The sequence below is a fragment of the Myodes glareolus genome, chromosome 15 (genome assembly GCF_982192425.1).
Source record: "Myodes glareolus chromosome 15, mMyoGla1.1, whole genome shotgun sequence".
Lineage (NCBI taxonomy): Eukaryota > Metazoa > Chordata > Mammalia > Rodentia > Cricetidae > Myodes > Myodes glareolus.
This window is the reverse complement of record NC_142040.1, coordinates 12,092,134-12,164,222: the sequence shown is the minus strand read 5'-3', so window position 1 is coordinate 12,164,222 and position 72,089 is coordinate 12,092,134. Positions and strand designations below refer to the sequence as shown.

General features: G+C 38.7%; 1 long non-coding RNA gene across 1 annotated transcript; it reads left to right on the top strand.

Moving 5' to 3' along the window:
- Positions 1 to 14,665: 14,665 nt before the first annotated feature.
- LOC125414068 (uncharacterized) lies at positions 14,666 to 60,684 on the top strand. The gene is made up of 3 exons (XR_014997220.2): positions 14,666 to 14,857; positions 48,091 to 48,269; positions 60,282 to 60,684. It is a non-coding gene; the product is annotated as an uncharacterized LOC125414068 (long non-coding RNA).
- Positions 60,685 to 72,089: the final 11,405 nt, after the last annotated feature.

Genomic DNA, 72,089 nt, shown 5'->3' with positions numbered 1-72,089 from the left:
ATGGCAAATACTCAGTGGAAATGGTGTTCAGGATCAGGCTATGGAGAAACAGTGGGAGGGGTCTGATTTTATGAATGGATTAATCCACCAATGATTTTATCACATTATTAGGAGGTGAGGGAAACATTTGGACATTGACCTTGATTAGTGAATGTATGACTTTGACATATGAATCATGTCCCCTGCTTTTTCTTTTCTGTGACTCTCTGCTTCTTAGCCACCACAAGATAACTTTCTACCACAGGCTGGGATTGCTATGTTTACTGACTCAGCCATCTCTCCAGTACCTATTTATTCATTTTTTAAAGTAATATCTACAAATGGCTATCAGGAACATAAAAATATGTAATATTAGAGTAAATAAAAATATGAAATACCACATTTCATAATCACCATGGTCAAAAAAGCAAAAGGTAAGGTGTGGAGAAAAGTGGACTCTTGAATGGTTTTCAGGAAATTACATTAGCAAAAATTTACACTTTATAAAGCTTAAAAAGTTAAAAAAAAACTACTGTGTTCTTTAGCAACCCTACCACTATGTACACAGGGAAACAAAAATTAAAGGTATTAATAAAGCATATGAACTCCCACACTGGTTATGTCATTATTAACAATAGCCACAAGATAGGAACAAATAAACAAAAGCCCTATTTGTCCATAACCTGATGAATAAAGAAAATGTGATACATCACAGTGAAGTACGATGGAACCATTGAAGGAAAAGAATACCATGACATACAGTAACATGGATTAAAATGGAGATCATATGTCAAATGAAATAAGTCAAGCATAAAAGGCAAGTCCTATATGATCTCATTCATGTGTGGAATGTACAAGAAAGAAGATAATCTCCTAGAAATAGAGAATGAAATGGTTGTCACCAGATGCTAGTGAAATGAGCGGAGGCAGAGTGGGGGAAAGATTGTTTGCCGGGTGCTAAGTTTTAGTGAGATGGAAGAAAGAAGCCTTGCTGCTCTTTACTCAGTGGGGTGACTAGTGCGAAAGAACAAAACCATGTGTAGACACGTGTGTAGGCATGTGTGTAGACATGTGTGTAAACATGTGTGTAGGTAGTATATCCTGATGCTTTCACCATGAAGAAGGTAACTGTTGGTGAAGATGTATGTTCGCCTTTATTGGAATATTGTACATTATATGCATGTATTGAAATCATAGTACAGCAACATGACAGCACATTTTTAAGTGTCAGTTAATTATTCATACTTACCAATAACAGAACTTGGCTTTAATAGTTATTTTCACTGTAGTTAGTTGTTTCTTTTTTGGTCTTTTTAATCACCCTCCTTTGAAAACGTCTTTAGAACTTCTTTTGATGATTATAGGATATTAAGAGAAGTAGAGAAAAAGCTTGACATCGCTAACATTTCTATAGCAAAAATATTTTTTGGACACTGCCCATACCCGTTTATTTTTATGAAGAACGTTTTGTCACTAAGTTGGGATTTAAAAATTTCTAAACATTATAGAAAAATAAAATCATTTGAGCCACAAGTTACTTCACAAACAATTATATGATTCCATACTTAATTTTGTTTAGTTCTTTTTAAATTGCATTTTAAATTTTGTATGTATGTATGTATTACATTTACACTATTTCTCCCCCTTCCTTTGAACTGTCCTTTTCTCATCCCTTTCAAATCCATGGCCTCTTTTTCCTTAATTATTATTGTTACACACACACACACACACACACACACACACACACACACACACATATACAACTAAATACATAATTATGAGTTGAGTCCACTTAGTGCTGCAAGTAACTGTGTGTTTTTCGTACTGATCCCACAGGATTAGATAAGCAATTAAGGATTTCATCCCTGTGGAAGACAGATTGTCCCCTTCTCAGCAGTCATTAATTGCTCCGAGCTCTTCATGGGATTCCTTGAAACTCCCCTCATCCACATTGTCATATCTATTAATTTTGTCCTTGTGCCAGTCTTGTTTAGGTGACAGTATTGTTGAGACACCATGGCTGTAGCCACAATTTCACAATAAACTTCCAGTTTCTTTGGTTCTCTCCTTCGTGTCTTCTCTTATGAGATGTTCTCTGAGCAGAAGATACAGGAGTTGTCCTGTAGATATATTAATTGTGGCTGGGCATTATTTCCTGCATTTTGACTACCTGTAGATCTCTGTGATGGCTATCTGTTACAAAAGGGAGCTTTCTTGGTGGGGACAGGGTGTTATAGCCTTATCTGACTGGAACCAGGCTGAGTAAGCACCCTGGGTAAGGCCTCTGGGTTGGATATCATGATGTCAGGAAAAAGTCCACTGAGCTTGTGAAGACATACAACTGAGAATACAAACGAGGTTGGGAAATGCCCTTGACTAACTCTTTAGAAATATCACATTATATATATATTGGCTGGGAATGTAGCTCAGGATCTGAATTTCACCTCATAAACCTGGTATGGTGGTCCATGCCTATAGTCCCAGCATTTCAAAATGGAGAGATGGAGATAAGAAGTCTAAGGTCACTGAGCCTATCCACCCAGATGGGTGAGTATCTTCCAACCTGGCCAGAAGGTCCCTGGAAGGGATTGCATGGCACCTCCAGCCCCTGTTGCAGGGGCTTCTTGTTCCACACAACTCAGCCCCGCCCCCCCCCCAAGTTTGCCCTTTTGTTTGCAGGGTCCTTGGGCTACCAGGAGTCCCTGTTCCTGTGCTGAGAAGATCCATCCAGACAACTTTCGCTATTGTCTGCAAGGTCCTTGGCCCAGAAACAGTTTTTGCTCCTGCACTGAGGAGATCCATCCAGAGAGTCAGTCACCGCAAATATTGGACCAAGACGCCAAGACTCTCCTTGCTGCATTTGAAGGAAGAGATGGACAGGTGCCAATGCAAGAATTCCTCCAACAGCCTGAAACATGACAACACCAGAATACAGGGATCATGCAACAAGAAGACTTGAACACTCTATTCCAGAAGAAGTAGAAAAAAATCGACTTTAAACGTAACATCATAAAAATAATAGAGGGCCTTAAACAGGATGTGAAAAACTGCTTTAAAGAAACAGAGAAGACAAACAAAAAGGTTGAAGAAGTAAATTAATCTCTCAAAAATACCCATGAAAACAAAGAAAAAGCAATCAAACAGGTGATGGAAACAATTCAAGGCAGGTAAAATGAAATGGAAGTAATGAAGAAAACACAAAGCGAGGGAAGGCTGGATATGGAAAATCTGGGTGAATGAACAGGAACTACAGAGACAAGTATAACCAACAGGATACAAGAGATAGAAGAAAGAATCTCAGATACTAAAGATACTACAGAGGAAATAAATTCATTGATTAAAGAAAATAACAAAAAATTCAAATATCCAAAAAATTCTTAACACAGAGCATCCAGGAAAACTGGGACACCATGAAAAGACCAAACCTAAGAACAATAAGGGAAGAAGAAGGAGAAGAATTACAGCTCAAAGGCCCAGAAAATATATTCAACAAAATTATAGAAGAAAACTTTCCCAACCTAAAGAAGGATATTCCTATGAAGGCACAAGAAGCATACAGAACACCAAATAGACTGGATCAAAAAAAAATCCCCTCGCCATATAATAATCAGAACACAAAACATACAGAATAAACAAAGAATATTAAGAGCTGCAAGGGAAAAGGTCAAGTAACATATAAAGGTAAACCTATCAGACTTACACCGGACTTCTCTATGGAAATCATGAAAGCCAGAAGGTCTTGGATAGATGTGCTGCAGAAGCTAAGAGACCATGGATGCAAGCCCAGACTACTATACCCAGCCAAGATTTTGTTCACCATAAATGGAGAAAACAAAATATTCCAGGATAAAAACAGATTTAAAGAACATGTAGCCACAAATCCAGCCTCACAGAAAGCAATAGAAGGAAAATCACAAGCCAAGGAACCCAACAATGCCCACAATAACTCAGACAACTAACAACCCTTCACCAGCACAACTCAAAGAAGGAAAACACACAAACTCTACCACAAAAAAATGGAGTTAACAACCACTGGTCATTAATATCACTTAATGGACTCAATTCTCCTATGAAAAGGCACAGGCTAAGAGATTGGATGTGAAAACAGGATCCAACATTCTGTTGTTTACAAGAAACATACCTCAACCACAAAGACAGACATCTACTCAGAGTAAAGGGTTGGGAAAAGGTATTTCAGTCAATCGGACTTAAGAAACAAGCAGGTGTGGCTATACTAATATCTAACAAAATCGACTTCAAACTAAAATCAATCAGAAGAGATGGAGATGGACACTTTATACTCATAACAGGAACAGTTCATTGGGATAAAGTCTCAATCCTGAATATCTATGCCCCTAATATAAAAGGACCCACTTATGTAAAAGAAATGTTACTAGAACTCAAGGCAGACATCAAACCACACACACTAATAGTAGGAGACTTCAACACTCCTCTCTCACCAATGGACAACCTAGATGCCCCTCAATGGAAGAATGGATAAAGAAAGTGTGGAATATATACACATTAGAGTACTACTTGGCAGTGAAAAACAATAACATCTTGAATTATGGATGGAAATAGAAAACACTATCCTGAGTGAGATAATCCAGACCCAAAAAGATGAATATGTTATGTACTCACTCATTTGTGGACTTTAGCCATAAACCAAGGTCATTAAGCCTATAGTTCACAAGCCCAGAAAAGCCAAATAACAAGGTGAACCCAAAGAACAACATAAATAGATCCTCCTGGAAATTGGAAGCAAACAAGATTGCAGGACAAAAGTTGTGAGCATGGAGTGGGGGCAGGGGTGGGGGTAAGTTAAGGTTGGAGGAAAGGGGAGAGGAGGAGAGGGAAGGGAGAAGGGAAAGACTGGCAACAGCTTGGGGGAGTGGGAGGGTGGAGATGGAGGAAGGGTGGATATAGGAGCAGGTAAGAAGATGCCTACATTAAGAGATTCATTTTAGGGTTGGAAAGAGGCTTGGCTTTAGTGGGCATCCCAGGTTTCCACAGGGATGTCCCCAGCTAGGTCTTTTGACAGCAGAGGAGAGGTTGCCTAAACTGTCCTTGCCCCACTATTATGCTGATGATTATCTCGAATATCACCATAGAAACTTTATCCAGCGATGGATGGAAATAGAGACAGAGACCCTCTTCAGAGCATCAGACTGGGCTCCCAAGGCCCAGTAGAAAAGCAGAAGGAGGGAGAAGATGAGCAAGGAAGTCAGGACTGCGAGGGTTTGGTCCACCAACTGAGACAATGGACCTGTTCTAATGTGAGCTCACCAGATCCAGTCTGAATGAGCATGTGATCAAACCAGACTCTGACTGTAGCTGACAATGGGGGCTGACTGAAAAGTCATTGATAAAGGCACTGGGACTTGTTTTTATGGCATGGTCTGGCTTTTTGGGACCCTAGTTTATATGGATGTATAGCTCCCTAGTCCTGGATGTGGGGGGGAGGGCCATGGACTTCTCACAGGGCAGGGTTCTCTGCCCTCTCTCAAGCAAGGTGGGAGAGGGAGGAGGGGGAATGGGGAAGCAGGAGGGGGTTGGGAGGAGGGAAGGAAGTGTAAATAATTGAATGAAAAAATAAAATAAAATAAAAGAAAGCAAAAAAAAAGAAATGAAAAGGGGAACATAACAATAGACACAGAGGTGAAACGGAGAATCATTAGATCTTACGACAAAAGCCTGTATGCCACAAAATTGGAAAATATGAAAGAAATGGAAACTTTTTTTAGATAAGTACCATATACCAAAATTAAATCAAGACCTGGTGAACAATTTAAATAGACCTATAAGTCACGAGGAATTAGAAGCTGTCATCAAAAACTTCCCCACCAAAAAAAGCCCAGGACCAGATGGTTTCAATGTAGAATTCTACCAGAACATCCAAGAAGAGCTAATACCTATACTCCTTAATGTGCTTCACAAAATAGAAACAGAAGAGTCATTGCCAAACTCCTTTTATGAAGCTATAGTTACCCTGATACTAAAACCATGCAGACTCAACCAAGAAAGAGAATTACAGACCAATCTCACTCATGAACATCGATACAAAAATTCTCAATAAAATATTGGCAAACTGAATCCAAGAATACATCCAAAAAATTATCCATTATGATCAAGCAGGCTTCATCCCAGAGATGCAGTGCTGGTTCAACATATGAAAATCTATCAATGTTATCCATCATATAAATAAACAGAAAGAAAAAACCCATGTGATCATTTTATTAGATGCTGAAAAAGTTTTGACAAAATTCAACACCCCTTTTTGATAAAGATTTTGGAGAGATTAGGGATACAAGTTTCATACCTAAATATAATAAAAGCAATATACAGCAAGCTGACAGCAAACATCAAATTAAATGGAGATAAACTTGAAGTCATTCCACTAAAATCAGGAACAATTCAAGGTTGTCCACTCTCTCCATATCTCTTCAATATAGTGTTTGAAGTTCTAGCAATAGCAATAACACAACATAAGGAGATCAAGGGGATTTGATTTGGAAAGAAAGAAGGCAAACTTTCGTTATTTGCTGACGATATGATAGTGTACATAAGTGACCCCCAAAACTCTACTGAAGAACTCCTACAGCTGATAAACACCTTTAGTAATGTGGCTGGATACAAGATCAACTCCAAAAAATCAGTTGCCCTCCTATACACAAAGGATAGAGAAGCAGAGAGGGAAAACAGAGAAATGTCACCTTTCACAATAGCCACAAATAGCATATAGTATCTTGGGTAAGTCTAACCAAGGAAGTGAAAGATCAATTTGACAAGAACTTTAAGTCTTTGAAGAAAGAACTGAGGAGGATACCAGAAAATGGAAGGATCTCACATGCTCTTGGATTGGGAGGATCAACATAGTAAAAATGGCAATTCTACCAAAAGCAATCTATAGATTCAATGCAATCCCCATCAAAATTCTTCACAGACCTTGAGAGAACAATAATCAAGTTTATATGGGAAAGCAAAAAACCCTGGATAGCCAACACAATCCTATACAATAAAAGTACTTCCAGAGGCATTACCATCCCTGATTTCAAACTCTATTACAGAGCTACAGTAATGAAAACAGCTTGGTATTGGCATAAAAACAGAGATGTTGACCAATGGAATTGCATCAAAGACCTGGATATTAATCCACAAACCTATGAAGACCTGATTTTCGACAAAGGAGCTAAAACTATACAATGAAAGAAAGAAAGCATCTTTAACAAATGGTGCTGGCATAACTGTAGAAGAATGAAAACAGATCCATATCTATCACCATGCACAAAACTCAAGTCCAAATGGAATAAAGACCTCAATATAAGTCTGGCCACACTGAACCTGATAGAAAAAGTGGGAAGTAGTCTGCAACACATTGACACAGGAGACCACTTCCTACGTAGAATCCCAGGAGCACTGGCAATAAGAACAATAATGAATAAATGGGACCTCCTGAAACTGAGAAGCTTCTGTAAAACAAAGGACACTGTCATTAAGACAAAGTGGCAAACTACTGAATAGGAGAAGATCTTCACCAACCCCACATCAGACTAAGGTCTGATCTCCAAAATACATAAAGAACTCAAGAAACTGGACACTAAAAACTCTAATTAGCCCAATTAAAAAATGGGGTACTGAACTGAACAAAGAATTCTCAACAGAAGAACTTTGAATGGCCAAAAGACACTTAAGGTCATGTTCAACCTCCTTAGCGATCAGGGAAATGCAAATCAAAACAACTTTGAGATACCATCTTATACCTGAGAGAATGGCTAAAATCAAAAACACCAATGATAGCCTATGCTGGAGAGGATGTGGAGTAAAGGGAACACTCATCCATTGCTGGTGGGAATGCAAACTTATGCAACCACTTTGGAAATCAGTGTGGTGGTTTCTCAGGAAGCTGGGAGTCAACCTACCTCAGGACCCAGCAATTCCACTCTTGGGAATATACCCTAGAGATGCCCAATCATGCTACAAAAGCATTTGTTCAACTATGTTCATAGCAGCACTATTTGTAATAGCCAGAACCAGGAAACAACCTAGGTGCTCCTCAATAGAAGAATGGATAAAGAAGTTGTCGCACACATATACTTTAGAGTTCTACTCAGTGGTAAAAAACAATGACATCTTGAATTTTGCATGCAAATGGATGTAAATAGGAAACACTTTACTGAGTGAGTGAAATAACCCAGACCCAAAAAGAGGAATATGATATGTACTCACTTATTAGTGGATTCTAGCCATAAACAAAGGACATTGAGCCTATAATTCATGGTCCTAGAGAAGCTAAATAAGAAGGTGAACCTAGAGAAAAACATATATTTATTCTCCTGGATATTGAAATTAGAGAAGATTGCCGGACAAAAGTTGGGAGCATGGGGGTGGGGTGGGGTGGGATGGGGGGAGGGAAGATGGGGAGAGAGAAGGGAAAAGGGGAGGATTGGGGACAGCTTGGGGGAATGGGATGATTGAGATGGAAGAAAGGTAAATATGGGAGCAGGGAAGAAGATATCTTAATTAAGAGAGCCATTTCAGGGTTGGTAAGAGATTAGGAACTAGAGGGGTTCCCAAATGTCCAAGGAGAGGTCCCCAGCTTGTTCCTTGGGCAGTAGAAGAGAGTGTCTGAACTGGCCTTATCCCATAGCCACACTGATGAATATTTTGCACATCACCATAGAACCTTCACCTGGTGATGGATGGAGATAGAGACAGAGACCCACATTGGAGCACAGGACTTAGCTCCCAAGGTCCAACTGAAGAGCAGAAGGAGGGAGAACATGAGCAAGGAAGTCAGGACCGGGAGAGATGTGTCCACCCACGGAGACGGTGGGACTGATCTAATGGGAGTTCACCAAGGCCAGCTGGACTGGGACTGATGGAGCATGTGATCAAACTGAACTCTTTGAATGTGGCTGACAATGAGGGCTGGCTGAGAAGCCAATGATAGTGGCACTGGGCTTTGATTCTATTGCATAAACTGGCTTTTTGGGATCCTAGTCTGTTTCAATTCAAACCTTTCTAGACCTGGATGAAGGGGAGAGGCCCTTGGACTTCCCACAGAGCAGGGCAACCTGTCTTCTCTTAGGACTGGAGAGGGAGCGGGAGGAGGAGTGGGAGGGAAATAGGAGGAGGTGGAAATTTTTAATAAATTAATTTAATAAATTAAAAAACAAACAAACAAAAAACAGGTTACAATAAAAAAGAAGTCTAAGGTCATCTAGATAGTGAATTCAAGACTAACCTGGGCTACATGAAATTTTGTCAAAAATAAAAATAAAGCAGTGTAACTGAATGAAACAATAGAGAGATTGGACTAGAGTTCTAAACTGCAGAATTATATGGTACAGACATCCTTTAAATATACCATACTTGATTGCTATTTATCATCAAACAAACCCTAATATTTGTAATGTATGAATACTTTAAAATAAACTAGTGTCTGAAACAGACTTCAGTCAATAGTTTGCAAACATCTCTGTGTTTCTCTACATTCACTTAGCTACTGATACATCTTTTTCAATGAATCAAGCAGATCTGAGCACATTCAATAAAGGAAAGCAAAAATTACCAGGTTTGGACTTCCCTTCACAGCCAGAAAGATTCTGTTGAGTCTGCCAGCAGGGGATTTTGCGTATTAATACCCCACCTGGAAGAGCTGACATGTTGAAAATGAGATTAACACTTTCCCGTTTTACATTAACTAAGGCTAAAGTGTCATTTGCCTTATCAGAAGAAAATATTCAATGTTGATGTGATAGGGTTGAGAACAAGGTATGGTTTTAAGAACATGTTAAAATATGCTGTAGGATGTTTGCTGTAGAGTCGTGCTTCTTTGAACATAAATATCCTGCAAGGATAAGAGTCAAAATAATGATGACACAAAGACTAAATATAAACACTTGTATCATTCCAACTCATTTCCAAGCCAATGCCAACTGACACAGTAAACAATTTCTTAGTGCTTTAAGTATTTTTAGAAGTAGCACATGAGCCCACTGTGTCTAGAGCACTGATTCCAGGGTATTTGTTTCCAATTCCAGAGCAGCCCAGAAACAGAAGAGTGAAGGAAACAATTTTGTCATTCCAATATAGGTAACACTTCTTAATTTCCTAACTTCACAATCCACCTTGTTATGATTTTCCTGAATTTTATATATATATATATATATATATATATATATATATATATATATATATATAATTTCTATAGAAGGAAGTCTTCAAATCACTATTTGATCTAAACAAAAACAGAGTGGCATACAGGAGTCAAGAGTGGCCTTCTCAGGCTCAGGAGGTTGGGACATTGACTTCACTCTGTAGCCTCACTGGGTGAGACTAGGTGTTGATAGAGACGCTGGAATAGAGGAAGTAAGTTCTTTGTGTTCCATGACTCAGCATGGAGCTGTACAGGAAGACAACAGTTGCATACAGAGTAGAAACTCAACTCCAATACACCTGAAGAGAGGTGTAAAGAGGAAAGAGAGCTGCTCTATGAGAATCTGACTATATTTCCCAGAGGGACATAAGCAGGGTGTTAACAGGTGAGAGAGGAAATGATGGCGGAACTTTCTAGGTAGAATGGACGGATACACTACTTTTGGTGTCGTGGGAATGTGGGACTTCCTGGTTAAACAGGCAGGTGACATGTGTCAATAGCAGTGGTGTTGTTACAGAAATGGCTGTAGCATATCCACTTTTTACTGAAAAAAGTGTGTGAACTGAAATCACAGGTGATGAAGTAGCCAGCTTTGCTTTTTCATCGTAACAAAAAGGTAAGTAAACATGAAAAGAAGGGCTTGTTTTGACTCAGATGTTGAAGGCTTTGATCCATGATCTATGTTCTCTCCTACTTTGGGCCTGGTACAAAGTACAAAGAAAGAGGTATCTCCTGGCCAGGCTGGGGAAAGGAAAAGAAAGAGGAGGATGCTGTGATCCTTACAACCCCCTCTGAAGACTTGAAGCCTCCCTACAAGGCTCACTTTTAAAGGTTGTATCACTTCTAGTTGTAGTCACACTGGGGGACATTCCAGATTCCGTATTATAGCAAATGAGAAGAAAAAGAAACGGAATCTGGCCTTTATTCTGCTTGTTAATTATCTACTATACAAATTAAAAATACGACACACGTGGTGGTTGCTGTTTCTGCTTATATCAGGCTGTGTAACTGGCACTATCTTATGGAGTCTCAATTAAAATAAAGAAAGGTGGGAAGGGATGAAAATACATCTGTTTTTTTTTTTTTTTTTGAGGAAAGCCAGCCATATGAAGTTGAAGTCCTGCCCTAACTACTTTGAATTATTGTCCCGAGAAGACACTGATCTGTACTATTCAAAAGGAACTGGGAGGACATACAGCTAACATAGCACAACGTAAGGCAACTTAATGCCTCCTGAAGAGAGGCTGAAGAGGTCTTGCTTGTGGATAAGATGATAATGGTAATGATAGCGAAAACAAAACAGCGCAGGGGTGGGGTGGGAAACGAGTTCCCATGACTGGGGTGAGATGGGAAGAAATGCAGAGACAACCTTTGTAGGTGTTCCAGGAGGATTTGTGAGTGATGCAAAGTAAGGACCACTGGGCCGCAAGGTGGGATGTGCAAACATATCCTGGGAGTTCCCAAAGATGAAGGAGCATGCACACTGCATCATCAGGACCACAGAGAACAAATCCTCCCGGGAAGTCATGTCTTTTTGTACTAGATGTTTTGCAGCTGAGTTGGGGTGGGATTTGTTGTAGGGGGGCAGTGAAAGAGGAGGGGAAAATCACTGAGAAGAATTAAACAGTCTGAAAGGAGGGTGAGACTATGAAGGTAAATGTTTGCCTCTCAGCTACTTCGTGTCTCTTGAAATGAAGCTGGATTTGAATAGTGCTGCGTGTGTACGGTGGAATGTGGGCATTGTGAGCAAATTGACTGTCTCAGATGATTTGACACATTTTGATTTCTACTTTGGAAAATATCTGTTAATCCTATTAGAAAGAGAAGGAGAAGGGCCCTGACTAGAAAGGCAAAAGATCAAACTCCTTCCCTTCTTGCACAGGCTCTCCCCATCTCAGCTATTAAAATCTCTGCTATTTCCGGAAGACCTCATGCCTCATCACTGACCTGCTTGGCATGACATCAAAATCCCTTCTCCACCCCTTCATCTCTTGCCTGGCACTGCCAGAAAGCAAGGCAGGAGGTGCATGGCTGCTGTCTCCGTGGCAAATGACAGGAGAAAATAAATCTTATTTTATGCCTTTCTCTTAACATAATTTTCCTTCTTCCTTCCCTCCTTTCCTTTCTTGTTTCTATGGTTCACTATTTGCTAATATCCAACCCCAGACCATTCTTTGTGTTTGGCAGAGGAAGCAGTTTTATTGTTTGCTAACTCCAGGGGGGATATGGTGTCTATGATGTTGTCTAGGCCCAACTTCCCCCGGGAAGGTTAACCACCTCCATCCTACCTTCAAAGGGGAAATATGCCAACCACAGACACCCATACAAGACACCCTCTCTCTATAGAGAAAGCAGATCCGTTGTTGCCCAGAAGAACTTTTTATCCTCACAATGATGTTATCTCCATGTTGCAGTTCAATGTTGGGTACCAGGAGACGTTTTCTAGAATCTGAATCTGCAGAGTGTAAATTATAGGTGAAGGAAAAGGGAAGCCTTTTTCCCCTCTCTAACCCCTTTCTGGGTGCTGGAGCAGCATGTGCGCCTGATCAAAGGCCTGCTCATCTGTCTCAAGAGCCAGTGCAGGAGCCCAGCATGCACCTAGCATGCACTCACAATCCTAGAAAACGGTGTTCATTAAACTTCACGGGCAGGTCCTCATCCAGAATCTGCTCCATGCCAAAACAGCGTGCTGCTGCTAATCCCCTTTATAGATCAGGCAGTAAAATAAAGAGGGTGGGGCTGAAGGGCAGGGAAGTCTGCACACTTGTTTGGAGAAGAAGAAAAGGGAAAACACAGGGATTTCGTGTTCTCTCCTTTATGTTATGAGTTGCCAGGACTGGCCAAACCACGGAGAGACACGGGGCCTTTTAGAGTTCACAGTATTTGCTCTTCCACAGGGTAAGGGCAACACGGGAGTTTTCAACAAGATCACACAAATGTCTTTCAAATAGTGGCACATTGCCATTTCTGTATTACTCCTCTCTTTGTGTGCTAAGGAGGAAAAAATAACAAGCAGAACTGACATTACTGAGCACTTGCTAGGTGCCAGGCAGGTGGTGTGCTACGTATGTAACGCCATTTCCTTCTCTAAGATCCCTGGGCAGTAGGTATGGGAGCTGGTGATGTCGCAGTTTAGAAAGGCAGAGAAACTTGAAGGAGTAAGTAGCAAGACTGGGATTTGAACCCGAAGCTTCCAAAACCTCACTCGTAACTTCTCTGTCATAATTCTCTCTATAAATAGTTCCCTTGAAAGTATGGTTTTTGGTTTTCATTTAAGATTTTAGTGACTGCTCCTTAATACTCCTTCTGCTATTATCTGAATCATTACAATTTTCTTCAATCAAACCATAGGGTTTCTTCGAGAGAGGGCTCTCTCTTACCTTTGCATGCCCCTGCAGCTCCGAAAACAAAGCCTGCCCAGAAGGGGAGCTAAACAATTATTTGTTGAAACACACTTTACATTATATCTGTATCTAAATAAAGCCCTCTAAACAAGTTCACTTCCCCAGCACCAGGTTTTCCTCCTCCTTGCAGCCACCGCCTTCGTGTTTTGTTCTCCAAAGGTTGGTTTTGAACTGGAAGGACATTGCAGTTGTCTTGTCACTTAGCGTGATTTGAAAGTGAGAGCCTGCGTAGCGCTTTCGCCTGCCCTCAGCAATCAGGCCTCACACTCACGAGGCTCTGATTGTAGCAGTTGCCTTTATTTGCATTGATGAGGATGAGCCAGCTGCTAGAGCACACAGAACTGCACCTGACACAATCACTGAGTTCAGGATTAGCGAGGGGAATCAGGAATCCACTGAGCTGCACGGCAATCTCGGCCCCACGTTAGAGGCACTCATGCAAAATGACCCAAATTTGCAGTGAGCACAATTAGCAATCCCAAAATGCATGCTAATTTTTGTGGCCTAATATTTTCTACATTTCCGTAAATTGAAAATAGTAAATATGCCCTTTCCTTGATGAGTTTGGACATAAAAATAATTCAGAGGACTGGGATCTCTAGGAAATGTGCAAACCCCAGAAAATTTCGACTTCTTTGGATAACTGGCCACCCTGCCCAAGTTTGCCATTAAATAGCTTTGGAGTGTCATCACCCGCATTTGAACCAGTGGGCAATGATCATATATGAGGGTAACATAATAAATACACAATAGTCATAACACATGGGAGAGAAAAAATTAAACTTAAAAAAACGATTGGGAATTTTATATTAAGAATTAATATTTTTGAATCTATATTTGGGTTGCAAATGACCACAGATAGAGTTCAGGTGTCTCAGAGTCCTGAAAGTACGAGCAATTGTGCGGGGCTTTTATTTAAAAGATTTTGTAAATCAAATCAAATCAAATGTTATCAAACCTTGGGCTGTGTTTCTGCATGTTGACAGTAGTCTATAGGTATTGAAATGCTCACCTATACTTTGGGGCGAGGGGGGGGGCACATTTTATAAAAATTGAATAAATGATCATTCGAAGCAAAAGCATGCAGTTCAAAAGCTAAACCTCCCATTGGAGAACAGAAAATTTAATGAGCTTTTAATGGAATGCGATGCTCAGAGTAGTAAATTATTTGTTAGTTGACGATGCAATCAGCATGCTGATTAAGGTTGCTTGGTTTTTTACTAAACATTAACTGAATGAAAACGGGTAGTCCTTGTTCTGCTTGGGGGGCTTTGAGGGAGCAAATGGACTTTCAGAGCAGAGATTGTCAATAAAGGTGAGTGCACTCCAGGTGTCATTTGAATATGATGATAAAATACTAGTGATAAATATTTAAAAGCATTTTAAATCCACAATGTTCGTCTAGTGTATTGTGGACTCTGTTTAAAGAGACAGTGGGCCTTCGCGGGCCTAACAACGGTCCTTCTATCTCTCTAGGAAGGGAGAACTAGATCTGTTGTTTTCTATTGCACAAGGAAAAAGGGTGTGCTTTGAAAATATAAAGGAGCGTAGATTCAGGGACTAGGAACTGCTTGGGAGTTTGGAATGTAAACCTAAACAGGGGGAGAGAGAGACAGAGAGAGAGAGAGAGAGAGAGAGGGAGAGAGCAAAACAAAGAAAAATATTCCTGCAGGAAATAAAAGAAAACATGTGCTTGTCTGGATAGATTGAGATAAAAATTTAATTAAGCAGTTTCAATTTTCTGATGTTTTAAAATTATTGCTATTAGAATATTTATAATTTTAAATTTGTAAATGATGGCATTCTGGGGACATGAGCATTGTGAGTCTGACATTATATGTACTCTGATTTATTGGGTCTGAAGGTTTACAAAAGAACAAGAACAAAAACAGGAAAGAAATTGTGCAATTTTTGACTATTAAGGATATTAATACGGAATTTGCTAAAATGCATCTTTTGCTATATATTAGTTAGTTTTTATATTATCTTAATTTGTTTATAGTAGGGGATTTTTGTTATTTATTCTGTTTAAATCAGTGGGTTAATTTTTCTTCTGAAACAAGGGTTTTTTGTTTATTTGTTTTTCTTTCTGCCAATTGAAGAATTGTGGGTTTGTAAGTTAATTTTCTTCAAATAGTTACAAAGTTCTTATTCTATAAATCCCAATTAGTTTCATCATTGGTGATTCTCTGGCAATGATCAGATACCCTTAAAATCCGATAAATAAGTACCTCTCACTTTTAACCATTCCTGTTTATGACCCAAGAGGTTAAAAGCCTTTGACTGGTATTTGACTTTTGACCTCATATAAATGTTATCTTATCAGTCTCCGCTTGTTAACTTGTATTGAGTGCTTGTCCCTGATGGCTTTAGATAAAGGGTTGTGGGTTTTTTTTTTTAAAATATATTTCCTATAGGAACTAAACCATTCACATTGTTCTGTGCCTAGTGAACTCTAGTCTACACAGCTGTGAGGGAACCTCAAACACCAATTATATTTTTATTTATTTCCTGCATTATTTTAAATTTGGTTTTATGGATGGGATTTTGTTATTAAAATACATATTTGCTATAATTGCTGGTAGTAATTCCTAATGATCATAATCCTTCAGTTTGCTTGTCAAGAAGCTGCACAGCTTCATATTTTCTCTTAAAAATCAAAAGAAAAAAGAAAAACAAAAAAAATTATCTTTGCATTTTGTACTGGTGTGAGATGAGCAGAAAGATAATTTATGGAAATCTTGCCTCCCCAGACTTCAGAAATCTGCTTAATGAGAGAGTCATCAGTAAGCTATATCTTTTTTTGAAAACCAAACAGGCCGTGAATAGTGCCTTTGTTAACCTTTGGGGAGAGGTATTCAGGTCCTCCTTTACCTTCCATCCTGAAAAAGAAGAAAACATTGAGCCTTTGATTTTATTTGCAACTATGTGTGGTGTTCCCAGATTCAAGTGTGCATGTGTGTGAGTCTAGACATTGTGTATCAGCCTAATGCATTTGAATGCTTGCATTTTAATCTCTCCACACCTCCATGGCACCAAGGATACTGCAGGCAGGCCTTGGTGCCTCGGAGAGGCTGCTTCATTTGCTAAAGAGCTGCAGTTTGGTTCCCAAACAAATTATTACATTAATTTCTATGTGGAAAATAGGCTGTTGGGAGGGGGAGGAAAGGAGAGGCAGCCATCTTGGAGTCATTCTGCTTTGTGGACTGATTCTTTCTTCTTCTAAGGCTCAATAGTTGGAATATTATCTTTATTTTTAATTGGCCCTCAAATAAAGCAAGAGATATATTCAAAAGACTTTTGTATTTGTGTTTGGGGTAGAAAGAAAGTTGTAACCTCTTTGTAGTTTAAATAATAACTACGACTATAGACAAACTATGCCTATTCTTCTGTACAGTTGTAAATAAATAGACATAAATGAAGCATATGCCACAGCTTGTAAGAGACCTGCACAGACTCTACTCAGGGAAACAAATGTCTATTTGGACCACTCATTTGCTGCTATCTAAAGGATTAATATGTCAACAAAGTTATCTGCCCTGCCTCCTCCCTCGTCCGTCCTTTTTCCTCTCCAGACATACTCTCACATGCGTGCACACAGACACACACGTTCAGATGCCCCAACACAGTGACATGGCAACTTTGAAACTTTTCTGAAAACAGGGATTCTCTTTTTCTTAGATCATAGCTATTTATGTGAGTGTAAACAAAAAGACCAGCTTTGTAAATTTCCCATTTATGTTTGTGTGTATGGAGAGAGGCTGCTGCTCCCCACACTGTGTTCACCCTGCTCATTTTCCAGCAAAATACAGGTTTGATGCAATTTGTCCCAACTTTTCATTTCAACCGTTTCTTTTCATCAAGTGACTAGAGTTTAAGATCTGCAAAACCAAAGGAAAAAGAAAAACCGCTGCAGGGGAAAAACAAACCAAGCCCCAAAGTGGAGCTGGCTGGCATTCACTGCTCTCCACATTCTCAAATGTTTTCTCTGCAGTTTCAACACAAAAGCGCTTCCTCCCCTATTTTGATGTGTTAAAGAGAGAGGACACGTGGAAGGGGCAAAATAAGAATTTGGAAAGCGCAGGGTGAACATTTTTCCTTTGAATGTCCAGTATGATCAACAGCAGGTAGACACTCTACAGTTTAATATCAATTTGAGGTTTGTTTGTTTGTTTTTTTAAATGGAATATAAGTTGAGTTTAAGTACATTGTCAAATCCTCTGAACTTTCATTGATCAATATCACCTCTCTTTTATATATTTAGAAGTCCACACCAATCACTCTGCTCTCTCTGAAATCAGGAGAACAAGTTTGCTATGTTCCCCTGAGAAGGGCATGAGCAATAACAAACTATTGTCCAATTCAGATATTTAACTGAAGAAACTGTAAACCTTTACTCCTTTGATGTTACTAACCTGAACCAGTTTTCCTAAACAGTGTTACCTACAAGTTTATAAAGTTGAAATAAAAAAGGATTTAAATAATAAGTAATAAATCAAAAACACTTATACTGTATTAACTAAATTTTCTGAATTAAATTTCAGGGTTCTTTCCAAATGGACATTGTATACTGATTGTCTTTATAAAATAACATTTAAATCTATAACTAAATATTTTTGAAGCTGGTGAAAGATAAAGAACCTTCCATATTGTTTTGTAATTCATGTTTTTAATATATGATCCTAAGTTCTAGTTACCTTGGAAGAAAATAAAGTGCTTACACTAGTTCCTATAGCATTAGTAGTTAGAAATTGTCATTAGAAGACCAGGAAGATGAACACTCAGGGCCTTCAGTTTTTGCATGGATAGATCTCCTTATAAAACTATCCGAGAATCTGTTCAATTTATTTCTCACATGTTCTCGTGTTTACCAGCTTACTGGGAGATTATATTAGGAGATACAATTCATTTGATTTTTTTTTTTTAATTTGTAGCTTTAGAAACCAAGCTTGCCATGTTTGGAGAATGCAGAGATGCTAAGGACCTTGTAGTGTTTCAACAAAAAGTTGAGAACATGAAGCAGAAATACTCCCTCAAAATGTGAGGGCCAGGTCGCTGCTGCCACTTCTCTGTGCAGACTGATGCAGGGGTGCCCAGCAGCGTTTGCTCTGTCCTTTCTTTCGTGTCTTCTTTATTTTTATAAATTGGCTATGTCCTTTCCTACTAGCTTTCTTGCTTTGGCCACACTCTCCCTAGTATATTTTCTTCATCAACCTCAGTGCTGGTTTGGGGTTTGCATTGGTGATGTTTTTCCTTACTTTCAGAACTTTGGGATTCAGACTCTGGGCATACTGAGATTATATCCAAGATCATAGCTATGCTTATAACATTAGGGGAAAAATGAAAAATGAATGATATCCTCAGGCTTCTGATACTAAGGGCGCCGCCTGGACAGTCACCTTGTCTTCTTCCTCTTGGCATCATCCGCCCTGAAGAATGAATAAATTCATCCCTAAGGTTGCTGCTTCAAAGTGACCAGTCAGATCCTGACAGGTCAGCCGCTGTCCTGTTGGACAGAGGGTCCATAAATCAGAGAAGGGTTGGTTGGGCTGAAAGAGGAAGGTAGTCCAGCCTGAGGGAAGCCCCTGTAAATCTCTCCGGGAGCTTTGTTCTTAGTAGGGGATACGGGTGGGGGCTGGAGTTGGGGTAGCCCTGGCTGTGGTTGTTATTAATGCTGTGGCCCTCCTGCAGTGGGTGCTAACTTCTTGTGCATGAGAACAGCCTCCACCCATCCCAAACATCGGCTGCTTGGAAAAGTCAAGCACGGCTGAGCCCTGATTTTCATTTAATAGTCAAAACCAAGATGCATTTGGACCATGATGATAGGACAGCTCCCTTGAAAAGATTATTTGAACTACAAAGGCATTCATTTAGGGCTAGCAATGTTGCAAAAGGGCCTGCTAAAAATTAGCAGCCTGTCCTGGTATTCGGAGAGCAGGAGTGACAACTTACTGGAAGTTCTCAAGGAATCATTTCTATTTCACACCCCACTAGGCAGCTGATTCGAGATTGTCTGTTAGCATAACAAAGGCTCTGAGCCTGTGAACTTCAGAAACCTTTCGACCTCTTAGCTGCTGGCATGAATAGCCCCCAGTCCTGCCTATAGAGATCTCCCAAAGCTCCCCTGTTCGTGGCTAAATTGTTAATCAGGGTAATTTAATATAGTTTTCAATATGCCTCATCTCTTATTGGGAAAGGTATTCACAGCTTCCCTACCCCTGAAAAAAAAAGTTCTTTTATTCAAGTGTGAGAGGGGCAGCTGCAGACAGACCCCCGTCTCTTGCTTCTCCCCCCACTCCTTCTTCCCAGCCACAGCACTCTGAGCAGCAACCACAGGGAAGGGCCAGAAAGAGAGACTGAGATGGCATTCCCATTGCAAGAGCTCCACCCTGAACCTGAAACCTCGGGCTGTTTATGCTGGGAAACAACTCAACAAAACCCCCCAAGCTCAGCTGTAGCTAAGAATTCAGAGCCAACACACAGACCCACAGACACACACAGAGCACACACACACACACACACACACACACACACACACGCCACACCCCATTCTCCACCCTCCTTTTGCCACCACCTTTTCCCATCCCCCCACCTCTCAGCTCAGCTGCTCCTATGGCCCTGACAAAATACACTAGACCCCAAGGCCTGCTCATTCTCATTTCTGTCGTTCGTCAGAAGCGGCCAGCACTGGCCTGCACGCTCCTTCACACAGCTCCATCCAGTCTGTCCCTGCATCTAGTCTCAGTGTGGCTCCCTTGCAGCGTCAATTCACATGCACATTAGTTAGCTGAAGAGCTGAAGCACAGATATATTCATTTTAATCCAGTTAAGACCCGAGAGGTCTCATAGGATATTATTCAAGAGTTTGAAAACCAAGTCTAAAACTCAGATTTTGCTAGTGTTTCATCTCTGAGAGGCCTACAGTACGCCTTTCTTTCGCTTCCCACCAGTGCGTGCTCAAAAAAATAAAGTGAATAATAAACCAATTGTAAGCAAAGAGCCAGGTGCAGGTGGATATTCTACTAAATCATTGTGTTGTCTGCTTGGGTAGTTACCATACTTCTTGTACCCATGTGCAGATTGAGAATTTTATACAAAGAAGGGAAAAATCCAGAGTCACTCTTTGTGGGTTCTTAAAATTTAAAAAAAAAAAAATGGAAAGATATAGTGTCTTAATCATACATTTAACCTTCTATTTCACGTAAGAATTTTAGGCCATTTCTAAATCTTATTTGGGTATGTCTGTGATTTTCCATGGGGTTTGTACTCTTGTATTTGTGTGTGTTAAGGCCTTGTGTCTTACACCATTTCTTGCCTGTGTCAGGTTTGGGTGCGGATGCTTGCCTCTCGCTTTCCTGATGCTGGGTAAAGCCAGGGTCTAGATCCTGAAGTATTATCTTGATTTTTCTCCAGGTTGGAGTGGTTTCTCCTGGGGTTAGCACACTTGTTTTATGTACTTGGTATCCTAATCTCTGTCTCCAATCTGTTAGGAAGGTGGGAGATGACTCTGTTCACAGCACCAGGAAGGGCTATTCAAACCCCAAATCAGAAGTGCAAAACCAGACCCATTCCCAGGAACACAGAACCACTCAACAGTCCAGCTTCCTACCAAGTTCATTTTTCTGCATGGTGAAAGAAAATGGGTTTCCTAGTTAGTGTAAACATCAGAATAGTGTCTGTAGGTGACACATTGAAATAGAAAACAAAACAATTGTACATCGTTAGATTATGTCACAGTCCTCGAATCTGTGTTTTCCTGGGGGTGGTGATAGGGAATCAGATAGTTTCATTTCATTGTTGTGAAAGTTTTCACACTATGAGCATTTTTATCAATAATATATGCATTATTCATCTTAATGATATACATTTTAGTATATCTTCCTTTAGTAAGAATTTACATTTTTCTTGATGTCGTAAACTAGAATATTTAGAAATATTAATTGGTAGCTCTTTCAAACAAGTAGATACGTATTGTTGATTTCTCTTTTAAAAAGCCAAACACATGGAATCATTCATTCACAAACTAACAGAAATGTAATTTTCATAAAATGTTTAGATAGAATATACTGTAGCTTTAAACTCAAGAAAGAAAAAATACACAATTGACATTTTTCAATGTTTTTGCTTAACATTGTTTTCATTAGCCTTTTCCTCATTAGAATTTATGAACCATGTCCGTCTCTATACTTTTACATCTCTGATTTCTGTTAAATTTTATAACAGAGGTTAATGAGTACAAAGGAACAGAGGTCTGTTTGCTTTCATCTATGATGCTCAATTTTAGGGTTGTTTATATTTGCATTTATTTTTCTCCCATGATCTTAAATTATTAAAATTCAATGAAATTAATTGTGTTGGAGTTAACTAACATGGGAATTAAAAGAAAAAAATTAAATTAAACAGCACAATTCTGCTGAATTGCAATGTTTTCTTTGGCTTGAACCTTCTAATGCCCTCTCTAGTTTGGGTTTCATATTTGTGGAAGAAGAAGTATTGGGGGGAGAAGGATGTGTTTTTGGAATGGCGTTTGACAGGGGGAATGAACGCAGACACCAGAACAATTATATTACAATCCCATTGGGAATGCCAGCACCAAATTTAGCCAGACTGATGGGGCACTGTCTAGACGGTCCCTTTGTGTATCAGCTGGTTTCTCCCTGCTTTATTGCGTTGCCTGAATGTGTGAGTTGAACATGCATATGGATCCCAAACATAGCCATCCTGCTATTAAACCTGCTTTTATTCGACTAACATTCATGGGCTATGTGTTCCTGCTGCATTCCCTTTACAGTATTTTGTAATTAAAGCACAGCTTTCACATGAGTGGCTTAACAAAGGCCATGAGACAAAGTAGACGGGTCCTAGGCTGTTTCTTTACATGAAAAAATTAACTGGGTAAATATTTTTGTCTTCCCAAACATGTCCACCTTCATTCTACTGAAATGAAAGAAAGACAGAAAGATAAGGCAAAAAAAAAAAAAAACAATGAGAAGAAAGAGTCAGAGTACATATAAATTACCACCTTTCCTTTTGAAAAGGGCAAAGGAAAGAAAGAGTGTGTACTAAATGTTTACAGTGTAATTAACAGCAGTGTGTGAGAAGGGGATTACACCCCCCACACTTTGTTTGGTAAACCAAGTGTAGCTCAGTGTTAGGGTTCTTGTGGAGTCTCAGAAATAGATTCTCAAAGTCTTCTAAATATACAGTCACACATTGCTTTCCTGTTGTTAGGCAGATAGGAAATCCCAGAGACATTTCACATCTGGGCAGCTGTCAGGATTCTGTTATTTGTCAAGCTGGTGTAGGGAGGGTAAGGCTTCCTTACAAGTGAACCAAGTATCCACACAAAAAAGCCACTATTCGCAGGAGTAGGGATGCACACTTAATGGGTGATAGTGCTGAGAATTTGAAATGAACACAAATTAATTGCTGCAATCAAAGAGTGAGAAACAATACAATTCATTAATGATGTTGAAAGTAGTTATGAGATCCACCTCTTTTAGTAAAAGGTTTATCGTCAAATTCAAATTTTACCTACTGTCACCAGGAATTGAAAAACCTAAGAAAGGAAAATTCCACAAAATATGAGTCAAACCTTTACCTCATATAAGGAGCCCAAAGAACTCACTGTTTCAGCAGAGATGAAAGACAAGACAACATCTCACAACAGATAACTTTATTAAGTACACATGTACAAATTATATTTGTTAAAATTATTTTCCCCTAACAACAACAGAAGTGATATAAGTTTTTATCTCAAAAGGAGAAAAAGAATTAAAGTTAATTATAGAAAAAATAGATTTAAGTCCTTACCACTATGTCATGGAATTTGGATTTAAAAATAGTGATTTTCAAGGTTTTATTGTTAGAATTTAATAACTGCCACCTACTAAGGTCAATAAAGACTTTATCCATCTTTTATGCATTAGATGTGGATGAGAGGGAGATAAAGAAAAGCCAATTCTTTTTAATTTTATTAATAGGATTCATAAAGAGTGATCTAATTTTTTTGTTGATGGTGTGTTTTGGGTTTTGCTTTGTTTTGGTTCAAAATATCATGTCACAAATCAACTATTCTGAAGTGCGCAGGGGCATCAGATGGGGGAAGCTTCAAGGCTGGAAGAGGGGGCAAATTGTCCAGTCGACAGTAAACATGGAGGTCTTTGGTAGGCACCAAGAGGCATCTGTGTTAGCAGCCTTTGAGCCCAACTTTATTTAGCATGATAGAGAAAAACATTGTGAAAGGCAGAGAGAGACAGAGAGACAAGCAAGAGAGGGGGAGACACAGAGAGACAGGAGAGAGATAGAGAACCAAAACCATTGTAAAACAAAGACTAGCAGAAGAAAATGGGGTGGGTGGGTTGTTTGGGAATGGATGGTGTGCAAGAATACTGAAAAAGGAAAGAAAACAAGAGCAGAGAATGAATACTGTAAGCATTGTTTTAATCTAAAACAGAGATGCTTCCAGGAGAATGAGTTTCAATGGAGCTGAGCCAAAAATAATTATAGAGCTTTCCTTGTTTTGTTTTGTGAATGAAGAGCATCTCTCTTCTGACAACGCAGAGCAAGAAGGAAGCAGAGCCCAGAGATTGAAGTGATGCCCCTCTGCCCCTGTACTTCCACTCCCCCACAGTGGCAGATCTTTCTTTCTCCTTTCCAATAGCTATTGGCATGGTACTGTGCAAGAGAGAAGCAAGTGGCAGCAGCTCCCAAACCTTAGCTGGGCTTTCTTTCCTGACGATCATTTGTTTGTTCTGATAAGGCCACAGTGTTGAACTGGAAGCAAGATTGGGGTGGGGTGGCAGGAATACATATTCTAGTTTCTAGAAATAAAATTGAGCTATTTACAACTAAGAATATTCCTCTGTTTGAAATATTTGAAACTTCCTATGGGGTTTATTTTACCAATTATATTCGTTTGCTTGTTTTTCATCATCAGTAGCAGGCTACACAAGGAAATGAAAGGATCCTCTCAATTTTCCTCCATTTTCTCTGTGATGTAAAATCTTTATCTTGGAAACATTTTTTTTTAACAGAGAAAAATAATCATTTGTAAAAATAACTTGAGCTATGACTGAACTTTTGTGAAAGCAATAAAATACACTCCTTTCAAAGGCAGGAACAAAAAGCTTATATAAATATGAAATATGCAGGACTGACTGGAGGAGAATCCACCAACATTAATAGGCTTTGTGAGAGAGTAATCTTAAACAACTCGGGATTAATATCTAAACAGTATTAATTCTTTTAGATTAAACTGACTTACATACAAATCACAGCATGTGTTTTTTTTGTGTTCCAAACTTTTCACTTTAGGTGTAGTTTCATGCTAGAAAATGCATTGTCATACAGAGAAGCTAATCCTCCAAGTAGGGCTGAAGATACAACATGTGTCTATGTGATCCATGAATCTAAGTTGGCTTTTTAAAAATGATATATCTCCAAGCCACAAGAACTAGGTCATCTTCTCTGTATCATATGTCACAACTTAGAAAAATTAAGATTTGGTTTTACTAAGATTTGATCTGCTAAGTTCAAACTATTTAGAAGAGCAATATAGAGCTGTAAACTTAATGCACTAACATTAAACGACCTCAACCTGAGTTTGAAACAGAAGAGTGTATATTATATTCATAGACAATGCTAACTAGCTGCTGAAAGTAGCAAGATTGGATACAATTTCTTGTAGAACTTTTATAGATTAAAATTTGTCATGTTTTCCTGTCAAAAACTTCAAATGTAGAGTTGTCATCAGAAAAGCCATAAATTCTATTATGTGGAAAACTTTTACTTTTTAAAGATGAGAAATGTTTTCATGGATATGAACTTTTATTTGGAGATTTTCAAAACATAGTTTCAATGTCAGTGTGAATATATTGTGTAAATCTGTGAATATGAGTTCTATGAATCCATATTTAATTTAACAAATCAGTTCACTTTCTCCTTCTGAGCTCCCCTTTACCTCTTTTTCATCTCTCTATTAAAACTGTTTCTTTCATTGTAGTAGACTAACTTTTGAAGCAGTTTTATAAAAAAATACTGACAATTGTCTCAAAAGATCTTCTGGGAAACTTTGATATATAACAAATTATTAAAGAAATATTTAAGAATCTAAAGCACTTAACAATACTTAAAATCTCAACTCCCTAAATGAACCATTCTACTTTTTAAGAATAGCAGCTAATTAATACTAATGAAAATAATGCATCTATACACTAAGCAAAATATGTACTTACAAAAATATTGTTTCTAATCAGAAACATCCATTCTTTAAAATATGAAAAATACTAGGTGTGGTAGTTTAAACTTGCTACCCCAGCATTCAGTAAGCTGAGGCAGGAAGGCTATGAGCCTAAGGCTAATGCTGAGTGTTCAGTGAGTTCCATACTGGACTGGTCTCTACAGTTAAATCTTGTTTCTAAAAGCAAAGTAAACAAATAAGTAGAAGGAACAGTGAAAATAAATAACTGTCAATATAGCAAAAGATTTAACAATAGTTATGTCTGCTGAAAAAAACTAGGAGATATAAACTATATTGGTTTATAACAAGGTCATACAATAATTGAGAAAAACAAGTTTGTTTCTAAAATATTTAGGATACAATAATTATTTATTAACAAAAATGCAATGTATCACATCCAGATATGTACTTACTTCTCATAATCTTATTTTCATTAAAGAAAATTATAGATTTAAAATAGAAAATTATCCCAAATATGTAAGTGATAATTACTGCTTCATAGAGCATTTGGTATGCGCTTTGATGTTTCTATATTTTATAGGAACACATAGACATGTGTATACAGAAATGCTCAACACAGGTGTATTTGCCGTTTATTTACATTGACCACAGTTTAATAAACAGATCTGTAGCATTTGTAACTGGCACAATTGTTTTCTAGCCATAAATTACTAAAACAGAATTCAGAGATTCATTTTGCCACACTGGAAAAAGTTACATTTTAATTGAAACCATACATAAGAGATGACCCAAACACAGTCTTACTGTTCTTTTGTTTTGTGGTGATGTTTTGTAGAGCCTGGTACAAGGCTGTGGGTAGGAAGTCACAGGAAGTTGTTGAGAGGACTGGCCTGGAAGTTCCGATTCTCACAGGCTTCTTTGGTGGCTACAGAAGCCATTATGCCATATAGATAAGATGTGTTGAACACGAAGATTCGGAAAAAGCCTTCACACTCCTGAAAACCCAGAAAGCTGAGCTTCTGTACTCACTGGGCACAGCTCCCTGTGTTTGCACAGGAAGCCAGCTGCAGATCGCCTCTTCCAAGTCCATGCTCAGATTTGTCACTTTGTGTTGTTAAATGCCTGATAGCAGCCTCAGTGCAGCTGTACTTGCTGCTCTGATCTGGGTTCGTTCATGGTGGTGGGGTTTGGTCAAGGGACTGACACAGTCCTAGTTGACAGTACGGGAACAGAATCTCCTTGGCTTCAGTGGAGGTCCTATGTGTGTGAGAGCAGAGTGAGCACTGACGGTTTTGAGAAGAGTGACTTCTGGAGAGGTGTGCACATGTCAGTGATGCGCTTTATAACACAGGAAGTGTGGGGCAGTAGAAGTGAAGTCATGTTAGCCTTTACCCTCAATATTAAATGCCTTTTTCTATAGCTATATCATATAAGATATCCAGTAATATTTATTGTAGCAATAGAATGGCTGGTGAGCTTATGTGTCTATTTAATCATAATCAATGGCTACCAAGTAAGCACGAAGTGACCAAAAAAGCACATCCTTGCTAAAATAGTAGGTAAATTGATAATAGAGAAGATGATGTTGTTAACTAGAAAAGTCAACAGAAAACAGTAGCAGTTGTACTTGTCTTGCATACAAGCCTACTGCATTACATCCAGCATACATTTTTTGCCATATAAAAGAGAAAGTGTGTCCCTTGTCATGGTGACATAGCTGTGTTGGAAAAGTTTTATAGGGTGGCTTGTTTCCCAGTGCACATTAAGCTTCCCATGTGACTAGCCTGGTAGAATCTCTCCTCACAGTTAAAACCTGGTTTGTGTTTGTTTGTTTTATCATACAACTTCAGACTTGTTTTTCAACGACTAGCTCTAATTGCTTGTTTTGTTCATCTCTTCTAGAGCAGTCAGTGTTTGCTCTCCTACCTCATAAAATGCATGAATATTAGAAGCATGTGAAAGGCGTTTTGACCTTAGATAATTCATTGCTATATTGGTTAGGGTCTAGATCTTTGCAAAAGGCACAAATTCTATGATTGCTGAGTTTTCCCCTTGGAACAAAATGTAAGCATAAAACTGGAGGCAACCTGAACAACAAGAAGCCTCACCACGTGGGAATTACTTAATGCACAAAGAAAACCATTTCTAGTGGATTACAATGAATCAAGGGGCTCCTGGAGGAGTTGGTTAGTAGTTTCATCATTGAAAACTTGCAATCAACATTTGTGAGGTTGGTCAGACCAACATCTCAAACAGTTTTAAGTCATTAGAGAGCATCTAATCATTTTATATCACTCAAGACTCTCCACAAACATGGAAATCAAGCAACAGTGCCCCTTTCGGGGCCTTTCCGCTTCCACCAGCCCCTCTCCAACATTCCCTTCCAATCCTGCCTGCCTGGTGTCCTTTCAAGATCTCTGTAATCCTTGCTTTCCTCTTTAGTAACACACACACACACACACACACACACACACACACACACACACACACAAACAAACAACAAAAAGCCCCAGCTTATTTAAAACAAATGAGTTTAGACCCAAAATGCATGATTAGTGTATGACTTTTTATTATTATTTAGTTAAAATATACCTGTGGCACCAGATTTTTAAATTAATTGTTTCAGCAGCACATAGAATAATGGGTTTCACTATGCCATTTTTATACATATAGATCTTTGTACTTTGCTAATATTTGCCCCACATTAGCCTCTCATTCTAATATTAGAATAATTTTAGAAACAAACTCCAAAGAAAACATAGAATTGAAATGCTGTTTCATATCACCAAATTTATTTATAAATACACTCAATGGCAAACTCAGCAAGGCCCTTGTGAGACTGCTCTCATGCTCACTGATCCCAGGGTACAGAAAGAATTAACTTATTCAGGAAAACTCAAAGTCATAATTAGTCCTGTGAATTATAATAATCTGGTCTCATCCTCCATTTCTTTCTCACGTGGTATTCCCAGTGGGAGTCCCGAATGAAAAATGACAATGAAGTTGGGTATTAATAATGGCATACCTGTGAAATACGAGCGTTTTCCCATAATAAAACTGGAAATCTGTCCCTTCTTAGGCCTATATTTTTCAATTAAAAGAATAACATCACCATATTTTTCAAATTAAAAAAGTCAGTCATAATTTTTCAAAATAACTCAAAATAAGAAAAGAAAAATAAACATTTTCTCCTTGTAAATTTATTTTTTCCTTTTAATGTAGTTATACATATATACCTATATTTAATTTTACTTTTTAAAAGTTTTAAGTGTCTAGCTTTGATAGTTTCCTCAAACAAATAGATATGAAATAACAAGAAAGAAAAGAAGATGGAATCAGAAAAAAGTTATAATTATTCCGAAGGAGTTCAGGTCAATTATTTTAATATATATAGATACATAAATTAAGAGGAAAAATTCAATTGTTTGCAAGCTCTGAAATTTTAAAAGATTCTCTGAAAGAGAAGTATATATTTGAAGAGTTATAGTATGATGAACTGCTAACTAGTCTAAGGAAAACACAAGTTATAGTACGATGAATTGCTAACTAGTCTTAAGAAAACACAAGAGTTATAGTACCATGAACTGCTAACTAGTCTTAGGAAAACACAGAAGCAAAATGCATAAGAATTGGACACCCCATAAAGACCAAACTTACATAGCTACAGTAGCCCTAAAATTTATAAATAGCTCATCAATAGGACAACAAATAAATTGTGGTATATTCTAACAATGGAATATTACTTAGCAAGACAAAAGAATACATTACTGCATCTTACAACATCAAAGGTTTCAGCATGATTTATTTTGTGAAAAATAACAGACCTAGAATAAAGAATGCAGGAGCACAAACCATATTTGTAATGTCAAAGAAAATTCAGACTAACCTATAGTAACAAAAGGTGGGTCAGTAGCAGGGAGAGGATGATGGCGGAAATTTCCAGGAGAAAGGAATTGTGAGTGACATGTGTTGATTGTCCTTACTATTGGTAGAGTCGCGGGTGTATACAGCTATAGAATTTTAAATGGTACACTGAAATATGAACAATTAGCTATATATATATATAGTTTATTATAATTAGTTATATATATCTATATATCTATATCTATCTATCTATCTATATAGTTTATCTCAGCAACAAATGTGTAAAACACAAAAGGAATATGCAGAATGAGTGCCTCAACTAGTTAGAACACATAACAGTCACACAATGGGTTTTGGTGTTATTTGGGACACTGGGAACTTGTATAGTTTTGAAGAATTTGGGGACTCTAACTGTCTTTTGCATTCACTAACTGATGTTATGGCTGCTGGTTTAATTGAAAACGTTTTTCTGTGTTCTTTTTTTAAATTATTAAAGTCAGTATATTCCGAAAAACAACACAAATTTTGATTTCATCTCCTTAAATACTACAAAATGTGTGACTTAGGACAGTCAGTTAAACCCGTGTCCAAACACTGCTAAATGATTATTTGAGTCAGACTTAAACTGAAAGGTTCTTTCAATTTTAAAATTAAGGCCATCTTGAGAAAATAGGATCAATCTACAATAACTTTTAACTTTATAATGGTGTTGTCATGATGTCACATGATCTTGGTGTTGAACTTGACACACTTGAGAAGAGGGAACCTCAGATGAAGAATTTTTCTATCAGATTGGCCGTAGGCATGTCTTGGGCATCTTCTTGACTGCTCATTAATAGGGTAGGGCTCAGTCTACTGTGGGCAGTACCATTCCTAGGCAAGTGGACCTGGGAGGTGTAAGCAAGGTAGACGAATGTGAGAGAAGAGGCCAGTAGGCAGCACTCCACCATGGTCTCTTTTTCAGTTTCTGCTTCAAGCTCCTACCCTGATGCTTTTGCTGCACCGTAACTTGTGAGATGAACTAGACTCCTTTCTTCCCAGGTTACACTTGGTCGGTATCTTATCACAGCAAGAGAACACAAACTAAGATACCCTTCTGAAGAATGTTCTTTTCCTTTCATTTCTTACCATGTGTATAATTCAAACAAACAAGCAAACAAACAAAAAGCAGAACGAAAAAGTGTCCCTGAGGTGTGCTTATAGACAACTAACAGATATTCTCCGAACATGTTTGCCTCAGATAGAAATCTTGAGAGTAAACTCATTTTAATTAGTTTTATCCAAATTTTGTGTCAATACACAGTAAGTAGAGAAATGGCACATCCAGTCTCTTCTGGTGTAGACCATGGCTCCTCGAGGATCTACCAAAGTCCTTATATGGCTCAGTGTGAAGGACAGCGGTGTCTCCAAGTTAGTTCTAGTTTTAGTATGGGAAATACGATGTTTACTTATAATTAAAATTTTAGATGAATATCTTGAGTTAGATTGATCCTTAAGGAGGGGAGTCCAGTGAAATCCAATCCACATGATGGGGGAGACAGAAGGCAGTAATTTTATGCTCATATATCAGTAAAACAGAATTATCATTCAGTAGATAGAGTATTCATGCACCTGACGTTATCTGAAAGACAAACACTTTCTGTCTTGACATGTTATGGTTTGAATTTATTGCTCCGATTTTACAGAAATAAAGCTGGCTAGTAGAAGCATTTCTATTTAGAGTGAGCTACTTGTTAATTTTTTAAATACCCTCTCTTCATTTTGGCCAGAGTTTGTCCTCATACACCATATTACTGACAACAAGATTTGCAATAGAAGTTGTCACAGCAGCCTTCTGTGTCTCTCTTTCCCAACTGTGAGTCTGTAGTCATCAATATGACACAAAGTGGCTTCCTTGCCCTTTACAGTCAGTAAGAGTGTAGACCACGTAGAGCCACAGGGTTCCGGTGAAGCACTTGCCTCTGGCAGCAGTGCAGACCACGGACATGCACAGAGCCATCTGCCACAGCATGGGCCATGAACAACATCGTAGCCCTCTATGGAAAACAAAATTATGCTGGAAAAAATCTTCAATAGAAAAATGTGCCGTTAAGTCTGGACCTGAATGTATAGCTAGTCTTACGTTGAGGTGCAGTTAACACTTGTATCTGAAGTTTTCTGTACAATTATAAGCATGTTTCCCCTAACCCTGGACATTTTTGTTTTTCAAAATGGACTTCCTCCACTGAAAGACAGAGAGAATCAACTTCCCTTCACTTCCTTTCTGTTCCTTTGCACTTTCCCCAGGCATCCTGCTTTGCTTTTTCTTTGTGTCTTCTTTTTTTCCATCCTGTTGCCTTATTTTTACTCAATATTTTTTTTTCTGCCATTTTAAACCCTAGCCAGGGTCCAAGACATTGTTTTACCAATAAAATTACAGTCACCCTAGATCAGACTCCTAAGTAAGATTCCCCTGCAACATTGGGCATCAAACCCAGAACTTCACATGCAAGGGCAGCTCTAAACCATTTAAATGCACGCCCATTGTCCCATTATTTCTTGACTCTGCTCACTGGGTACTGGGTAAAACATGTTCTCAGATACAACAAAGGTCATCCCTTTCTGTAAAGTACCTGCGATATTGTTTCCTTTTGTTATCTCTTTGCTAAAGATTTTAGCTGTAACTATGACCAGTTTATTGACAAAAGAATTCCCAAGATTCTTTTTAAGAAGTGCTAAAACTTTCTCTCCTGCTTCCCAGTATTGTATTTAATCAAACAGGATGAGTTCACCTCTTACTCCTCACACCACATGGAAAGGGATCCCAAATCAAGATGTTGGGAAGCTAATCATTAGAACAAAACCCTCTGCGGTAAGCTCCTAGAACGGAAGCTTCTGACAGGAACCATTCCACGGACTTCTGGGACTGAGATGCAGCAACCTGACTCCCAGTTGGCCAGACATTAAGTTCACTTCTCATATTTTCCCCGCTCCTTGTCTTAGAAGAGATGTAAATTTTATCATATTCACGATAGTACTTTTAGTCAAATTCCAGATGTCTGTGTTTCTTAGCAGTAGTTTGCTCAAAGCCTGCCATACCCATCTTACTGGATCTTCTTCAAGACATCTTACTGGATTTTCTTTAGGACTCAGTACGATGATCTATATTTAATGGGTTCTTGTTTTATTACAAATGATAAAGTATGTTTTTAAAGACACATTAAAAAAAAACCAAAGGACTATCAGCTGTTGTAACAAAGTAATGTAAGTCGGGTGTGTATTGTGTGACACAGGCCCTCTTTTTTATTTCTCACAGAAAATTAGATCACTAGGTGGGGGCAGTGAGTGACTTCTAAATGACCCAGGGGTATGGGATACTTGTCTACACCAACGTCTTTGATCATGGAAATGAGGGGAAAATATCTTGTCTTTTTAGAAGACATATGAAAAAAATATCACTGGCCAAGACATTCCTACAGTATCATTAAGCATTACCCACATACCTATTCCCAAAAAATATAAGGAATTTTTTGAGCTCTCACTGATCTATTAGCATAGTCACTTTTTAATTTGCTGTTATAAGTAATTGCAATGGATTTATTAATTAATGAATGAGATAATCATTATTAATTACTCTTAACTTCATAAAATTTCATATGATATGCTCCATGGCTCTTTAATATCCAGAAAGATAGAATTCAGAGTTGCCCCTGAGGACAATGGACGCACGTAATCAGTTGTGGACTGAATTAGAACAAAGAAACTGAAGTATATAGCACTTGAGAAGGAAAAACTAAATAACTTCTACAAATGTTCATGTTTATTTATTCTGCATCAGGTCTAGTTGTTTTAAATTAGAATAATAAACATAATCTTGAATTCTACTTTAAGTATAAATATGTAGAAATGTATTTTATTCATTGACTAGCCAGTGATGATGCCCATATTTTTTAAAAATTGTATAGATAGTAATGTTATGGGAAATAAATAACTTTATCTAATTTTATTTAAAATTTTACACAAAAAATTAGGAGTTGGTAGTTTTCAATACCTAAGATGTCGATTGGAAAATGAAACAACCCTTCAATTATTTAAATATTTTAGAATTTGCCAATCTCTATGTATTTGCTTTGCCTAAAATTATTTCTTTGCTATAACATTATTTACCAATCACTAATTATTTTCTGTAGGCTATTTAGCATTCTATCCAAACAACGTACTATCCAATACTCTCTCAGGTAAGCAGAAGAACAACTTGTGTAGTATCTTGATCTGAATAAGTAGAAGTCTAATATAGGAAAAAATGATGTGGCCTAAGCTAACGTCAAAAGCCGAGAGAGACAGTGGGATGAAACCTGAGGTGCATCAGCTCCACCACAAGATGCTATTCATGAATATAATTAATAGGGTTTTAGTGAAATGACAGAGACCAAAGCTAGAATTCAGAGAATGTGGGATAAAACTGGAAAAGGAAGAAGTGGCTTGCCCTCACAAAGAAAATAGCTATATTTTATCTTTATCTCAGAATCAAGAAACACAATAATTTTTGCATTTAAAAGATTAAATAAAATCTTTTGTCTCACACATCAGTCCTCTATTATGTCAAGATATTTCTAGTGAAGTTGTTTGTTTTAAAGAAATTATATATATATATATTAAATGTTCCCCACAAAATCTGAAGTAATAATGTAATCACAGACACCACTTACTATCTGAGTCTAACCCACTTCTAACAGCTTAGGGAAAGCAAATTTTTATATTTAAGATGGGAAAAGGAGAGCATTGAGATGACCCTGTGGCTAAAGATACTTAGCACCAAGTCTGATGATCTGAGCTTAATTCTCAGGATCCACCTGCTGGAAGGAAAGAACTGACTCTCAGAGGTTGTCCTCTGACTGTCACATGTACACTCTGGAACACATGTACCTCACCATCTCACAAATAAGTAAAGTAAATATAAGAAAAAACTAAAACCAAAATTTTAAAAGACAAAACCTTCACATTTTGGTACACATAAAATCTATAACCAGCTCTTCTAAATGTTACTAGAACACTCTAAATAATCTACAAAATATCTTTGCATCATATAAAGCATACGATAGTTAATTATTTAATGTTTAATGCATCTCTTAATAAATGTATGGATTACAGATAATGTCAGATATGATCTGTATTTTCTTTTTAAGTTGAAATTAATATGTCTTTTTAAAAGTTTTGTTTATTTTATTTTATGTATGTTTGTGTGTAGGCCCAGACCACTCATTTGTTTCTTGAAAGCCCAGACCTGAAATAATCACACATTAACTGTATTAATGGCAACACTGTTTGGCCAATATCTTAGGCTCCTTACTAACTAAATCTTACATCTTAAATTAATCTATTTTATTAATCTATGTATTGGCATGTGGCTGTGGCTAACTGGTATAGATCCGGGGCACCTGTCTTCTTTGACAGTTCCATGGCATCTCTCTGTCACCGCCTCCTTTTCTCCTCTATCTCTGTTTGGAATTCTCACTTTGCTCTATTCTGCACTGCCATAGGCCCAAAGAAGCTTCTTAACCAATAGTATTAAGACATATTCACAACATACAGAGGGGAATCCTGCATTACCTCCCCTTTTCTGTCAAATAAAAAGGAGGGTTTTAACTTTAACATAGTAAAATTACACATAACAAAACTGGTATCAAGCGAGAATTACACTTGTAATATTTATATCTGTTTAATATTTTATCATTACTAAGGAAACTATAATTATAACTATTTATTTTTCTAACTCCACCAAATACCCCAGAAGAATAAAATATTACCTAAGTTAACAGGAAGTGCATTTAAGCAACTTCCAAAACTCTAGAATTGACAGAGTTATTTCGCTACCTGTACAGTCATCCAAAGTTCTTCTGTAACATTGGGGCATTCATATTTTGCCTATAGGCCCATAGTATCTGGCAGAACATTTCATGAATCAGGGCATTTCAAAGACAGTTCCTCCTGTATTGGCAGTTTGTCAATCACTTTTTTTGTGTGTCCTGTAGAAGGTCTAGCAGATTCTTTTATGAAGCGGGAACCCTGAAAAACTGTCTCACTTTCTTTAGGCAACTTCAGCAGTTATTTTTCTGTGAGCCCTGCATGTCCAGGTTACGCAGCATACCATCAAGCAGTCCAGACAGGAGCAGTTTCTTGCCCAAATGGCTAGCCTTGTCACATTGAAGGCAAATTTCATAACAAGTTTCTTCAATGCCTATCAATATCTCTGAAGTAATTGGTGTTGCCTGAAGCAGACATGTCTCACTGTCAAGAAAAGTCTAAGTTCTTAAAACATTTTAAATGGCATATTCTGTAGGTTTTTAAAAGGTTTGAAGAATACTATTCTATTGAATTTATCTCTGCACATCTAGAAAAACTTACTAACACGACTACAAGGCTGACTATTATAAATGACTAGCTACTAACCTGTATTTCTTAATTATACATTACATTTTTAAACGGACTGCACAAGCACAATACCTTAAATGAGAGCAGCAATATACAGATAACAAAACTGACATTAAATTTGTATCAATAGACCAAGATCCATACCAGTGCAAAATACTTATTTTTATATCATATCCCCCTTTAAATGTAAACAAACATGTACAAACAATATTTGAGAATTTAAGTCATTGACCAAAACAGCTTCTTTACTAACCAATGGTAATAAAACATATTCACAGCAGACAGAGGGGAATCCCATATCATTTGCGTGTGCCTGAGTTTAGGTATATGTACCACAGTTGTGCAGGTGCTATCAGGGGCCAAAAGAGGGAACAGGAATTACAGGTAATTGTGAGCGATCCCATGTGGGTGCTGGGAGCCCAACTCATGTCCCTCAGATGTGGGTGATATGAAATAAAAAATTAAAACCAAAGGTATAAAAAGATAGATTCCCCCATTTTTGGTAAATGCCAAGTCTACAACCAGTTCCTCAAAATGATGAATAATATGTTTTGAAAAAGGTATTGGTGATTAGCATAGCAAAATAAAAACAGCAAGTAAATTTTTAAACCTAGTTAATTTTCTGAGTGAAGTTTGATATTGGGGGGACTTTGCAGTGCATAATATCTTTATTCCAGGAAGCCAGAATCTATCAGGAGGGCTCTATATCATATTACTCAAGGGTCTGGAAATCATGTAAAGAAAGATTCACGACAGAAATTGCTGATAAGAGCTAAATGATACCAATGCTACCCGCAACTCTGGTGTAAGGAGAGGTGTAATGAGCACCAACAAGGACAGGAGTAGAGTGCAGTTCTCAACTAGGAGTAGTTCTGCTTGAGCAATATCTGTGATCAGTTTTAGATTTCACAAAATAGAGACCAGTGACATCATTAAAAATCCCCTAAAGAACAGGACAGCTGCCCACAAATACTAATAGTTCATCCCAGAATAATACCAATGCTAAGGTCAAGAGGCCCTAGAGGCAGATAATATTCAGAAATGTGGTATTCTCTGTGGATGGCAAAAATCAAGTATACTATACTCTTTAGAGCAATCAGAGCTGATTCAGGAGAAATAAGACATTGGGTGGCCAGATCACTAAATATAACCTAGAGATTCTTGAATATAGCTTGAAGAATTTAAAGTTCTCCAAGAAGGATGGAGGTAGTGGTATACACTTTTAATCCTATCACTCAGGGGATAGAGGATCTCTGACTGTGAGGCCAGCCAGTATACATTGAAAGCTCCTGGCTGATCTGTCTGAAAACAAACATATTTTAGTGAAACAAAGTATTATGATAGAATAGATTTGAAGATTTATTGGTCACCAGATATTAGATATGACCAAGAGGAAGAAATAGCTTGTTCAAAAGCTACTAGGAGTGGTGAGGAACAAGGTATGGTATAGATCTGTTTGCATACTGAAAAGGTGAACTCAAATTCATATTTCATAGGAATCCTCAGATGAAATATGGAACATGCTATTACAAAATTAGTAGTTGGAGTGTGGACTGGTGAGTTAGTAAAGATGCCTGCTGTCATGCCTATCTGAGTTCAAGCCCTGGAACCCATGACAGAAAGAACCACGTATTTCAAATTGTCTTCTGACCACCACACTTCACACACATGTGCAAGAATGCACGCACATGCGCGCACGCACACACACACACACACACTTATACATACATGCACAAATGTATTAAAGAATTTTAAAGTTAGAACGAATCAATATTTTTAGCTCCAGGAGCTATAAAATGGGTCTTTCAAATCAACAGTACCACTAAACATATGAAAGCAGCTGCTTTGGATGGGGAATATGGGAAAAGAGTATTTGGTTTTTAACACATTGTATTTCAGATGGATAGTGCTTACAAATGCATAAAATAATTTTAATGATAATACATTTTATAGGTTTTTCGGTTATTCCATTTTGAAGTATTTACATATTCTTCTATTTTATAGCTTGTAACACATGTCAGATGCAACTCTAACCCATAGGCCATGTATTTTTCCCATTCAATATCTTTCAAGAAACTGCTAGAAATATTACTACCCCATTTTATGGATAAGACAAGTGAGGCCTTCCAGGATTGTAAGGATGCTACTAAAACTCAGTGTCTTTTAAATCTTGGGGTTTTGTAAAAATAATTGTCCTCTAGTACTTATTGAAAACCTGATGATTCACACTTCTCTACAAATATACTTTTTGAGTTTAATAAGGGACTTTCTCTAAGTATGCATACCTTTAAAAATATACTATTTAATTAAAGCATGTAAATTAAGAGTATAAAAACATTAATTCTAGCATATAGACATGTTTCCTGACAAATAATTATAAGTACTAATTTCATTTTTGTCATAATAATTTTTTCTCTGCATGTTTTTTAATATACAGCAATATTTTTAAAAGAATCATGAGGAATTAGGGGAGATGAAAGGAAGGAATGGTACATATATTAGACAACTAGCTTTCAGATTCATGGAGAAGAAACTTGTGTGGATGAGCATGAGGAAAAGTAATGCAGAGATAAATAATAACTTCCAGTACCTCTTTTTGCCCAAGGAGCACTAGGCATTCAATAAATTGTAGTTCATTTGTCATCTCTATGCTCTGCTAAAGACAAGACTAAATTGGAGGCAGACTTTCTTGAGTGCTTGTGGTTTCCAAATGCAGTACTAGAGGCTTTACTCCCATTCTCACTCTGTCCCTGCAGCGTATTTCCAATTTGCAGAAGAAAAAACTTAGACGTAAAGAGGTTTTAACAATTTGCCTAATTTCAGTGTCTGGAAATTGGGGAAGGGTGATGAGGCGTCAAAAGTAACTTGTCAGTCCATCCAGGTAGTGTAGTTATTTCATGCTTGCCATCTCCTCTCATGAAGAAACTTAGGTAAAGAAAGAAAAAATCCAGGACCATGAGTCAGAGCAGAGTAGGAGGGACTTTGGGGTTCCCTAGTATGGAAGACCGTCTCATGATTCCTTCTGTAAATGGAAGACTTCCCATGATTCCTACTGTCAATGGAAAACCTTCTCATGGTTCCTACTGTCAATGGAACACCTTCTCATGGTTCCAGCTATCAATAAAACACCTTCTCATAGCTCCCACTGTCAATGAAACTCCTCATGATTCTACTGTAAAATTCCATTTTGCCTTTTTTTCCAGAAGAAGTAAGTAAAATTTGACCGCTGGGATATGGTTTAACACCTGAACCAACAGACCATTCCTAGCATATTCCATTAGAAAATTAATTTGATGAGAGAAGCATAAGATTACTATATAGCCAACATCTTGTAGGGCTTTGCTTTACTAAATGCTGACCAAATTAAGGATTGTTTTCTTATACCCTTAACAATAGCTGAGCAATAAACTCCTGTGAAAGTCCACTGGTGACTTATGTCAAATGAAAGAATCTCTACCATTATCAGCTGACCAAAATCACTGTTGCCTGTGGCATTTCTCAATGTCAGACTACTGCTTTTGGAAAATACAATATTATAATACATCTTAAAACTCAACACTTGCAGATGGTCATTTTGTGACTCGAATGTAAAGTTAGTAAGTGCGTACTAACAATCCTTAAAAATATTGTTAATTTTAATGATAATTTCATCACCCCAATATCTTCTCTCAATCCTCTCTCCTATCACTGAACCCATCTTCTGGAGAAGGTCATTCTTCCTTTGTGTCTTTTGTGTTATCATGACTTGCTAAATTTAATTAAAGTTTTCGACAAGAGCATAAGTGGAGAGCTATTTATAAGAACACAGGCAGCTGATAGCCGGCCTGCAGCAGCTAAGACCGCAGGCAGGGACTCTTCTGACCAGCGAGGGGCTCTGATCCTGTGCAGGGAACCCTCATCTGGCGATGGATGGAGATGGAGGCGGAGAACCACGTTGGAACACTGGACCTAGCTCCCTAGGTCCAAATGAGAGGCAGAAGGAAAGAGATCGTGAGCAATGAAGGCAAGGGCACAGGAAACCTTCATCCGACGTTGGATGGCGATACAGATGGAGACCCATATTGGAACACCGAACTGAGCACTCCACAGTCCAAATGAGGAACAGAATGATGAAGAAAATAAAAAAAGTAATCAGGACTGCGAGGGATGCGAGCACCCACTGATACAAGGGGACTGATATAATGGGAGTTCACCAAGGCCTGTTGGACTGGGACTGAACGAGGACATGATCCAGTCAGATTCTCTGAATGTGGCTGGCCCGGAGCCTTTTTGAAAAGCCGTTGACAATGACACTGGGACTTGCTTCCTCTGCATGTACTGGATTTTGGCGCTCCAGTCTGTTTGGACTCTCACCTTCCCTGGACCTGGAGGGAGGGGGGAGGAACTCGGGCTTCCCACAGGGCAGGAAACCCTGACTGCTCTGGGGGATGGAGAGGGAGGGGGAGAGGGAGTGGGGGGAGTGTGAGGGTGGTGGGAGGAGGGGCTGAAATGGAAACTTTTATAATTTAATAATAATAATAAAAAAAACAAAAACAAACAAACAAAAAGAACACAGGCAGCTTACCAGTGACTCTAGCACTGTAGAAAATGATTTTCCCTCCCTCAGCAATCATAAGCTGCCAGTAACTTCTCAGGAAGGGGTGGGGCTTCATGATCCCCCACCATCTACCATAACAATTTTGCTTTTACTCTTTAAGATTTGTTTATTTATACTTGTGTGTGTGTGAGAGAGAGAGAGAGAGAGAGAGAGAGAGAGAGAGAGAGAGAGTAGAATTTAACTCGATTTGGAAAATAGCAAGGCCAGTTAAAGATAAACAATTATAATTTTAATTGTTAAAAGGGGAAACTCATGGCACAAGAGTGGGAAGTCTGAGTTCCTCTGTGTCCAGTGTGTATATCCCAGAGATCACGAACTTGGTCCGCCCCAGTTTTCTCCCTGGGCTCCAGGTAGTCACGCCTTAACTAGGCATGATTGGTTAACAGAGCTTTCCCATCATCTCCCCCTTTAGTCTAAACAAGATTGATCCAAACCCCAATACAACCATATACAATAGAAACAGATACCAAATATAAAATTACAAACAATATAAACAATGTTAAGCAAGGAACACATAACAAAAGTTTTACTAAACATTCTATTTCAAGGAGTCTAAACTTGCATTTGATGGAGGAGGATCATATGTCTAGTGTTTCTTTCATTGGTTAAGAAAGAAACTGCCTTGGCCTTTGATAGGACAGCAGTTTAGATAGGCGGAGTAGACAGAACAGAATTGTGGGAGAAAGAAAGCAGAGACAGGCAGATGCCATGGCTCTCCTCTCCGAGATGGAGGTGGGTTAGAATCTTCCCGGTAAGCCATGACCTTGTGATGATGTACAGATTATTAGAAATGGGTTAATTAATATGTGAGAGTTAGCTAACAAGGGACTGAAGACAATGGACCAGGCAGTGTTTAAAAGAATACAGTTTCCATGTAATTATTTTGGATGTAAACTAGCCAGAAGCTGGCCACCCGCTGTTCCTTCTACATGCATTGAAATTAAGCTTGGCTAAATCATGAGGAAGGTAACTACAACTATCTAATCTTCAACCCCATCCAAGATCTGAGAAGGGAAACAATATTACTTGAGTAAACAGGAAGTGCAATCAACCAACTTCCAAAATGTGCAACAAATGACTGAGGAGGCTATCTGGCAATCATCTAGTCTCATTTGCAATGTTGCAGCAACCGACTTTGGTTAAGGCCCCAAATGACTGACAGATCATTTTCAATGGCAGGAAACTTTTCAAAACTCTCTTACCCTCTCTTGGCAGGATATGACAGTCCTGTTTTATCCATTTACTGACACTATGTATCTTTTTCAGTGGTTGAGATATGGATATTTTTTTGCCCAAAGGCCAGTTCTGCCAAAAAGAAAACAGGCTCCAGGAGGGGTGTTTTTGTTGCTCAACATTCTCTCTGGAAAAGACAAGGTGCTGCCAGGAGCAATTATGTCTCACTTCAACAGAACTTAAGTTATTTAAATGCCATGTTTTACAGTTCTTTGAAGTGGTAGAAGATTATCTGTCTATGCAGAATATAATCTTTATGCATCTAAAGAACCTGATTAGTCTAATTATAAGTATGACAAACATAGATGACTATTGATTTATAATTATTAATGCCTATATAACTTAAAGACTAAGACAATAAACAACTATGCAATAAATGAGGACAATGACCTCCAAATGTAAACAATGTATAAATATCTTGATCAGAGGTAGAAATGTAGATTGCAATATTGTAAATATATGTCAATATATAAAAATGTTTTAAACAGAGGTAGATGCATGCATAAATACATTATTCAATATTATTTAACTTTGTATCAATATGCAAGAATCTATACCAATGTAATTATTTATAAATAATAACTCACAAACCAATCTATTATCCCATCATCTAATTTACCCCCCCCCCCTTTTTAACAAAAGGATCCCTGAGCTTATAAAATTTCCCCCCAATCCTCAACTATATACCAATTATAATCAACCCCTAAATGATGTCCCTAACCCTGAAGACAAACTTTACTAGGAGAGGGGACATCATCTTCTAGAATTACTTCCAGCTGTCATGGGGGTGATGTTCTTTCTACAGGATCCTGTGAATGTAAAATGATGGTTAAGTTTCAAGATTAATGTCTGGTAAGATTGTAAATAGTCTCTGAGTATTTTGTGGAGGTCTGGCCAGAACTTTGTAAAGTTCTGTAAAGATGTGCACCATTTCAGCTAACCAAGTTGGAACCATTTTGTGAAGTTGGTACCCAAATCAGGTCTTAAAGTAGCCCTATCAATATAATGACATCATATCAGCCAGTTGTAGTTGTTGTTGTGGGGTCCCATCTTCTTCCTGGAAACTTCAAAGATTACTGCAGAAAAATTCCTTGTTCATTGTGGAAAACTTTTATTTATTTAGACATATTCAGACATTTATTTAATAAAAGGTATGAGAAAGACAAAAATAGATATGAAGAAAAGTAAAGATGAATATGCCTTATGTGTGCAGGTGCTGGAAGAAGCCTTGGATGTGCCAAGGTTGGGATTACAGACTGTCATGAGTCTCCCAATGTGGATGCTAACTCAGATCCTTTGGAAGAGCACTCTAACTCCCACAATGGAGCATTGTCTGAGCCAGTCAATGCAGTAAGACAGCATTTTATAGGCATTATTTCTGATCCTCTGGTTCTTACATTCTCTACTTGAGCCGTGGAAGAGGATACACACACACACACACACACACACACACACGCACACACGCACGCACACACGCACACACACACGCACACACGCACACACACACACACGCACACGCGCACACACACACACGCACACGCACACGCACACACACACACGCACACACACGCACACACACGCACACACGCACACACACACACTTCCTATTTGTGTTTGAGCACCCAACAGTCAATTATTCTCAGCACTTTGATAATGATGAGCTGCTGCATTAACTCAACCACTGTTAACTGAAGCTTCTCTGATCAAGGGTAAGAACAACATTAATCAAAGAGTGTAAATATAGATACTTGGAAGATTGTTTCCATTTAGGAAGAAAACAGTGGTATTGTCTGTTACCTTTGAGACCAAAACCTCTCCAGTCACGGATTTTTAACCTGGTTCAATTCCAGGCATGGAATTCCTTCCCATGGAGTGGGTCTCCAATCCAATCAGAAAGCAATTGGTCACATCTGTAATAGTCGTACCCTAGGACATATATTGCCTAGCAGGTCAGTTCTGTAGCATGCAGTTTCCATAGCATGGTAAGACCACTGATGACATCTTTCAGTGGGCTGCTTGACATTTTCCATCAGTATAAAGGTTAATCACTAGAGAGAATGTTTTCAGATCAGTTCCAGTTTGGTCTTTCTATCTCCCACCACCAATATAGGCAGGAATCTTACCACCAATCCCTACTTCACAATTAAGAGTAATAGCAACAGTCTGGAAAACCTAGTCTTCTAGGCTTTTGGGTAGAGCTGTTATGAAAAAGTAAAGATTTTTCTCAGCCAGTTTTCAAAGTTGGAAATATTTTTGAATGGATGTGCAATCAAAGCCTTCCTTTGAAGCCTGATGTAAGTTATTGATTTTATTCAAAGACTTTTATTAGCCTAGTCACTCACAGATATATGTATACAAAATTGTTGGCAAGTAGTCTGTATTTATTCTGTTAATAAATGTTTCAAAACTATTGTTCTCTGGGGTCTTCAAATAAAGAGAGATATTTATCTCTTTGGAACTTTACAACACTACAATTAAAATGAATTACAATCAATAAAATATTAATGCATCTGTTTGAAGATCAACTACTTAATGGTTAGATCTGTATCTGCCATTCTCTAGTTCTCTCAAAGTTAATAAGTAGCAGTGTCAAGAAGCAAGCTAGAAGATTAGAAACACAATATATGTATAAATGTGGGTTCATTATTAATTCATAGAAGGTGCATGACACCACTACCTGGTGACTAAAACAAACAAACAAACAAACAAACCTTGGCTGACTAGTTTGCTACTATGAAATCATTAAATTCTATTTTTACCTCTTAGACATCAGCCTCACACTGTAAGAAGTGGAATCCGAGCATGCCAGGTCAAGCAGCTCTGCAGATCGGTCCCCATCTTTTCCTTTTTGAACAGGGCACTGGAAATCGCTGCCAGTTAGTGATGAGCTGGACTTGGAATTCCAGGCTCCTAATTCACAGGCCACTGGACTCCAACACATCATGATGCAAAATGCTATCTTACACTTGGAACCTGCATGTACAGTGCAGCTCCTGGACCTGACCTCTGTTGTATCAAATATACCATAATGAAGGAATTAAGTAGACTGAAGCAGGAGAGAGCAGCAGCAGCAGCTCCAAATAAAAGCTCTGTCTTCCAGAAGCAAAAGCTGTCGTGAGACTAAGTTTGGTAAAGATGAGCTAGCACTTTCTTAGAAATGAGATTCTAAAACATTTAACGCGGTATCAGTCTCCTGGAAGGTCCCGACTCTTAGTCAAATGGTTGATTTATAGGGAGTTCCGATGCGGAAGATGAGAGTCTGCTGCATATACACTGCATATACATGTACAGCGTGTGCCTGTGACTCCAGCACCGTGGGAGGGTGGGGATCATTAGTGCCTGCTCACCACCAGCCCAGCCCCAGGTCCAGTCAGGTCGAGAAAGACAGAGAAGGACATCTGAATTCTTGTGGGGTTCATGTGTGTGTGTATTCCTCCACACACACATGTGCATGCATCATACACATACTTATACACAAATATATATATAGTGGAGGTACAGAGAAAACATTCCCCACTAATTTTTCTTGGCTCTTTTCTATGTAAATCAGCTTTAATTATCCATTTTAATTCATGTTGGAGTATGAAAAGATTCTAAAATTTAGTCGTTTGTGAAGCTCTCATAGCTCTGTAGGAAGGAGAAAGAAAAGCTTCGGACCTAAAGTTTATATAGTTTTTCAAGTTATAGGAAAAAAGCTGACTGGTATTATGGAAAGGCATTCCATTTCAGTTTTTTTTTAAAAAAAGATTGATTTATTTTTATGAGTATGAGTGTTTCACGTGCATGTGTGTATGTTTACCATATGCATGGATGGTGGCTCAAGAGGTCAGAAGGCATCAGGGTCCTTGGAGCTGGAGTTTCAGATGGTGGTGCTGGGAACTGAACCTGGGCCTTGTCAGAGTGAGTCCATTCAGCCTTCGCCTTCAGCTTCGAGGAAAGTTTTTTCAACTCATGTTAGGACATTGTTTTTGACGTGATTTTTAAATAAAGATCTTTATGGGAGCTGAGTCAGAGTGACCAGCTGGGTTCTTACTCCTGCTATTATTCACACTTCCTTATCACCTTTTGACGCCAAGGAGGTGGCTCTTGCTGCAAGACATTTGTGTGTTTTTCTATAATTTAAAGCACCAGACAATAAATAGAGCTTTGCTCTTTGTGTATCTGGAAAGAGAATGTCTGTGGGGAAGCAGACTTACATCGAGAGAGACCTTGGGCAGGGTGAAGGATGTGCACCAGGGAGCATAGATCATTCTAGAAAGCATACAAGCAGTAAATGTCACAGTTTATAAACTATCTTCTTTTCAGCTTTTAAAACTTCTAATTATGTCAAGAAGAAAGTCTCAGTCTGGTGCTAACAAAGAGTTTTCTAACACTTTTATCTTCCTTTTTTAAGAAATTGAAGAAGAACCTCAGGCTTAGCGTTTTCAGCAAAAAACTACATAGAGCTAGAGTTAATAACACTGTACGGTTTTTGTAAATTAAGAAATTAAGAATACCATCTTATTAGGGGACACTTTAGTGGTAGTGTTATAAAATTGACTTTTAAAGCATATTTAGGTTAAATTTTTTAAAAGATTGTTTAAAACAAATATCAAATAAAAGCAAATGTGACATAAAGAAATAGTGCACTTACTGACATGGTGAAAATCACAGCACTAAGGCAGGGGAATTCTCCACTAAACTGATTAGACATCAGAAGCCCAGAGATGCCAGGAAATCACAAAGTTAGGACTGCTATTCACAGGTCATTGTGAAGCCAGGGCTGTTGTCCACAGGCCCTGTTCCAAATGGAAGACACACTTCCACTGGACAGTATAAACTGTTTTTCAAAATGGTCTTTCCCTCTCCCTGTGAGCAATGTTCATTGATTTCAAACTTGTAAAACAATACAGCTTGATGTTTTCATCCCTATGTTATCCCGGGCTGATATGGCAAGATTACTGAAGAGGAACCCCAGATATCAGGAAAATCTCTATCTGATTTGTGGGGCGTGAGTCTATGAGAGGGAAAAAGGCAAAATATTGTCTCAATGTCAAATTTTACTCCAAATTCAGTGCTAAACCCAGGCTTATTCCCTGTATTGTGAGTATAGTTTGCCAAAATGAGTAAAAATGTGTGTTGCTTTAAATATATTCAAGTCTTAAATTCTTATAATTGCTCCTCTCAAAAAGTATACAGACTCATTGGTCAGTGGTGATGCCCATCTTTAATCCCAGCACTCGGGAGGTAGAGGTAGGTGAATCTCTGTGAGTCTGAGGCCAGCCTGGTCTACAAAGTGATTTCCAGGACAGCCAGAGCTGTTCAACAGAGAAATCCTGTCTCAAAAAACTAGTATGTTTTACACACACACACACACACACACACACACACACACACCACATTCACACACAGTACATGTATATATATATTCATCAAAATATGAAATTGAATTTCTCCTAGAAAGAGAAAATTTTAAATGAAGAGAAAGTATGTGCAAATATTTAAAACAGAATTAAACTTGCAGTTTGTGATCTTGTGGGTTTTATTTATTTATTATTTTTTATTGCTTCCAAAATAATTTTCAAGATGCTTGAGAAGAATGTAGATGCAACTTCTCCTGTTCAAGGGCTCAGAGCCTCCCAAGTCACTGGCCACTCCTGCTGGGTTCCAGAACACTAATCAGACTATTGATTTAAGGAATAATGAGCTGGGGAAATGGCTCCTTGGTCAGGTGCTCGCTGAGCAAGCATGAGGAACTGAGTGCACTCCCGAGAACCCATGCATGCACTCCCCACTCTCAAAGGCGGCTAACTGACTAGTTAATGCAGCCATTCCATGTGCTCCAGGCTCGGCAAGAGACGACGTCTGAAAAGTCATGTTAGTCTTCATGTTTGCTTGCCCATGCCCTGGAAACTCTTATCAAAGATTTCTGCAGACAATTATAGTGTTCTGCACAAAGGAGCTGTCAGTCTTATCTCCAATCTCAAGGTGTGGTGTATGTGGGGGGGGAGAGTGATGTGTGTGTATGTGTGTGTGTGTGTGGCTGTGTATGTGTTAGGGAATGAGCACCAGGCCTGACTCTTGCTGGAAAACAACTCTGGAATTCTCATTCCCAAGTCTGACATTCAGGCTGTAGGGAATTCTGAGGAATACTTATCCATGCATAGAGTGAGTGGATTCTTTGGGTGACCGTGGAGTCTGCTCACCAAGAAGAGATGACTCATCTTCCCCTTTTGATTTTCTTCCATCATTTCATAAACAGACCTATTTCTGATGCTGACCATCCAAGAAGACGTAGAAATGAAAATGATTTGACACTGGAAATCACTTGAGAGCAGTTTTCACATGGGCTTTCTCTTTACAGCCCTTGCTCCACTTGTAAGATTCCCGTGCATGCAGTGTCGTCAGGTCATCCACACATCCGCGAAGATCCTATTTTAGGTGAGAAATATTGGGAAATGTGTTCAATATTCTTCACGAGAAGAGAGAGTGGGGTAGAGTAGACGTAAAACTCTGAGTGTGAAAATGATGCAATGCCTCTTTAACAATTCATGTCATTGTGGGCTAATATTTTTAAATATGCATTTTATTGTATATGTATATGAGGGCCTATGTGTATGTAAGTGCACCATGCAAATGTTATGTACCCACGGAGGACAGGAGAAGATGTCATCCCTGGAACTGAGGTTATAGGTGATTATGAGCTATGTGATTTTGGTGCTGGGACCTGAATCCAGGCCATTTGCAAGAACAGAAAATATTCTTAACATTTGAGATTTGTTGGTTGTTTTTTTTTTTGGTGTTTGTTTTAATTTTAGAAGAAAGTTCTCTTATATACCTTTAATTAGACTGGAATTCACTTTGTAGCCCAGGCTGACTTGAAACTTCTGCAGCCTTTTTGTTTTAGCCTCTTGGGTATGAGGCACTCAGTATCACACCCAGTTCTAAGTACTTTATTTTTGATTGGAAGTTTCAGCTGCTTTGGATGCATTCCAAATCTCTCTGTTTCATCAGTGAAGAAAAGTCACAAAGAGCTACTTACTTCCTATTAACAAGTGACCACACAGTTTTGTCTTAGGTGGGATAGATTCTTACACTCACTCATGTGGTCATTTTGTCTCAGTGATTCCCAGAAGTATTGTCTGTCCAGCTTTCCCTGTTCTAGATTAGTTTTGGATTGTTGTCTTGGACCTGCAAATCTTGGACTTTTATGGAGGATATTATAATGGTTCCATTTTCTACATGAGCAAACCCAGTAAAATAAAGAAAATAAAATTGCTTTAAGTTGCCAGAAAAGTCCACTAAGTTAGTAATATATGTCTGGTTAAAAATATCTTTGGTTCCAAAGTTTTGGGCTCAATCTTTTGTTGCTTCTTCTTGACTGTCTTACTCATCAAATATGGGTCATATAATTCAGATAAGTGAAAATATTTGTCAGTTTTTTCCCTTGCTGTCCATAGCACACACACATACATTTGCTCTTTAAAAAGTTACAGATATAAGGTTCCATTACAAATAAAAGGAGAGCCTTAAATTATTTTCAAAGAAAGTCACTATCAATTCCAATATGAAGAGTGTATTTGTAAAAATTAAGCATTTTAGTGATATGTTATAAATTGAAAAAGGTTCAGAATTCTTTGGTTCATCACATTTTCCAGAGTTGTTCAGGGACATAAAATGTTTCAGTGTTGACCCCTTGAATATATAATCATCATGGAAGAAATGTAAAGCTTAGAATTGTTTGGATCATGGTTTTATTAAGACAGATGCCTTTGTATATTTTCTCTTCTTTATTAGAAGTACAAGCAGATAACTATAGTCAAATAACCTTAATACCAAGAGAATTAAATAGGCTTTAATGATAATGTGTTTGATTTTTGCTCACTCTAGAAGGACAAAGGTGTAACCTCTCTGGCTAAGAGCAAAGGGGAATTTTTTCTTTCTTTCATTCTTGCTTGGAGCATGGCTCTTTTAATAATAATAATGAATATCAAATTTTAAGATGGCTAATATTTGCAGTGCACTCTAGGGAGAAGGAGCTGAAATTTTTAAGAGATGTCTGTACTCATCATGAATCATTTACATTCACATACATCCTTTGGACATCTAATATATCCTAGTTAGTCACTATACTATATGTTAGATACATGAATATGAAAACAACCCAAGCCTTAGAGCTAGGAGAAAAGAGACATATGATAAAAGAGTTAATTTTAATCACATGGTTTACTAAAATGCCGTGGGAGAGGCTACATTGAATGCAGTCCCAGATGCTTGTCTAGTGGAGGAAACGAGAAGAGCATTTCAGAGATGAAATAATTCGTCTGTGGTACAAAAGTGTCAAGGTTGCAAGTTTTGGGCAGATGAGACAACTACCTGAAAGTGTTTTAAGATAAATCACAACTGGTTTTTTGAGCTCTGAGAAACTTTAAATTTTTAAAGAAGTCAACTTTTGTCAAACATCTTTCCTGTCCTGTTCTTTAAGAAGTCTAGTTTGTTATGACAGTGACTCACGCTTAATTGCTTTGCTTACATACTATTTTCACAGTATTCTTTCTCAGTCCCTGGTGAGCCAGAGAACTGTCAGTTAAGAAGTGACCAGCCAAATAATTGAATGGTCACAAATTAGTTCCATTCTCCTGAAACAGAGAATGCAGGCTCATGTGAGATCAAGTCATAAGACATTGGAGTACTGTACTGCAGGCATTATTATAAACCTTTATAGAATCAAATATGGGTCATATAATTTAGAGAAGTGAAAATACTTGTCAGTTTTTTCCCTTGCTGTCCATAGCACATGCACACCCCTTTGCTCTTTAATGCCTTTTAATCAGCCAGGGAAACTTTGCATTAGTGAGTCTAAGCCTTGTGATTGAGTCAGGGATATTGTGATACAAGAATGGAGGCCAGTGCACTATTTTTGTTTATTTTTATTTAGTGCTGAGGGTAAAGAAAAACCCTTGCACATGCTAGGCAAGGGTTATGCTTCCTCAGCCCAAGGGGAAGATAGAAGGAGAGTGAGGATAGTCAACATCATTGCTACTTATTTACTTATGGGGATAATTTTACATAGATGATCAAAACCACAGTTCAACATGTTAAGTGTCCCCATGTGTTCATCCAGTCTGACTTCTCTGAGAGAAACTCTACGTAGTTGAGAGAAATGAAAAAAAAAAAAAGAAGTAAAGACAACAGGGAAAGAGGAAAAGAAAAAAAAAACTTCTGCTTTAGCTGCTTTTCCTTTGAGGTTGTGTAGAGTCTGTTAATCTGTCTAAATGAAATCTAAAAGTGCTGTGAGCGATCCTTGTTCTGGGAGGTTTAGTAGCAGTGGAAATAATTGAAGGTCAAGATAAACAACAACCATTCCAGTGGAAACCACACCCTGTGTTATAATGTGACTGTGAACTTTTTTCATAGAATACTGGACTGATTAAGCCTCGTGTCATCTGTAGTTTAAAAAGTTAGGGTGTCATGGAAATAACTGTTTAAGAACACATTTAGAAAGTAGTTGGATTCTCAGTCCATTTGTATGAAGTCAAAGAATTCATTGCCAACTCTTCCTAATTCAGAAAAGTACCTTTCAAAGTAATTTTTCACATCTATTATTTTCAAGGAAAACAGTTGCTTGTGGAAATTGTCACTGTACTGGCTATTTTTATGTCAACCTAACACGAGCTAGAGTCATTTGGGAAGAAAGAAACTCAACTGAGAAAATGCCCCCAATAGACTGACCTGTGTGCAAGCCTCTGGTGCATTTTCTGGACTGACGATTGATGTGGGAGGCCCAGCCCACTGCAGGCAGTGCTCCTCCTAGGCAATTGGTCCTAGGTGCTATAAGAAAGCAAGATGAGTAAGCCAGTAAGCAGCACTCCTCCATGTCTACTTCAGTTCCTGAGTGCCTACTGTGACTTCTTTTGTAATGGACTGTGATGTGAGATTGCTAATCTGAAATAAACTCTTTCCTCTCCGTGTTGCTTATGATCATGGCATTTTGTCACAGCAATAGAGACCCTAAGACAATCACTGATGGCTGTCTTACGTAATGTAGAGACTGTTCGTACATTTGATAGGATTCTGTGGAATTCTTGAATCAGACTTTGATATTTGCTTCCCCATTTTCCCATGTCATTTACTGGGTTGACTAGAAATGATTTTTGATTAGTGCACAAACTGAGTTTCTTTATTTTCTCAGTTTTCATGTGTCAAAGTCCTAGCCCCTTAATATGATGGCATTTGAGGCTGGGGCCTTTGTGAGCTAACTAGATCGTTGGGGCATGGTCCTCAAAACAGGGTTAGTGGTCTTGTAAACAGAAGACAGCTCACTAGAGAAACAGGGGCACACATGATAGGGGCATAATTGGCCTAGACTTTGATTGGACTTGAGGCTCTTTCCACAGGGAGAAATACATGCCTGAGATTTCAAACATACTCAAAATTCATGGGTATACAGGTAATATGTTCTAGGCAGTAATGTACTGTAGTTAAGCTGAACTGGCATGGCAAAAAAGCCTGCATTTTAAATATCTATGTCAATGCTTTTTAGGAAATTGTATCCCCATCTTTAATCAAAGAAACTTCTCTTTGTAGCAAACTAGTAAAGCAGAGAATCAATGCTGCTTAAGATGTTGAGGGTGAGCGACATTTGAGTGCTCAGTCCTAGACAAGACCTTTACACCACTAACTCTGGAGCTTACGGGAAATTGCAGAAGAAGGAGAAGAAAGCGTGCAAGGTCAGGAAGATAGGGAGAAGGGCACATAGTGGTATTATGATAGTTTCATTGAATGGCCCCATAAGGTCATGGATTTGAAAATTCACCCCCGCCCCGGTTCCTGGAACTGTTTGTGGAAGCATGAGAAGATGTGCCTTTCTTGGACAACTGGTTTTGAGGTTAGCTTTCTCCACCTCCTACCTGTGGGTCGGGATGTAAGCACTCAGGAATCTCTCCAGCGCCATGCCTCCAGGGTCATACTACTCACCATGATGGTCATGAACTCTAACCTTTGAAATAGTAAGCCCCAATAAATGTTTTCTTTTCTAAATTGCCTTGGTCATAGTATCTAATCACAGCAATTGAGAAATAGCTAATATAGGTATCCTATGTTTTCAACTCCAAAGTTGCTTACACAGTATTCACATAGAACTGGGCCTGCGGATTGCCCACTAGGGAGGAACTCAAGGGGTCTTACCCCATCCTGCAGTACCACGAGCTACTGATATATGTAGGATAGAGACAATCATTGTGTTCAGCTATGTACCCAACACTGAGCCCTCCAGCTTTGGTTAAAAAGCAATGGACCACAAAGCAAAACACAAACCCAGGAATCTTGAGAGAGAATTTTAGAGGGAGAATGATAGGGACAAGAAAGAATGAAAGAGGGTCAGCGACAGAGTGCACTATATACAAGTATGAAATTGTCAGAGAAACAACTTAATCAATAAGAAATTGATTTCTGTGTGAAAAGAGAAGGAATAGAGGGTGTGGAGGAAGAGTGGATGGGGGGGAGGAAGGTGATGATAGATCTCTCACCTTTCATGTCCCCATTCCAAGGAAGAGTCATGGGAAGCTTAGCAAGAAAGTAACAATATCTATGCCAAGAAGAGAGGCCTAAGCATAAACTGAATTATTTGTCACTTGAAATATACCTCACAAGCATGAGAAAATATAATTGTGTTGTTCGAACCCACCTAGGTTATAATATTTTGTGATGACAACCTGAGAAGACCAATGCACCCAGAACTTTCTTTTCTTTCTAGAAAGTATGGAAAGTTGTGCCCTTTACTTTTGTCTACAATACTCAGCATTCTGACCATACACAAGCTTTATAAGAGATGTTAAATGATTTTTTTGATAATTCTTCAAGAGGCCTGAAATAAGTTTGGTTTCCCATGACTAACTAGTAAATAATATGCAACAGAAGGAAAGTCTACTTCACTTAGAATTTTCAATCCTCACCTACCAGAGAACTTATTTTACAATTTAACACTCCTTGTGTCACAGTCTTGTCATGACTGCAACAGACTCTGGTTTGGACAGATGCATAAATCTCTCTCTGTCTCTGTCCTCTCTTTTATCTTCTTTCTCTTTCTCTCTTCCCCTCTCCCTTCTTCCCCTATATTTTGAAATTGGACATTATAACTGACACTGGCTTAAATTCCTATTTAAACTATAGCAATGTAAATTTAGAAATTATTCTGTTTTATTTTATTCAAACTTCCCACACAAGAGGTAGCTTGACAGCATGGTAGTTTTATGGACTCAATTTCCTATCTAGAAAGGGGAATGGCATCATAATGAAGACATCAGGGAATCAACCAATAGGGAACCGTGTGTAATTCCATTTGGCTGGAAAGTGTTCTGTAGGACCCATGAGCCATTACTCCAAATGTTGTACGACCTTGTCTTAGTTCATTTTTACCTCTTCCAAGTATATTATGTTCAGATCCAAGGTATAGCATTTCTGTCTTATGAACTGATAACAAGTGAATTAGCTTAGCTTTTCAAATAAAATAATAAAGTAAAATTACTTGAAATATCATATTTTCTGTTATTCATAAACGAATTTTAGAGGTCTATTGTCATCATTATTAGACAAGAGAATATTCTCATCTTTTATTTCTGAAAATGGTTTTCTATATCTAATATACTTAATAAATGAATTAGAAACATAATTACAGTTCTACAACATCATACAACCTTTTGGGTTAGTCCTGGACTTGCTAAATACATGTAACTTTATTTGTTGTAAAGTTTCATTCTTAAAAGACTAAAATATTTCATTTACATTAAATATATGAGAATTATTCTACCATGGAAGAAGAAAAACTTAGAAAAGACTGCTTGAGTTTGAATTCTAACTCTGTGAATTGACTGCATGTAGAGAGGAGTCAGTGTTCTGTGACAGGGATGCAGTGTCCTTCTGTGACAGGGGTCCAGTGTTTTCTGAGACAGGGATGCAGTTTCCTTCTGTGACAGGGATGCAGTGTTTTTCTGTGTCAGGGAGGCAGTGTCCTTCTGTGTCAGGGATGCAGTGTCCTTCTGTGTCAGGGATGCAGTGTCCTTCTGTGTCAGGGATGCAGTGTCCTTCTGTGTCAGGGATGCAGTGTCCTTCTGTGTCAGGGATGCAGTGTCCTTGTGTGACAGGGATGCAGTGTCCTTTTGTTGCAGGGATACAGTGTCCTTCTGGGACAGCAATGCAGTTTCCTGTGACAGGGATACAGTGTCTGTCTGTGATGCATGTAGAGAAAGATGCAGTGTCCCTCTGTGATGCATTTAGAGAGGGGTGCAGTGTCCTTCTGTGACATTTTTCTCAGCTGTAAAGCAAGAGGAGACCGAGTGTTTCACAGCCATTGCTTTCACAGGTGATGTGATTGCTGCTGGCAGTAATGCATTTCAACAGCAAACAGTGGAAACTCTACCGCTTTGTCACAGCCAAACAGAAAGAAGCTCTTAAAGAACCTTTAGTCCAATCTAGAAACCAAGATACTAATTTCATCCATAGACATCCACCTGAACTTTCTTTTTTATTAATAGTAACTAAAGACAGTGTTGAAGACATTAAACGAGGGTAAAAGCTAATTTATAATGCCCATATTCTGCATTAGCTGTCTTCTCTTTCAGCCTTCACCTTTATGATCCAGAGTCAATGTCATCTTTAGTTACTGACCCATTTGACCATGTTTTTAATATTTTTTCTAATTTACTATGTACTTGTGTTACCATTTTCTTCTTTTATTTTCTTCTGCTGTTTGCCTTAATCTTTCCTGTCTCAAACTTGAGGGGTAGAAAGACATGTTTCTGTGAATCAATATTTTTTACATCTATTTTGTGTTTAGTGGGGTGACACATACAGAGGTCTAAGGACAGCTTGTGGGAGTCCATTCTCTTCTTCCACCATGCGGGTTCTGGAGATGGAACCCTGCTTGGCAAGTTTTGCAGCAAGGGTAGTTACCTGTTGAGTTATCTCACTGTCCCCCAAGAAGTATCTTAAGGAATATTACAACCCCCATTCATGTGAGAGCTTATATCCAGCTGTCTTTGCCACAGTGTAAGAAATACACTGCATCTTGGGAGTAGCTGGTGTTTCTGCCTTGTTGGTTCTCAGTAACAGCCATCTCAGCTGACTCCATTCCAGAAGCTCTGCTGCAAGCACAGGAATGAACACTGTTATAGAAGGGCATGCTCATAGGGAAGTATATAGCTCAACTAAGGGAGCCATTTTAGGGTTTGCAAGAGACTTGATTCTAGAGGGGTTCCCAGGCCCAAGGAGAGGTCCCCAGATTGTTCCCTGGGCAGCAGAGGAGAGGGTGCCTGAACTGGCCTTGGCCCATAACCATACTGATGAATACTTTGCATATCACCATAGAACCTTCATCTGGCGATGGATGGAGATAGAGACAGAGACACATATTGGAACACTGGACTTAACTCCCTAGGTCCAAATGAGAAGCAGAAGGAGGGAGAATATGAGCAAGAAAGGCAGGACCAGAGGGAACCTTCATCTGACGATGATAGGTGGAGATAGAGACGGAGACCCACATTGGAGCACTGGACTGAGCCCCCAAGGTCCAAGTGAGGAGCAGAAGGAGGGAGACCATGAAAAAGGAAATCAGGACCGTGAGGGGTGCGTTCACCCACTGATACAAGGGGACTGACCGAATGAGAGCTCACCAAGGCCAGCTGGACTGGGACTGAATGAGCATGTGATCAAACCGGAGTCTCTGAATGCGGCTGACATGGGGGCTGACTGAGAAGCCACTGACAATGGCACTGGGTCTTGTTTTGTCTGCATGTACTGGCTTTTTGGGATCCTAGTCTGGTTGGATGCTCAACTTCCTAGACCTAGAGGGAGAGGGGAGGAACTTGAACTTCCCACAGGGCAGAAAACCCTGACTGCTCTTAGGACTGGAGAGGGAGAAGGAGAGGGAATGCAGGGGAGGAGGAGAGAGAGTGGGGGGAATGGGAGGGTATGGGAAGGAGGGAAGGAAGTGGAAATTTTTATAAACAAATAAACAAATTTGAAAAAAAAAAGAAAAAGAAAGGCATGCTCGTTTCAAAACTCTGCTCTGGTCTTACCGTGTGAAGCCGCGAGTTAGCAGAAGAGAAAGTCATGTGGTTTTGCACCTGAACCAATGACCTGGACACGAGTTCATCACCTGTTAAACACTCCAGAGCATCCCTAGTGCTTGGAGTTACTTCAATGCGCCTTTGAAATGGACATTAAAGGGGAGAAAAAGGGAGCACTGAAAACTAGATGACCTGAAGACCTTTAGAAAATCGCTCTGATTCTTGTCCAGGCATGCTCAGTGAGAAGGCTGACTTTACTGAATGCGTTCTTTATCAGAATGGCTCCTCAGAAGACCTCTTGCTAAGAAAACATCCTTGTTGGTAAAGAGGGATTCAGGGCAGTGATTGGGCTGTAGGTTTGTCACCCACTTTACTCCGTTTATTAGAACTGGGAAAAATAACATGCCAGTGTCATCTGATAGAGTGCTGCAAAGAATTCTGGGGTGCAAGGGTGGACTAAAGCTTATACTTGGGACAGTACATTGTTTTTCTGAATTGCATGTGTTCACATGTGGCAGTAGTGTCAGCTTCACAGCCATGTGTAAAAATTAAGCCAAGGCCCCATATTTCTTCAGAAATATTGGAGATTACCATTTTTTAAATATTTGATTTTTACTTAACTAAGTATATTTACATGTATGTGCGTGTGATTGTGTGCAAGTAAGCACAGGGTTCACTGAGATTAGAAAAGGTTTGACTCCCTGGATCTGGAGTTAAGTATCTCTACCGAATGAGGATACTGAAAACTGAACTCCAGTACTCTACAAAAGCAGTGGATACTTATGGATTAACGGTTGATCCAGCTCTCTTTCCCTTTTCTTAATCATTTTTATTTTCAATAAGTACACTTGATATTATATTGAAATAGTTAATGCCGCAAGCTTCACTTTCCTTAGAATTTCCCTTCATGCCAGAAACACATAACCTGAATGTCTTCTGGGTGCTTAGAAGATGCTTGGTGAATACACAGCAAAAGACTGCATCATGAGACAGTGAGGGTCAGGGTTGCAGTCCTTCATTTCATCAGTCACAGTAGTGGTTTGTCTCTTCACGGTTGCCTTCTAGTCCAAGCATTGTGCTTAATGGTAAAGGCAGCAAAGTTGCCTCTAGAAAAATATAAGTTGTTTAGGTCGATAATCATCATGTTATTATAAAATTATATAACATATATTGAAAGCCATTTTCTAGTCAAATAGCTGCAAATTAATTTGGAATTCTAGGTCCTGTGAGAAAGATAACCATCTGTAAGTCATAACCACTGGCTTCAAGAAGCTTACAGCCTTGGAAGAGGGGCTACTTTCTCTACCTGCTGTACCCAGTCAGAAAATGTGTAATACCCTTTTCATGCCAATAGGGCTCCTGCATAAGCCCTGAAGCATTTTCTCATTCTTGCTTCATATCCCAATCATTGCAAGTCTCTACAGAATATAGTGTGATGTTTTGGTATCTTTATATGTTGTGTGCTAATAAGTTTGCAGAATGATGGATTAACGGTTTTCAAATGGCGAGGCTGCCTTCTCAGAGATCACATACTGGAGACAAGATTTCAGTCATTAGCAAAAGAAGAGGAGAGAGCACATTTAATTTATTTAATTCAATGGCAAATCTTAATAAATCTTTTGAGTATCTTACTTTCTCCAGCAATGACTCATTTTCTTTCCACAAATGTGTATTCTTTTGGCTGTTGGGCCCCAAGCAATTCTAGTTCTGTGCTCTTCTAATGAGGGCAAGAGCTGTCAGCATTCCTCCTGTCCAAATAGTAAGGAGAAGGACCAACAGCCATTTCTAAAATGGGCGTGTGTACTCTCATAGGCAGAAAAATGTACCTGACACCAATGCGGCTGTAAAAATGTAGTACCAAATATCCCACAATTAAGACATACAATTCATTTATCCTTTTACTTAGCAAGTATTAGTAATCATCTCTGATAGTCCTTGATTAGTCTTAATACTTTATAAAATGTTTCAGATGATTCATTACTTTTAGCTACAAGCAGGAAGAAGTTGAATTAATATAGCCTAATAAAAATATGAATCAAGAAGTACAAGTATGGATAACCCAGAATATACAAGAAGGAAGGGTGAAAAGATTTTGAGCCTTATTCTTTTATTTTCTCTATCCAAAGTTTTGTTGTTGTCATTGGATTGTTTGTTTTGAAACAGGTTCTTTGTTTAGTCCTGGTTGACTATAATTTGCCATGTAGGCAAGTGCAGCCTTCTGCCTCAATCTCCTGAGTACTGGGGTTACAAGCATGAACTACCATACCCAATCTGTCTTATTTATCTAAAAAAAAAGAAAAGGAAAATATTCTTGTGAGTCTCTCTAGAAACTTAGTTATTATTGGCCAGAAGCTACCACATGGCCACTCCTAGGAGCGAAGATGTTTGTACCATGGTTTGGAATGTACAAATGAATTCATAGCTGTTGAGATAGCACACAAAGTATCTGTGTAAGTACAGAACACAAGAAAAGCCAGCGGGGGGTGGGAAGGTTGGAATGAAGAAGTTGCTGGCAACTGAGAGCTGCTCAGAGAGGGATAATCAGCTTTCTTGAAGGGTGTGGCCCCTGGTGGGGGACCATGCTCCAGTGGAGGGAAGGGCACTCATGCAAGAGTACAAGGGCATCGCCAACTGCAGTTGGCTGTTTTCAAAACATGACACAAGGTAATGTGTAGAGGAAGCAGTGGTAAATATGAGAATCAGAATACACTGCATGAACTTCTCAAAGAATTAATAAAATGAGAAAAATGAGGAGAAAACAATATTATCAAAGGAAAAAAAGAGGCCTTTCAAGACCATCAAGATTTTCAGCTTCCCAGTTTATATAAAAAAGAATAAAGTAACTGTGAATGGCCTTGAGGATATTTTTAGCTAGTTCATAGTATTGGACGTAGGAAGTCACTAGCTCTTCCAGGGTTGATCTTCATGATACAAAGAGCCATCTGCACTGGAGAGATGGCTCAGAGGTTAAGAGCAAGGACTGCTTTTCTAAAGAACCTGGGTTCGATTCCAAGCATCCACATGGCAGTTTACAACTTTTTGTAATTCTAAGACCTGACAGTGTCACACAGAAATATATGCAGGAAAAAACTCCAATGCACATAAAATAAAAATAAATAAACACTCTTAAAAATGCCCATCTGTTTCTATCACCTATTGCCTATGAGCCTATATTCACTCTCTTTGGCTATGGAGCAAGCATGATTATAGGATTTATTTGAGTCTTCTGTTGATTTTATGAACTAGTAAATGTTCTTAACCCAATGCTTGGAATATAAGCAATTATAAGAATAACTAGCTAGTAATACTATGCATAAACTCGACAAGAGTTGAGCCTTTTTGAATTCTTGTTATGTTGCTTTTAACTTTCGAAAAATGTCTGTGCTAGGAATGCCTGTCTGGAGCTGTGGACGTGTCCTCTGAGAAGCTGTCCATGGCACCAAGTGCTCTGGAGGTCAACACAGACCTGAGTGAAGATTGCCAGAACTGAGTGTGGCTGTGCTGGTCTCCAGGCTCCTGGATGTGGAGCTGTTCATCTCTCCGCCAGAGCTGGATGGAGGCCCAGGCTACCTCGCAGCATTGAGCAATCTCATGCCAATTCCAGGCAAGGTCTTTATTGCTGGGACTGTTGCATAATGACAGCTTTATTCATGTGAAGATGCAGAATGCATTTCGACTGTATGAAATTGTTTATGTTCATTAGAAATGTTATTTGTCTTCACAAAGTCTGGTTTCAATGAACCAGCTACGTAATGGATATTAAATAAACATGGAATTTTGCATGTTCATAATATTTGGTTTCTTGTTGTGATTTTGATGAACAATACTTTCAAGCATTGTCAGTTCATCCTTATTTACAAAGAAGCGTTTACATGCAGCGTAGTGATGCAGTGACTAGCTTTATTTTAAATAAGTCAACTTTTCTGTTCAATGTTTAATGCGAAGCTGACTCAAAAATGTTCTTTTCAAGCCAATTTACATTTCTTTCTGAATAATACTATTATATTATTTTTGACTTAGTATCATGAGTCATAAACATTCTAAGTCTATTTTAATGAATTTTTACTAGATAAATAATTTATAATACACTAATAAAAACTAAGGATCTCGTATTAAAAGACTTATAAGACCTTCTGAGAAAGATCTATGGAAATTTATTCTTTTAAAAGCAATTTTTCAAAGTAATTTTATATAAAATTAACTTTCTTATTTGAAGTTGATAACAAGTGTAAAACAAAAGTCAGAACTCTTCTATCTTTTTACACACTTAAGAAAATCAGACAAATGCTTCCTAACCTGATGATTCTTATCTTCCCTAAAAGAAAAAAAAATCAAATGACTAGCAAACACTCAGCATACACAGCTTGGCCGGCTTGGCTTTGGTGACCTCTTTAAAATAAAACTCCTCTTCAATCTATATATACTCTCTTTATATCTTTAAAGTGATATGGTTTTATTTGTGGATTTATTTATGAAATGTTTCTGCTTGGCCATTTAGAGAAAGAAATGCCATTTGTTGCTTTTTTGGAAGGTGTAAAAGAGTTAACTATAAACCCATATGCCTTTCTTCTGTTGCCTTCTCTTAAAAATGGGCACCTGACTGTGAGCATCCACTTGTGTCTCATGAGATAAGAGAAGTTAAGAGAAGACAGAGCAAATGAACATTCCAATCACAAAGCTTCCTTTATACCTAAAGAACTTCTGACCAACTAACAACATTGTGGAGACTTGTGTGTGCCATACTGTTGTGGAGGAAGACACTGGCAGATTCTGAGGAGGAGAAAAGTGACTGCCTATGTTTGAAGTGTGCTTTCCACAGTGTGACTGAACTGTATCATTACTGCTTCCTTGTCTTTGGTTTAGATGTTGGGTGATGGTAGACAGAGAGAAAGAGAAGAGGCAACAGAGGAAGCTAAAAAACAGAGGAAATGGAATAGAGAGAAACTACACGATAAAATGGGGATTGTTGTAACCATGTTTCTAAGCACTCTCGTGACAGCTTGCAGCAGCCAATAGAATTTCCTTTCAAATGCCTTTCTATGCTATCTTCTACATTAGGTTACACTGTGGATGACCAGCCTCCCCCATTCCTAAGATTCTTTCCATTTGACTAGTTTCATTTTTCAGCCAGTGACCTTTCCCTGACCTCAGCCTCACTCTGGGGTCACCTTGCTGGAGCCCTGGTATAAAGCTGAATAGAAGTCTTGCCAGATTGTTGGCACCGGATAAGTGGTGCTGAGTACAATTGCCCTTTTATGAGCTGGAGGGCAGTTTCCTTTCCTGAGGCACAGAGCTCTGCGCTGCCTGATACCCCCTTCATTTTGCTGTCCAGATCTGCACGTCGGTGGCCTTGCAGGAAGATCACATACGCCACTGGTGCAAGAAGGGAAGAAAGACCTTTGCCGGGCGGAAGCACAGCTTGCAGCGATGCTCAAAACATTCATTTGATAGTGAAGTAGGTCAATTATTTGCCTCCAGATAATTAAAAACTCCAGTGCTTAGCGTAATTTACTCATTTTTAAATCTCAATGTTGTTACTATATTACATTATAGTCTTTTAAAAATCATTGCCTGAATATTTAACTATATGTGCATTGCAGTCTGTCTCCAAAACGTCCTTTGCTGCGGGAGTACCTTCCTCTGCTTCAGCCAATAGTCGCTGAAGCACAGAGCCCACAATGCTGCGGGAGCGCCTTCTACTCCCTCAGCCAATAGCTGCTGAAATACCAGCCCACTGGGGCGTGGTATATTTCTCTTTAAAAGAAGAGCGGCAAGCCTCGACTCGGCCTCTTGGTTCCGGCGCTTGGTTCTGGCTCCTGCTCCAGCGACTAGGCTCCTTTCCTGACGGTTTATGTGCATGTAAGTTTACCCCCCAAAATAAATACCCCTTTAAAACATAACTGGTGTGGGATTGATTCGCCATTAGTCCTTCGAGGCAACTCCTTTTGATTCACCGTGGGAGAAACACAACTCCAAATTTACTAGATGAAGGACAGTCCTGATACTCAAGACTGTGCCTCTGTTCCTTATTGAGGAAGCAATCTGTCTAATGGATCCTGAAGTGGAGATTCCAGGTCTAGAGTATTGTAGTTCATCTGGATTGTGATAACAAACTACCTTACACTGGGCAATGTATACACAATAGAAATTTCTTTCTTGGTGTTCTGGGAGCTAGGAAATCCAAGACCAAGGGACTAGCAGATTGATGCTGATAAGGGTCTCCTTTCCTGATTCATAGATAGTGTCATTGAGCTTGCCTTCACATGGCAGAAGGGTCCAGCAAACTCTTGATCACCAGATTCATCCTTCATTCTTTGTGCTCATGGCTCATGTGTCTTTTAAAAACTCACCTGTCTATGTCTTGATATTTTATTAGCAATTAGATTTCAGCATTTGAAACAGGCCACAAGATTCAAAGTATGGACAGCAGACCAGGACATGTGTTATTAAAATTAGGATCTAGTGCTCTAATCTCTTTTGAACAGACACACAGTAAGACAGGCAATGTCTAAAGCCACAACTCTACACTCATTGTATGAGTCCCCACCCTAAAAGTGTTAATAGTAAGGAAGAATAAAAGAGAAACTGATGTGACACATGGGAGGTAAAAAAATAAATAAATAATCCTTCATCTTGCTATATAACTTGATCAAGTCTCGAAAAAATAGTACTGTGAGTCATTTTCAAATGAATAAAATCGTGTCCCATATTTGGGAATTTAATTAAGCCCAAGGGGGACAAGGTGTGGAATTTTTCAATACCATTTTGCTAAGCAAAACATCCATGAATATTTTCAGCAACATTAGGTAATTCTATATCAAAGGCACTTCTGGTTACTCCTGATCTAGTTGTTGTGCCGCAGAACACAACCATCAGTCAGTGTTAGCTCCACGCAGACACATTGTTCTCTGTGCACGCGAAGGCAATCAAATGAGTCTGCAAATGTTCTTCAAAGAATACATCTAGAATGCTACTTCGTTAACCATCTCCTTGGCAGTCATTCTATTTTCCACTTTGAATTGCTGCATTTAGTTTTGTAATGACCTTCTATGGCAAAAAGGTTTTATTAACTCTTTGATCTCCTAGCTTTGGGATGAAAACAAAGAAAATATAAATGAGCACTTTGTGCGGTGTCTTGTAGAGACTAGGAGAAAAAAAAAAGAAATACGTTTTCATCAAAAAGATTGGTTTGTGTGGAGACTTTCAGCCTTTCCCATTTTCTTCTCCCTTTGAGCAAAATGCTTATCAGGATCACACATGCATTTGTTAGAACATCCTCTGTGTAACACAGTCTTTTTTGTCCTTGTTTCCTTCCTAATATGAGCACAATTCTTCAGAAATCTGTCACCAAATTTACAGGACACCAGAAGTGTGTTTCCAAGTACTCTTTCTTTGTGTGTCCATGTGAATGGAGAAGGGTAGAACGTCCCCAAGCAGATAGTTTCTTTGCATCAAAATTCTGGTTTTGAATTTTACTATAATTATACCCACATATTCTAGAATATGTGGACTGACCCTCATCATCTAGTTATGCTGTTTCTGACACACACACAACTGCCATTATTAATAGATGAATGAACACTTTTTTGATCTTTCTATATATTTTTCTACCCCTTCTCTTTGCTTCCTTTTACATACTCACTTGATTTTGTTTCTTTGGTCTTTATTACAACCTGGGGACATAACTTAGTATAGTACAAGATACCAAGATGGACACGGTCACTAGGACAACAAACTTTTCCCTTTCTCATGCTTAGAATTAGTCACTTATCAATATGACATGGTCTTTAGCATTTGAAATTTGAAACTTTGTTGTTCAGTTGGAAGTAATCTGACATAAGAGCCTGAAGTTAGTTGTGTTCTCAGAATGTTGCCTGTTAGGTCATAGTGGTGTAAGTTTATCAGAAATAAGAAACCACAACCTCTCCAGCATAAGTTGTCATCAGTGTTTTTGATCTTGGTCATTCTTTTTTTGTGGATTTATTTATTTTTTATTTTTTAAAATTTCCACCTCCTTCCATTTCTCTCCCCCTTTCCCCCTCCCCTTCCCTCTCCAGTCCAAAGAGCAGTCAGGGTTCCCTGCCCTGTGAGAAGTCCAAGATCCTCCCCACTCTAGGAATTTGAGCTTCCAAACAAACCAGGCTCCCACAAAGGCAGTCCATGCAGCAGAATCAAAACCCAGTGCCATTGTCATTGGCTTCTCAGTCAGCCTTCATTGTCAGCCACATTCAGAGAGTCCAGCTTGATCACTGGCCTTGGTGAGCTCCCATTAGATTGGCCCTGCCATCTCAGTGGGTGGGGGCATCCCTCGCATTCTGACTTCCTTGCTCATGTTCTCCCTCCTTCTGCTCCTCATTTGGACCTTGGGAGCTCAGTCCAGTGCTCCAATGTGGGTCTCTGTCTCTATCTCCATCCATCGCCAGATGATGCTTCTATGGTGATATGCAAGATATTCATCAGTGTGCTTATAGAATAGGGCCAGTCCAGGCACCCTCTCTTCAATTGCCCAAGGAACAAGTTGGGGACATCTCCTTGGACACCTGGGAACCCCTCTAGAGTCAAGTCTCTTGCCAACCCTAAAATAGCTCCTTTAATTAAGATATATACTTCCCTGCTCCCATATCCACACTTCCTCCATCCCACCCATCCCAATCCCCCAAGCTCTCCCCATCCTCCCCTTCTCACTTCTCTTTCCCCCTCATTCCTTACCCCCACCCCACCCTCACCCCCAATCTTCTAATTTTTGCCTGGCAATCTTGTCTACTTCCAATATCCAGGAGGATAAATATATGTTTTTCTTTGGGTTCACCTTCTTATTTATCTTCTCTAGAATGACGAATTATAGGCTCAATGTCCCTTAATTATGGCTAGCATCTACTTATGAGTGAGCACATACCATATTCATCTTTCCTAGATGCCCTTCAATGGAAGAATGGATAAAGAAAGTGTGGAATATATATGTATTAGAGTACTACTCAGCAGTAAAAAATAATGACATCTTGAATTTTGCATGCAAATGGATGGAAATAGAAAACACTATCCTGAGTGAGGTAACCCAGATCTTGGCCATTCTTACAGGTGTAAGATGGAATCTCGGAGTTGTTTTGTTTTGCATTTCTCTGATGACTAAGGATGTTGAACATTTCCTTAAGTGTCTTTCAGCCAATTTAGGTTCCTCTGTTAAGAGTTCTCTGTTTAGGTCTATAGTCCATTTTTTATTGGATTATTTGTTCTTTTCATGACCAATTTCTTGAGTTTTTTGTGTATTTTGAATATCAGACCTTTTTCTGATATGGGCTTAGTAAAGATCTTTTCCCATTCTGTAGGCTGTCGTTTTGCCTTGTTGACAGTATTCTTTGCTTACAGAGCTTTTCAGTTTTAGGAGGTCCCATTTATTAATTGTTTTTCTCAGTGTACAGCCCTTTGAATGTCAGTGTGGCAGTTTCTCAGAAAATTAGGAAACAACCTTCCTCATGACCCAGTAATATCACTTTTGGGTATATACCCAAATCATGTTCAATCGTGTCACAAGGACATGTGCTCAGTTATGTTCATATCAGCATTGTTTGTCATAGTCAGAACTTGGAAACAACCTAAATGCCCTTCAACCAAAGAATGGATAAGGAAAATGTGGTACATTTACACAATGGAGTACTACACAGCAGAAAAAATAATAACATCTTAAATTTTGCAGACAAATGGATGGAGCTAGGAAACATCATTTCGAGTGAGGTAACCCAAACCCATAAAGATAATTATCACATGTACTGACTCCTAGGTGGTTTTTAATAATAAAGCAAATAAAATCAGCCTGCAAATCACAATCACAGAGAACCTAGACAACAATGAGGACCCTAACAGAGATATACGCGGATCTAATCTATATGGGAAGTAGAAAAAGACAAGAGCTCCTGAGTAAATTGGGAGCATGGGGACCTTGAGAGAGGGTTGAAGGGGAGGAGAGTCAAGGAGGAGAGCAGAGAAAAATGTAGAGCTCAAGAAAAATGAAAAAAAAAAGAAACCACAAACTAGCATTTCTCTTTGGCTTTTTCAAGCTTTGTTTGGATTCTTTATCCTTCCTCCTTCCCTCTCCCTCAGCATTTAAATATTATTGATTATATTATTATTTCAATAGTTATCCTATCCTAAGGAGTCTAAGTCTTATATTAAAAATGTTTTGGCTAAGTCATAAGAGTAAAGTAGCTATGACTACTAACCACATCAAAGACCTGTGAAAAGAAATAATATTACCTGAGTAAGGAGAAAGTGCAATCAAGTGACTTCCAAAAGGTACAAGAAATGACAGAGACAGCTGAATACCTAGGCAATAACTGAAAGTCTCTTTTGCAACATTGGAGAAACCAACTTTGACTAAGGCCTAGAGTATCTGATGGATCTTTTTCCGAGGCAGGAAAATTTGAAAAACTGTCTTACCCTGTCTTGACAAGGTTCGGCAGTCATTTTTGCTTGTATCCCACTTGTCCTATTTGGACACTCTGCATTTTGTCAGCAATCGAGACAGGTGTAGTTCTTTGCCCAAAGGTCAGTTTTGCACATAGATCCATTTCTATCCCCATGCACAAAACTCTAGTCCAAATTGATCAATGACCTCAACATAAAATCAATCACACTGAATCTCATAGAAGAGAAAGTACACTTGAATGCCTTGTAACAGAGACCACTTCCGACGTATAACCCCAGTAGCACAAACACTAAGAGAAACAATGAATAAATGGGATCTTCTGAAACTTAGAAGCTTCTTTAAAGCAAAGAACATGGTCAACAAGAAAAAAAAATGGCAATCTACAAAATGGAAAAAGATCTTCACCAACCCCACATTAGATATAGGGTTTATCTTCAAAATATACAAAAAAAAAACCTCAAGAAACTTGACATCAAAAGAACAAATAATCCTATTTAAAAATTGGGGTACAGATCTAAAGAGCGAACTCTCAAAAGACAAATCAAAAATGACTGAAAGACACTTAAGGAAATGCTCATCAACATTCTTAGCCATCAGAGAAATTTAAATCAAAAATAACTCTGAGATTCCATCTTACACTGTTAGAATGGCCAAGATCAAAAACACTGATGACAGTTTATGCTGGAAGGGATGTGGGGAAAAGGGAACACTTCTGCATTGCTGGTGGGAGTGCAAACTTGTACAGCTGCTTTTGAAATCAGCATGGTGATTTCTCAGAAAATTAGGAAACAATCTACCTCAAGACCCAGCAATACCGCTGTTGGGTATATCCTCAAAAGATGCTCAATCATACCACAAGGACGTGTGCTCAACTATGTTTGTAGCAGCGTGATTCATAATAGACAGAACCTGGAAACAACCTAGATGCCCCTCAACTGAAGAATGGATAAAGAAAATGTGATACATTTACACAATGGAGTGCTACTCAGCAGTAAAAAAAACCAATGACATCTTGAAATTTGCAGACAAACTGATAGTGACCCTGGGGTTTGTCTCTATGACATGTACTGACTTCTTGGGATCCTATTCTCTTCAGATGTAAGCCTTGCTCAGCCTAATTGTAGTAAGGAGGGCCTTGGGTTTTCCACATGGCAAGGTGCATGGCCCTCTCTTAAGATTGGAGAGGGGTGGGGTGGGAGAGTCTGTGGAAGGAGTCGGAGGACGGGAAGGAGTAGGAATTTGGATTGGTATTTTTTTAAGTAATATAAAAAGAACGAAATTTGCAGGCAAATTAATGAATCTAGGAAAAAATGAATGATGTAACCCAGATGGAGAAAGACAAATATATGTCTCACTCACTACTAGCTTTTAGATGGGGAAGAGAAAGGAGAGAGAGAGACAGATAGACAAAAAATACAGACAGACAGACAGAATAGTTTACATCCTGTGGTGAGAGGCAGATCTGAAGAGGTGACGGTGGTGAGGAGCAGGCTGAACTGAGCGGCCTGCTTGCCACTCAGAGCCATAGTGATGTCAAGGCCTGGGCTGTTGCCACGGCCTTTGTCTGGTTCCCTGTTCCTGCCATAGCAGTGGTCTATGTTGACGTCTGTGGCTCCTGTTACCAATAAAGGTTGAGAGGATAGGGCTGCACAGAATTGGCCCTACCCCTCACTGACTGCCATACTAGAGCGAACTGATTCTGCTCCTCACCACTGCAGCTCTCAGGAACAGGTCCCTGTACCTTGCCTGGACAGCATAGTAGAGTTGACCCTGTTGGGGTAGGTTTGGGTGAGCCAGCACTGCGACATGAACCTAGAATATCTGTCCCCGTCTGTCATCTACCATACGGTGGCATGGGCAAGGAAGAGATGCCCTCTACCCCTTGCTGCCTATGGCAGGTAGGAGAGATGGCTCTGAGGTCATGACAGCTGGAGAACTGGCCCTGCCTCTCATCAGCTGCAGCACTTGGGAGAGCATCCCTTACATCTTTCCCTGGTGGTACAGGTACAGGTGAGCAGGTCCCAAGAACACGAGAGCAAATAATTAGCTGGTTCCTTGCTTCTTTCTGCAGTGCTGAAGAGCTCACGATGAATGTGAGGAGAAGGGAGAACTGGTGGGCTGACCAAACCTACAACCAACAAGGCCCAGCACCAGGGCTGTGATTTGGCCCACACCAACATCTACCTGATCTAGGTCTGCTGGAGTACATGAAAGGATTAGTCCTGCAAATCCAAAGCTTCAGGAGCTCCACAACACAGGGTAACAACAGGATATCCAAGAGGAGCCCCAGTGAAAGTCCACTATCAGGGATTTAGCAGAAGCCAGAGGTCTCAAGCCAAATCAACAACTCATCGCAATAACACTTGCAAGTAAAAATCTATGGGCTAAAGAGTGAGCTGTATGTCTCATTGTGTCACACTACAGCTTCCAAGATGAGATTTTTCTTTTTTTTTTTATCTTAAATTTTATTTTATTTTATTTTGAGGGTATTGAAAGGGCAGAGGTGGATATGAAGGAATGGGGAGATGAATGGGATAGATATTCATGAGATGCATGATGTGAAAGTCACAAAGAATAAATAAAAATTAAAACAAAAGAAAAACATGATGTATGCATTGTAGACATACTGAAATGTGAAATCCTGAAGTATTATTTATAATATATTTGGATAAAACAAAACAAGTTACCTACAAAATTCTTTTCTATTTCTACCTTTGTGTGTTCTATAAATATTTATTTGAGACAGGCTGGCCCAGAACTCACAATGCTGCCAGGTATTGACTCTCCAGATCTTAGATTGTAGGAATGAAACCATGGGTATGGATTAAATAGTTAAAACTTCACAGCAATAAATATTTATTCAGGGGATGATGGCATGTCAGAATGTTTTATATTTTATACTTTTTAAAACTATAAAATCTAATAATGCCTAATAATATTTTAGAATTTATAAAAATTAAATATAAAGTTTTCCCTTTGTTTTTATTTACTTGTATTTTTCATTTGTGTTACTAAGTCAAAACAATAAATTCATTTTTATGGTCTTGTACCCTGTAAAGATTTGTCACTTGTATTTCTTTAATAAAACACTGATCGGCCAGTAGCCAAGCAGGAAGTATAGGTGGGGTGACCAGACTAGGAGAATTCTGGGAAGAGAAAGGGCTCCGTTTGCAGTCATCACCCAGACACAAAGGAAGCAAGATAAGAACGTCTCACTGATAAAAGGTACCAAGCCACACGGCTAACAGAGGCAAGAATTAAGGGTTAATTTGTCTTAAGACTTAGACAATAAGAAGTTTGACCTAATAGGTCAATCAGTTTATAATTAATGTAGGCTTCTTTGGGACTGAATGGCTGCAGGACAGGGCAGGACACAAACTTCTGAGAGCAATTCTTTGAACAACAGAATGAAGGATCAAGGATTCTTTTGTATGTATATGTGTGTGTTCACGAGTGTGGGAGTGTGTAGTAGGTGTGTGTGCATGTGTGTATGTGTGTGTGTGTGTGTGTGTGCATGTGTGTGCTTGTCAGAAGTTTGAGTGTTGAACTTCAATCATCAATCTCTTAGCTTTTTGATTTTATTTATTTTTCTTTTATTAAAAATAAGCTTTTTCATATAATATATTCTGCTTATAATATCCCTTCCCCTAAGTTTTCTGAAGTCTTCCATACCTCCCCTCCATCCAAATCCATACCATTTCTTTCTCTCTCTCTCCATCTTGTATTTTGAAGCAGAATGTCCCACGGGTGCATCTAACTTACCAATTAGATTAGACTAGACTGGAAAGTGAATGTGGGGAAACTTCCTATGTATCTGCATCACTAGTAGGAGGATTACATGCATGAGTCTCCATACCTAGCTTTTAAACACAGGTTCTGGGACCACACTCGGGTTTTCATGTTTGCAAATCAAACTGTTTACCAACAAAACCACCTTTCAGCCATGCATCAAGGACTCTTGAAAAAAAAAGGGGGGGGTTCTTTTTTGTTTTAGTTTTTTTCTTTATTTTTAATTTTATGTATAAAGGTATTTTGTCTGCATGTATGTCTGTGCACCATGTGTGTGCAGTGCCCACAGGGGCCAAGAGAGGAATCCAGTTCTTTGGAATCAGAGTTACAGATGGCTGTGAGCTGTCATGTGGGTGCTGGGAATTGAATTTAAGTCCTCTGGAAGAGCAGCAGTGCTCATAATCTTTGAACCTGCTCTTTAGCCTTTGTGAACAGTTTTGATTTCCTTGAAGCTTGTACAAAGCATAAAGGGCTTCTAGAGGAAACTGGAAAATCAGTTTTGTGTGCTTATCATTTCCACTCTCAAAAACTCTACCAAAACAGTAGCAAAAGATACTTGTCTATAAGAAAAGAAACTTGCAATAGAAATAATGCTCACACAATTTCATTGACTATTTGGAAGACAGAGTAGGTACAGTTATGTATTCAGAGCAGAAGGATGGAGTTGGGGTACAATAAATAAAGAACCCGGAGAGAAAGAATAGAGACTGTGAAGAGAGAGGGGGCAGGGCTGAAAGCCAGAGCAGTATGGGCAATGGTGAATATATGCTAGATGTACTACCAGATCATCTTACACACATACGCGCGCGCGCGCGCGTGCGCGCGCGCGCACACACACACACACACACACACACACACACACACACACACACACACACACACCCTACTCTCTCTTCTGAGAAACTAAAGAGCCATAGCTTACTTTAAAGAACTCTAGGCATAGCAAACAGAACTTTAAAAAATGCAAGTTTAATGCCGACCTGT